Source organism: Giraffa tippelskirchi, chromosome 3 (genome assembly GCF_054371585.1).
Source record: "Giraffa tippelskirchi isolate mGirTip1 chromosome 3, T2T-mGirTip1v1.2.pri, whole genome shotgun sequence".
Classification (NCBI taxonomy): Eukaryota; Metazoa; Chordata; class Mammalia; order Artiodactyla; family Giraffidae; genus Giraffa; species Giraffa tippelskirchi.
In genome coordinates, this window is record NC_137277.1 from 179,893,670 (window position 1) to 179,965,758 (window position 72,089).

The 72,089-nt window shown below is 44.9% G+C and overlaps 1 long non-coding RNA gene across 1 annotated transcript; it reads right to left on the reverse strand.

The window, feature by feature from the left end:
• Nucleotides 1-21,388: 21,388 nt before the first annotated feature.
• Nucleotides 21,389-52,311, reverse strand: LOC145542866 (uncharacterized). The gene is made up of 7 exons (XR_014080200.1): nt 52,263-52,311; nt 51,316-51,700; nt 32,041-32,262; nt 31,103-31,502; nt 24,010-24,173; nt 22,934-23,087; nt 21,389-22,056 (listed from the first exon to the last, which is right to left on the reverse strand). It is a non-coding gene; the product is annotated as an uncharacterized LOC145542866 (long non-coding RNA).
• Nucleotides 52,312-72,089: the final 19,778 nt, after the last annotated feature.

The window sequence follows — 72,089 nt, forward strand, 5'->3', positions numbered from 1 at the left end:
ATGGACATCGCAGTGTGTGCACTTTCTCTTTTCTTTTTTTCTTTGATGATAAAGCTTTCTGCAGTCGAGCTTTATTTTATCAGAAAATAAGAGATTATCAAACTAGCTTAGCAGCCCATCAAGGGAATTTCCAAAGAGGCAAAGAGGCAGGAAGCATCTCTCCCAAGACAACCTCACCTTTATCTTTATTCTTCACTTAGTCGATAACAACTACTACTGTTTTTTTGATGCTCGAGATATCCCAGAAGCTGCATTTACTCACATTGCTCCATTTGAAGCAGTAGTTCTCAATGGGGGTTGCTTTCTGCCCCTCTGGGAACATCTGGCAATGTCTGGGGATGAATTTGGTTGTGATAGCTCAGTGGGGGTGGGATGGGGAATGTGTTCCTGACATCTAACAGGAAGAGGCCATGTCTGTTGCTAAAAACCCACAATGTGCAGGAAAGGCCCCCAGGAAAAGAATCATCTGGCCCCAAATGTCAAAAGTGCTGAGTTTGAGAAACCTATTTCAAAACCCACCCAGCAAACTTGTGAGAGTAGGTCATCTCCCACCTTAGAAACGAGAAAACGATGGTTTGGAAAGTAAGTGAAACTCATACAAGGAAGCGGCTGAGCTGAGACTTAAATATGGGGCTGTCTGACTCTGAAGACTGTAGTTCTTTTGCTCTTTAAATGCTGGTGTTATGGATTTATGGGCTGAATATTTGTGTCCAGTCAAAACTCATGCACTGAAGCCCTAACCCCCAGCATGGCTGTATTAGGAGATGGGGACTGTAAGGATGCAATTAAGAGTAAATGAAACTACAGGAATGAGGCTCTAGCCTGAAGGGTTAGCATCTTTAGAAGAGGAAGAGGTACCAGAGCTCTCTCCTCTAGAGGTGAGCACCAGGGAAAGGCCATGTGACAACACAGTGAGAAGGTGGCCGTCTGCAAACCAGGAAGAAAGCCCCCATTAGAAGACCACCCTGCTGACACCTTGATCTTGGACTTCCAACCTCCAGAACTGTGAGAAAAAGTGTCTGTGGTTTAAACCCGCCCAACCTGTGGTATTTTGTTGTGGCAGCCTGAACTGACCAAGACAGTCAGAAACCTCCAGTCCTTTTATTATCAAATAATCTTCCCTAATAGGAGTCAGTGCAGCGTGTGACCAGGATGTTTTAAATGTCCACGTTTAATTGAGTAGAAGGAAATGATATCATTTCATGGGAGTCACTGCTGCCTATTTCTCCTTTAATTTTTATAGCTTCTTCCTCTATCTCCAAGGTCAATTTGTGATGGTCAAGAACAAATTGAAGAATGAAGAAAATACAAGAGGATTCTCAGCTGCCTGTCCGACCACCCGTGGTCTCCCCAGCCAGAGGTGGCCTGTTGTTAGTATCCCGGGACAACTGCTAGGGCTGCCCCTTCGAAGCTGGACTTGCTCTAGGCAAGCGGAGGGCATGGAGGAGTCCAGCCAGGACAGCCCCACCAGGCATAGCCCATGGAGGTGACTGGCCAGAGGGTCATTTGGTCTTTATGCCAACACCATAGAGAGTTGGGAGACAGGTAGGTCCTGGAACTGATGGAAGTTCTACAGGTGACAGACACCAAGGTACCTCATAGACACATATCCCCTGGGCCCACCAGGGGTCACCTCCAGGTCTCTGACACCCTGGAACGAGGCTCTAGGCTGAAGGATTAGCATCTTTAGAAGAGGAAGAGGTCACACTTGCAGGTGAGGCCTCGTCAGGTGCCCCTTGGATGAGGGCACTGCTCAGCTTGGCTGCAGGGAACTCCCTACTGTGCTTCCCCCACCTGCTCCTCTTGCTGATGAGAAGAGTCCTCACTTCTCCCCGTGGAGTTCAGGCCCTTGCGATCAGCTAGGCCTCCCTCTTAGGCTGGTCTTCTGTCTCTGTCCCCCTGCCATGGTCAGTTCCATCAAGGCTGGTTGGGGAAGGAGTTAGTTGTCATCCAAATGTGTCTTGTCAAACACAGAGAAGGGGGTGACGGACTGTCTGTCACATTTTCAGGTGAGACCTCATCAGGTGTGGTTTCCAAGGCCTTAGAGAAAGAGAGACAGTTTGAGTGAGCTGAACTATTCAGGAAAGAAGACTTTTGGAAGTAGGAAGAAATTCCAGAGTCATAGGTGCAAATACACAGCATTCAGTCCACAGGATGGACAACAGGGGCGACATGCAGGTCATTGTCAGGGACCTGGATCCTCCATCCAGCTCCTCCAGGTGCTCACAGAGGACTGGGCAGGTCTCCCCTCCATCCCTGTGGGGGGTTAGACCACATGCTGACCTCTGGGCAATGCTGGCGCTGGGTCAGGGTCAGTGTGGGGACCTGGAGATGCATTAACTCTCATGCACTTTGATCAAAGCAGAGCCCTGGCCCCCTAACAGACTCTGTGGATATTCATTCTTTGCACAATTGCACCAGCTTATTTCCATACATTCGGGCCCACCAGGTCCTAGAGACAGTGCACAGGGAGTGGGCAAGGGGCTGAGACGGGCAGACACAGGTGGAGTCGAGGGAACAAGTGACACTGGAAGAGCGTCAGCAACGGAGCCAGGCGACAAGCTCCTTGAGGAAATGATGAGTAGCCACCTGCTCATCAAACCTCGTGGCTCTGAAAGGAACTAAAACAGCTTCCCAAACCCACACTGCCCAGCAAGACCCATGCATTCCTCCCCCAGCATTCACTGAGCACCTACTGTGTGCAGGCTCTGGGCTGGGAGCTGAGCCTGTGCTAAGGATGAGATGGATCCTGCCCTCAGTCTGGTGGGGGAAAACGGAGACCCCATTACCCTGTGATGAGGATGTGCTTGAGCTGTGGGGACACAGTTAGGGGGTGACTAACTCTAAGGCTGACCTGGGTCTAGAGTGAGAGTTCCTGGATAGCCTGGGGAGTTTGGGCATTTGGAGACCATCTTCACTTCACAGGGGGCGCTGACCAGGCCCTGATGTCCTGCACCCAGATTTTCCCGAACTTGAGCTTCGTCCCCAGCATCGCCTGGCCTCGGGGGCTCCCAGGATGATCACGGTGACGATGCCAACCCCCTTCCTCATTCCCAGTCCGCTCAGCGAACTTTCCCACACAGACAGTAATTACACCTCCCAGAGGTTAATTTATAAGGAGACAGTGAAAATGTGTTATTTAAATAGCAATTATTAAAATCATGCTGGGGGTTTGCTACATAATAGGTAATTATCTGTGACCTAATTGTGAAAACAATGTAGTCAATTCCATTTAGCTCTTCCCTCTGAACCAGAGTGAATCCTGCCCAGCAGTGCGCTCTGCAACTTCAGCTGACGTTTGCTCAATAATATTCTTATTAAATCTAAAATGAGGGCACCTAAGGGACTTCTGCCACCGATCCATCAAGGCCTTGGCCTCATGTCTGGGAGAAGATGCTGCCCTTGGACTTTGGGGTTTGGTTCTCCCGGGAACATACACGTTTCAGGACTCCACTCAGGCATGTCCACTTAGCTGTCCTTCCACTCACTCGTTCACCTCTTCGGTTTTTGTTCGTTCACTTCTGATTGCTTGCAGGCATCTCTTCACACACATTTAGGTGTTGGTTTATTCTGCCTTTCACCCCTTGTTTCATTCATTCCTACTTCTGTGGTGTGGCCTTTCATTCATTCTGTTATTCTTCCTTTGTCCATTTGTGCACCTGGCCCCTCACACAGTCCTCGGTGATTTCTTCAGTCTTTCCTCTTTTATTTTGTCAGTTTGTATGTTCATTCACGCTTAACTCAACCATTCATTCCTTCATGCACGCATTTGTTCATTATTTCCTTGTTTATTTGTTTGTGAGTTTATGCACTTATTCATTCATTCATTCAACATGGACAGACCATTTTTTGGCAGATGGTATGTACTGGCAGGTTTGGTTCAACATGATGGTTCAACACACCTCTCCAGCACAGCAAAGTCCCTAGGGCCTCTTAAGGACACATTTTATTACAGTGTAACACAGTATATGACAAGAAAAACTCACTGATCACAGTTGGATAACTGAAGAATTTTTGCAAACAACTGTACTGGCCTCCAGAAATCCTCTGTGCCCTCTCCCTGTGTCCACCCCTCTGACTTCTAAGAGTGTATTTACCTGTGCTGTTCTGATCCTCAAGCAAACATACTTACTGTCTGTGCTCTGCCCTCTCCTCTCCCTGCGTGTGACTTCCTTTGTGTGCCACTGTGTTGGTGAGGTTTATCCCCCTGGTTGCATTAATTTGTGTACTTTATTCCTTTTGATGGCTAAGGTTCACCTGTATGAATATGCAACAACCATTTATGTATCCATCAACTCTAGATAGGGTTTCAATGCTTTCCTATTTTTAGCTCTTGTGGGTAGGAATGTTACTAACGTCATCCCAAGGCCACACACCTGCCTCCCTGTGGAGTATGGGTCCAGGAGTGGAGCTGTTGGGTAAAGGGTTATGCAGAAGTTCAACTTCATGATACTGAGTTTTCCAAAGTGACTGCTTTGATATATGGGGTGCCTTTCCCCCAGACTTGCCCCTGAGGTACTGTCCCTCTCTAGGATTTTGGTCTGTTTCAGGTCACCCCCCCATCCCAGCCCACCTGCTGAATTCTTCCTCCAAGTCTGAGCTTCTCCCGGGGGCCTAAGTACAAGCCTTTCTCGCCGCAGTCCTGCTGCTGGCTCCTTGTAGCCTTGGTCCCGTCTTTCTGTTCTGGAGACATATCCTCAAGCTACTCTGGGTGACATCCCCTGAACCTGGTCTAGCCTAGCCATCTTTCTCACCCTGTGGGTGGATGGAGCTTAATTCTGCTGGGGAAACTCTGGGACCCAGGAATGATCCCATCTAAGGGCTGAAGGAATTGCAGTTCCTTGTCAAAGGCTCTTGCCAAGGGAGTTAATTCCTTGGCCCCTCTGGTCTTCCCCAAAGGAGATTAGAGTGGGCTTAGAAGCCTTGAGAAAGTCTTTAGGCAACGGAGTACAGGAGCTGGGTCTTGGGATTCAGGCCTGTGCTGAAGGGGTAAGGCCAGGGGCTGTGGGTGGGGCATCACCGGTATATGCTAGAACTATTGGAGCTTCCCAGGTGGCACTAGAACCCGCCTACCAATGCAGGAGATGTAAAAGACATGGGTTTGATCCCTGGGTTGGGAAGATTCCCTGGAGAAGGGCATGGCAACACATTCTAGTCTTCTTGCCTGGAGAATCCCATGGAAAGGGGAGCCTGACAGGCTACAGTTCATAGGGTCGCACAGAGTCAGACACAACTGAAGCGACTTAGCATGGCACATGGCCATAACAATAAGATGAGGGTAAGGAGGCATACCTTAAAGATAGTCACTTGCAAACGGAGTGGAATTTTATGATGATGCCAAACTTCTAAGCCTGGGTGACTGAGAAAGTTGTAGAGTAAATCTTGTTCATTGAGGAAACAGGTTAGGGGCAGCTGGGTGGAAGGATGATGAGCTAGGTTTCAAATATGTGTTTCAGGCATATTGAGTTTGAGATGACAACAGGATATGTGAGAAGTGTCGCAGATACAGAGAACAGACTGAGGGGGCCCTGGAGTTGAGCAGGGGGTTCTGGTGTAAGTCCCACCTCCCTGGGTCTCTCTGGGGTTGTAGTCGGCAGAATCCACCTCTAACTGCACCTCTCCCTGAGTGGGGTGTAAGCAAGAAACAGCAAAGACTGAGCCATCAACTGTCAATGATGTGTTTTGTTTTGAAATTGGTTTGGGGCTCGTGAAACAGCCAAGCTGAACTTCACTGTCTTGCTGAGCTGCTTCAGAGCATCTGGTGTTTGGATGGTACTGAGTTTGGGATGTTGGGATCAGGCTGAAATGGGACAATGAGAGTGGAAGGGTCCAGAAGAGATGAATACAGAAGTTGACCCTAAGGTGGTACATGTCCCCTGTTCCTCCCCGGCATGTGAATCAGGGTCCACCGTCTCTAGGCAAGTATAAGTTCCTCTCTTGGGGCCCCCGATCCTAGGACTGGAGGGATGTGGGCAGCGATTCTTCTGGCAGCTGACTGCTCAGGTGACACCCTGAAACCCTGTCAATGGGGAGGCTCCTGCAGAGCCCTGGAGGGGAGAGTGAGAAGCTTCCTTGCAGTCTCAGCTGTAGCTTTCTCCAACAATTTCACCAAGAACAAAGCCCAGAGGCTAATCCCATGGGACTACCTTTTCTCATTTAGTCTTCTAGGGAAGGGGTGGGGCCTCTGTGATTGACTCCCAGGAGAAAGATGCCAGCCTTCTGCAAACCCACAGTGCAGTCATGCTCACTCTCAGCATTTGGGGGACCTCATAAAGATGCAGACCACTCTCAGGGCCCTTTTCTCTTTCCAGGACTCAGAGCCCAGTCACCTGCAGAACATGTGATCCAAAGCAACACAGCTAACAACCCAGTTCCGATTGATGCCCTGGCACACTCATTTCCTGAGTATTGCAAATTCTGACCTTTCATTTACAGTTGAGTTAGTCACTGTCCTCCCTGTAGAAGACAGAAGGGCATTTTCCCTCAATTTTATTCCTTAAATTAAATAACCCCCAATTTACAAGGATTATACTTTCCTCACTTCCCCCAACTTTTATTGTCCTTCAGCAATTAAAAGTTTTAATTGGGGAGGGACTGCAGAGAAGGACTGGTCCAATTGGGGAAACTGAGGCATGGCAGGGAGAGAGTGGGCTCTGGCTGACCCAGTGGCTGTGACAGAGCCAGGTCCCCACCAGGAGGCCCAGCCAGTGGCTCTGCCTCGCTCGTCTCTGCCTCTCAGCTCTCCAGAGTCTCCTACAAGCTTGCCTTGGATTCTTCGCCAGTTTCTCTCACCAAGATCAAAACCTGACAGCCCTGAAACCCAGCTTTCTACAGCTGGAGGCTAATTTGCTTTGGGACTGCTTTTTTTGTTTGTTTGTTTTCTTCTTAGAATTACCTCCACTGCTTAAAAGGCACATTTTTAAAAACTGAAAGTGGCTGTCAGTTTCATGCCAAAGGCAAACACGTGACCTGTCCCCTGTGTGAATACAACATCACATCTAGTTAAAAGACCCATCAACTGAATATATTACAGGAAGAAAGGGTTTGATTTGGGAAATTTCAAGCTACCGCACACATATTTTTGCCTCCAACCTTTTAAATACATAATTTTTAGCCGAGAGAAAGGAAATCGTTTTCAAAGGTTACCTTCCCCTTAAATGTATCCGAATGCGTGTAATTGAAGCTTGTGTCGAACATGTGAAGTGTTAGCGTTTTATCACTTATATACCTGCCCCCTTTCTCTTGCTTCAATATGGGAGACTTCCTCCCTGCCCAGCTTTGCAGGGGGCGGGTGGGGGGCAATTTCTCTCTGTAGTCTGAGGCTCTGTCTTTTCAGTCCCCTGGGAGAGACTGAATTCAGATGAGGGCAGGCGGCTGAGAGAGTCCATTTCAGATTTCTCAGCACCTTTTGATACTAATCATCACAGCTTAATCCCCCGAGGGTCTACTGTGTGCCACGTGCTGTGTCGGTGTTTTTTAAATTCAACATCTGAAACCCTACGCTTTCATCCTGATTTGACCCACCATTGCCCGCAGCCTGGATTATTCTGCCCAACTGTCTCCCTGATTCTGCTCTTGCCTCTTGTGGTCTCTTCTCCACTGAGCAGAAACAGAGCCTTTAACAACACTGGGCAACCATCTCTCTCCTCTGCTCACACACTCCATGGCTCCCATCTTTCTAGGGTGAAGCTAGTCCTTCCCCAATCCCCAAGATCCCCCATGGTCCCTCCTCCACTCTGCCCCACCTTGCTGACCCTCTGGTGTACCAGGTACACTTACGCCTCCCACCTCTGCTTGTGTGGCCTGGAGTGCTTCCCCAGGTGACCCTCATGGCCCACACTCTTAAATCTATCCAATCTGTGCTCACGAGTCCTTCCCAGGAAGGCTTTTCCTGACCACCCATGTGAAACTGCACCCCAGTCTCCTGACACTTCTTACCTCTCCTCCTGCCTACTTTAATCTCCCGATCATTTACCACTGTCTATCATACTCTCTCGGAGAAGGCAATGGCAGCCCACTCCAGTCCTCTTGCCTGGAAAATCCCACGGATGGAGGAGCCTGGTAGGCTGCAGTCGATGGGGTCGCTAGGAGTCAGACAAGACTGAGCTACTTCACTTTCACTTTTCACTTTCATGCCTCGGAGAAGGAAATGGCAACCCACTCTAGTACTCTTGCCTGGAGAATCCCAGGGACGAGGGAGCCTGGTGGGTGGCTGTCTCTGGGGCTGCACAGAGTCGGACATGACTGAAGCGACTTAGCAGCAGCATCAGCATCATACTCTCTATATATTATTTATTTACCTATTTATTGAATGCTTTGACAAAAATGTGAGCTCCATATGGGTAATGATTTTAGTCTTCTTGTTCACCGCTAAATATCAAGCTCCTAGGGCAGATCACTGATTAAGACATAAATACTTATTTATGAAAGAATAAAAGATTCACATTTGGTATATGCAGGATTAAGAGCATACAGACAAGAACCAAGTAAACAGATAAAGAATATCACATAATATCTAATAGTGATGGGTATGGTACTATGAAACAGCTGGTGGCTCATATGGCAAAGAATCTGCCTGCAATGAAGACCCAGGTTTGATCCCTGGGTCAGGAAGATCCCCTGGAAAAGGGAATGATGGCAACCCACTCCAGTATTCTTGCCTGGAGAATCCCATGGACAGAGGAGCCTGGAAGGCTACAGTCCATGGAGTTGCAAGGAGTCAGACAAGACTGAGCGGCCAACACTTTCACTTTCATGGTGCTATGAAGAAAACAAAACAGGACTGTGTAGTTATTTCAAGTTGAGGTTCAGGAAAGCCTACTGGAGGAGGTGGTGTTTAAGTTGAGACCTGGATTAGACAGACCAGGCAACAGGCCCTGGAGGGGGATGACTTGTCCAAGGCCTTGCAGGTGGTGATCCTTGTGGAGCAGGTTTGGAAGTCAAAGGGAAGGTGTCCGCAAAATAGAGTCCTGGGTCCTGCTGTACCCTGTGTTGACCCAGGCCCTGGGGAGCTCTCCTGAACACCCAAAATGGACAGAGCTCAGGGTCCTAGGGTGCCCTGTGCTAACCTGGCCTCGAGTTTTTGCCCACTGAGATGGGTCATTACTCCATCTGGTTCCCTTTCCCCATGGAGCCAAGAGTGTCACTCAGTGGAAACAACAGAGCCTCATGTATCCGGTATCCTAGAGGCCAACTCTGGGTCCTGGTGCATAGTGGGGCCTCTGCAGGTAGGTTTTGAATGACTCTCAGGTGAGGGTATATTGCAGCGTGTAAGCTTCACAAGCTGGCAAGCTGTGAGAGTCCTGGAGAAAACTGAGTTCATTTTATCTAAACAGAGGACTTGAGACCCAGGGTAGGGTGTGTGGTTGAAGTCACTCTGTGATATAAATGATACAAATGATATAAAAAGGCAGCTCTACATTTGAAGTTACAAATTTTCTCAACCTGAAAAGATGTGCATACTCTTAAAATGGAAGAGAGTCAGATTAACTTTGAATTCATGAATGTGTTTTTGAACCCACCGAAGAGCTGAGGTCAAGGAGCAAACAAATGGACCCAATCTGGAAAAGACAAATATTGCAGTGAGAAAGGAGATGGAAGCAACACCTTACCTATGGTAGGTACAACCAGATACAGATAGGACTTGAGCTAGAATAATCAAGAAGTTGGAAAAGGATGAGTGAGGCTGACTGGACAGTGTGAAGCCTCTGAATGTGGGGAGTCTGCACCAACTTGCTAGTTCTCTCTGGCACCCAGAGGATACTCACTGAACAGTTAGAAAGAGTCCTAAGCAAATGTCCACTGTGGCTCAGACAAGGGGGAGCTGCCCCAAATTCTGCCCAGGCGTTTCTCCCCTGTCTTTCCTATGAAACAAAAATCTTAATCTAAGTGGAAAGCAGGACAAGAACAGCTGCCCTTAAGGGGAAGGGGCAGGATAACTAAGAAAGCCTCCTCCTAAGAAGCAAGGAAACAGGGCCTAAGACTAAGGCTTAATCAGAACAATAGAAAACACACCCCTAGTTCCTCTGCTGCCCAGATAACAAACTTGTGCAACTGGTAAGACCTGAAGGAATGGTGGGAGAGCAACAGGAGAGGAGAATGTCAAAGAGATGCTGTCTGAGGCCCAGGGCAAAGAGAAGGCCTAAAGCACAGTGTCAAACAGACCAGACTCTGAAAAACCATTCTCTACCCTAAAAGCTTAACCGCAGGAATTCGAAGTCTGCGGTACACTGAGGGTAACCATAAAAACAACAAATCTCAAACCCAGTCAAACTCCTCACTAGATTAACTCCAATCTCATCACTCAAGATACTAGCAGAAGCAAAACTCTGCTCATTTCCAGGCATGAAAATAATTTCCTCAGTCTCTTCTGTCTAATCCAAGAAGCTTAGTTTTTCAACCAAAAAATTATGAGGCGTGTAAGATGCAAAGTAATCAGAACCAGATTCAGACATGGCTCTGACAGGAAATTTAACATAGCTATGATTAATAAACATATTAATCATAATAAGGACAACATGCACAATCAGATAGGTAATTTATGCAGAAATTATTAGAAAAAATCAAATAGAAGTGTTTGAAATGAAAAATACAGTAATAAAGAATGCCTCCCATAGACTCTTCTGGAGACTTGGATGAGCTATGGGAAGCAACAGGGAACACGAAGACAGATCAGTAGAAATTACCTAATTGAAACACAAAGAGAAAAGAGGAGAAGGATGAAAAAAAAAAAAGAATAGAACATCTAAGAGCATGGGACAAGATCAAACAGCTTAATAGATATGAAATTGGAATTGCAGGAGAAAAAGAGAGAATGAGGAAGAAAAAGGATTTGAAAAGAAAATCACGAAGAGTTTCTCCAAACTCATGGGAGACAAAAGCCCCACATATCCAAGAAACTCAGAGACCATGAAACTGAATAAATGCCACCCACCCACATACACACACACACACACTTAGGCACATCTCACTCAAATGGCTGGAGAAAACACGACAATGATTATATCTTGAAGGCAAACAGAGGAAAGAAAAGATATGCAGAGAGAAACAGACAAAAGAATTACTGCAGACTTCTAATTAAAACTCATGCAAATCATAAGATAATGGAGTAATATTTTTGAAGTACTGTAAGGGCAATGCCCGTCCCCCACCCCAGAAAACAAACAAACAAGCAAGCACACAAAAAATCCTGTCAATCTAGAATTATATGCCAGAAGAAATATATTTCAAAACTGAAGGAGAAATTAAAAAAACTCTAAGATAAACAAAAATTGAGGAAATTCATCATCAGTAGATCTGCTCTAAAAGAAAGGGAAGTTAAGGGAAGTTCTTCAAACAGAAAAAAATCTGATATCAAACAGATAAAGGGTATTCACAATGTAATAAGTAAATGCAAAATAAACTGTACTTTTTTTCTTATTTTTAATTGCTTTTAAAAAGTTAAAGGACTGTTTAAAGCAAAAAAATTATTTATAGAATATGTAAAAATGTCTGATGATAATAAGACAAAGGGTTGGGGCATCAAAACAATAATGTTTAAGTTCCTTATACTACACATGAAGAAGTATACTATTATTTGAAGGCAGACTAATTAAGGATATATGTTGAAAATCCTAATGAAACCACAGAAAATACAATATATAAATATATGACATACAACAAATTAATGAATGAGATGAAATGGAATAATAAATGATAAGTTAGCTCAAGAGAATGCAAAAAAAGAGGAAAAATAAGCAACAGATTGAACAAATATAACACTCATCTGATGAATGAAAAAAGCAGAATGGATTAACTGTGAAAGCCTTTCCATTTGAAACATTCTCTGAATCTGGGAGCTGCTTCCTTTACTTGGACGACTTTCCAATGTTTCATGAAGCCCTTGATGTAGACACTCTTAATAAAATCTCTTTCATTAGATTGGTGTTTATCAAATAACCACACATGGATTTGTCTTTTATTAAATTGCTGTTACTAGAACAGAGGGCTTCCCAAGTGGCACAGTGGTAAAGTATCTGCCAACCGGTGCAGGAGATGCAAGAGATGTGGGTTCAATTCCTGGGTCAGGAAGATCCCCTAGAGTAGAAAATGGCAACCCACTCCAGTATTCTTGCCTGGAAAATTCCATGGCCAAAGGAGTCTGGTGGTCTATCGTCCACAGGGTCACAGTCAGACATGACTGAGCGACTGAGCACACACATTAGGACACAAGGGTAAAATGCTGAGAAGGCAATAATATATTAGGAGGTCATCAGACTCACGACCCATTTGGCTGTCCTCCCTATAGGGATCACATTTTGGGCCATGAAGTTCATAGATAGTGCCACATCTTTCCCCTCAAACTAGGCATTCCAGGATTAAATTAGACTGCTTAGAGTTGCAGCCCAGGGAAGGGAAGGGACTCAAGGTCACATAGCAGGTTCACTTCTAGTCACTTCTCACTTTAACTCTCCTGGGATTTCTTAACCTATAAAGGTGGAGTGGGATTGCTAAACAAAAGGATCTTTGAAGTTTCTCAGTCCTGTATGAGTTTACCAGTCCTTGAGTCGTGAAACCCAAGACAAACTGAGTGCAGAGCCAAGGGCTGGGTGGTTCCTGTCCAAGGTGCTGAAGACCCAGGTACAGGCCCTGCCCCAGTGTATTTTAATCCGAGAGGAAGAGGGCACAATTGGCCTTGGTAAATCCCTCCCTCCCCACTAGAATCAATCTTTCTGCCACCTCTTTCAATGCCCTATCCTGTTGTTCCTCCCAGTCTGGGAAACCACAGGTGGAAGGCACACTGGGAGACAGGACAGTAGCACAAAGATCTGCAGGACTCTCTAGGTGACAGCCGGTGGTCTGATGAACTTGATCCTTCCTGCTGCGAGTCTGAGGCCATATCCACTCTAGGTCAGAGGTAATGCAGAAATAAATATACCAAAGCTAATTGCCCCTCTGTAGCTATGATGTCTCCATTTGAAGAATGGGGGAATAAATAATCAAGCCGGTTTTCCAGAGTGGTAGAGAGAACTGGCAGAGGAACTCACTTAATAGGTGCTGGATAAATCAGGTAAAAAGAAGTACTCTGGAGCCGGGATGGGGCTATTATACAAGATCCCATACAGGTTGCATGTCAGGACACTGATATAACAGATAGAGAGAGTAGTATAAACCTCCAGGAATGTGGGGGATATTTGGGACAGGAAGGCAGGAGAATTCCAGAGTTAAGATCCAGCTTGAAATCAGATAGTCAGATAACAGATCAGAATCAATTAGAGAGGATAGGTTTGAGGAAGGTAGAAGGTAAAATTCCAGATGTTCCTAGTGATGGCACTTCTGCCATCTTTCAGTTTAATTTTATACAGTGTTTCTGAGAGCTCTCTGTGCTACTTATTTTTATATGTGATACCTTTAATTATTTGAGCAATCCTAAATACAGCAATGTTGTTGTCATTTATAACTAAGGATATGAACCTCAGGGGTAAAGAGACTTGCCCATTACCGTGGTGTAACAGGCAGAAATCTAAGATGACTCCCAATGACCCATGCTCTTGTATAATTCTTACTCCTTGTATGTGAAAGGTTGTGTAACTTCCTTTACCTATAGAATATAGTAAAGGTGAAGGGATTTTGCAGATAGAGTTAAAGTCCCTAATCAGATGTCTTTAAGCTCATTGAATGAAAGGTTTAACTGTATGGGCCAGGCCTGACCAAGTGAGCCCTTTTAAAAGAGGTATATAGGTCAGACACTGGTGAATAGAGGTCCCCTTTACTCATTGCTGGTTTCAAAGAAGCAAGTTGCCATGCATTTTACAGCAACAAGGAAATTAATTTTCCCAATAACCTAAAGGAACTTGGGAACAGATACTTCTCTAGTTGAGCCTACAAATGAGAACAAAGTCTGGAGGGCAAACTGACTTTAGTTTTGTTAGACCTTGAGCAGAAAACTTGGCTCAGCTGTGCCCAGACTTTTGACCTCAGAAACTGAGAGGTGATAAATGGGCATTGTTGAAAACCCCTAAGTTTGTGGTGATTTGTTATGCAGCAGTAGATAACTAATGCAGTTGTAAAGTGGTAGAATGAAATATGACATCACTCCTGTCTTCCTGTAAAGCGTGCAATCCATTGCAGACATCCCCACTATCAACTCCATTATTTCCTTTCAAGGTTGGACTTGCCCTCAGAGGGAATTCTGATTATGAGCAGGTAGAGTCGGAGTGAAGAGTGACAAGTGCCTCTGTTTTCTCTGACTTTCAGGCAGAGATGGGCACTAAAATGGCATGGCCTGGAAGCTCATTGCAGGGAAGAAAGAAAGTGCATGCTGTCTAGCATCTCTTAGTTGGCAGTAGCTCTAAGTGCTCATCGAGAGAGTGATGCAGGAATAGCTACTGGTTAAATCATCAAAGAAAATTGGCCCTCGGGTCATCTTTGGCCCTAGAGTCAGGGATCATGGACCTATTACACAGCCTATTCACTGGCTAGATGTGTCTGGGACGTCTGACATCTTTTCCTTTTGAGATCATGTGATTCTGTGAATAATAGTAAGAGCCACCATCTGTTGAGAATCTTCTTCACTCATTCAACAAACATCTACAAGTGCCCACAGGTACTGGAGGCTGGTTAAGAGTAAACCCTAGAAAACTGTTAAGCGACAGAGGCTGGCCAATTTGACTCCCGGCTATGTGAACTCTCCTTGTGGCCTCTGCACTACATGAATGCTTCCTTTTCTGTTCAGGGTACTCAGGCTTCTCAATTGCAATCCCTCTTCACACATTCGTCCTCGATCTCTTCATATCTTTGGTTCTTGGAGTGTTGGGGAGGTACAGCTGGGAGGGAAGCAAACAGGCAAATGGAGAACAAATCGCAGAGCCAAGTGAGGATTTTTCCTGTTTCTTTCTCTAAGAAGTGGGCAGGTTAACATGACTTAATTTAAGCACAGCCTCTATCTGATGGAGAAGAAGTTGGTTAGATTCATTTTCTTAATCAACTATTTCAAGGCCAGCATTAATCTATTCATCAGCTGAACTCATCAGGCGAAAACATGCTTCTTCAGGAGTTTTCTAACTGAAAATAAATGCCTCATTACATTAAACATATTAACCCGAGAACAGTACTGATGTCAGCTGGACTAATGAATGTCATTATAGGGAATACACAATAGTTCTCAGAGGGACCCCACCAGCCATTAGGAACTCTCTGCAAATGCACTCAATTATTGCAGGATGTGGAATCATCACAGAGAGGGTGGGAGAGGAGAAAAAAAAGACAGAGGGAAAAAGGCTGATCCTGGCACCATGGCTGTTTCTGTGATTATTGCCCTAGTTAATTTTCAGGGATCTTTGACACTTGAGAAAGGGCAAGTGGCCATTTTCATGTGATGTGATCCATCGATGATTTTAAGAGGAGAGAAGCTGGCTTTTGCCTCTAAACTGTGGCAAGAGGTCAGGCATAAGTATCTGAAAACCTGGATTCTGGTTCCTGCTCTGCCACAGTAGGACTAGGAATAATTCTCAGGTTTTCCTCCATATGTCAGTAACCTCAAACTGTAAAAGTGTTAATCGCTAGTCGTGTCCAAGTCTTATGCAACCCCACGGACTATAGCCTGCCAGTCCCCTCTGTCCATGGAATTCTCCAGGCAAGAATACTGGAGTGGATAGCCTTTCCCTTCTCCAGGGGATCTTCCCAACCCAGGAATCAAACCCAGGTCTCTTGCATTGCAAGCAGATTCTTTACAAGCTGAGCCACCAGGGAAGGGCATCAGTGGCCTGGTTTCTTCAAATCTTTATTAAGTTAAACACTATGCAAGGCACTTTCTCATATGTTATTTTATGGAATCCCCATGGAAACTCAATTAAATATATGTGTTTTTCCCCAGAATTATAGAATAGAAAAAACCAAAACTCATAGAAATAATCTGACTTGCTTTGCTAGATCTTTGGGAGAGGCAGAGGCAGGCAATGGGGCCCTGCCCAGGGGAGACCATCACTGGGGAAGTGCATCCATTTTTGAATGACAGTGTAGAAGGGAGAGTGAATACCTGAGTTTGGTTTGAGCAGCATGATGCAGAATGCTGAAGGAAGCAGGGCTGTTGCACGAGGGGAGGGAAAACCCTATACAGACAAAAGAAATATCTACAAATATACAAAAGGCTGCCACATGAAAGAGGGACTAAATGCCCTCAGTGAAGGAAGAGATTCTCAACAGTCAGAGCCATCCAGAGATGGTATGGACTACATCGAGGCAATGAGCTCCCCATCCTTACATGTGTATAAGTAGTAATTAGGTACTGCCTGTCATATTTTCAGGATGACCTGAATTTGAATGATAGCACGTGTGTGTTTTAAGGACAAACTCTTTTATGTTTCTCATCCACAGTTTCCTCATTTGCAAAATGGAAAAAAAAAAAACAATGGTACCTACCTCATCAGATTACTGTGAGGATTAAAACAGTATATGTAATACATTACACACGATGCCTGCCTGAGGTCTGATTTTTCTTTACTGTCCACATTTTATTTTTATTGAGTGGATTCTGGCATCAGATGAGGCCCTAGAACTTTGCCCACTTCCAGAACTCAGAATCTTTAGGAAAAATGCCCTGTTAAAGATCTGTTAATTCTGTGAAGGTTAGGGGATTGTGCCCATTGTCAGCTTATTGCCTCTTAGCTCAAATTTCACTTTTTGCCCTGAATTGTGGTACTGAACAGATGGTGCTAGTGGTAAAAAAAACTATCTGCTAATGAAGGAGGCATAAGAGACAGTCTCCAGTACTCTTCCCTCGGTCGGGAAGATCCCCTGAAGGAGGGAATGGCAACCACTCCAGTATTCTTGCCTAGAGAATCCCATGGACTGAGGATCCTGGCAGGCTACAGTCCATAGGGTCACAAAGAGTCGGACACGACTGAAGCAACTTAGCACATAGCACACATACGTGGTACTGAAGCTGGACCTTATAAACCTTTCTCCTTTGCCAGATGGTGCAATTTTAGACCTTGTCAGTAGGGGGTGCTGGGGAGACACTGAAGGTCATAAAAGAGGCTGGATTGAAATTCCATGCAAACAGTAATCAAAAGAGAGCAAGTGTGGCTATCTTTAGACAAAATGGACTTAAATCAAAAATGGTAACAAGAGGCAAAGATATATTAACAAAGGTTCAATACAGCAGGAATGTATAGCAATTTACAGATTTATGCGTCTAATGACAGACTATTGAAATACATGTAACAAAAACTGACAGAATTAAAGGGAGAAATAGACAGTTCTACAATACTACTTGGAGACTTTAATACTCCACTCTCAACAGTGGATAGAACCACCAGAAGATAACTGAAGAAACAGAAGACTTAACACAATAGACCAATGAGATCTAGCTAACACACACAGGGCATCCCACCCAGCAACAGCACACACATCCTTCTCAGGTGCACACGTGACATCTTCCAGGCCATACATTAGGCCACAGATTAAGTGTTAATAGAATAAAAAAGACAGACAGAAAGAATCTTCTCTGACCCTAATTGGATTAAGTTAGAAATCAGTAATATAAGTAAACTGGAGCATTCACAAATATATGGAAATTAAACCCTGTACTCTTAAACAGTCAGTGGATCAGAGAAGAAATCACAGGGGAAATTGGAGTTGAAAGAAAACAAAAAAACAGCACACTAGAACTTACAGGATGTAGTGAAAGTAGTGCTAAGGGGGAAATTTGTAGCTATGAACATCTGAATTAAAAAATAAGAAAGATCTCAAATCAAAAACCTAACTTTACAACTTAAGGAACTAGAAAAGCAAGCATGAACTAAACCCAAAGCCAGCAGAAGGAAGTAATAAAAAGATAATGAAATAGAGACTAGAAAAACAGTGGAGAACATCAATGAGAGCAAAAGTTGGCTCTTTGAAAAGATCCGTTGACCAACTTTCAGCTAGATAGACTAAGGAAAGAAGAAAGAGTACTCAAATTGCTAAAATAAAAAATGAAATGGTGACATTATACTTACCGATTCTTCAGAGGTAAAAGGACAGTATTATGAATCAAGTTATGCCAATAAATTGGATAATCTATATGAAATAAACAGATATCTAGAAGTATAAAACCTACCAAGAATAAGTAATGAAGAAATAGAAAATGTGAAGAGGCCTATAACCAGTGCATAATATTTTATTATTAAAACAGTAATAAAAATTCTTAAAAAGAAGTGACGTGCATCTTATGATGTCACTGGTGATTTCCACTGAACATCGAAAGAAAAACTATACCAATCTACTCCAACTTTTCAGAAAAATTGAAGAGGATGCAACACTTCCTAAATCATTCTGTGAGGCCAGTAGCACTTTGACACCAAAACCAGACAGACACTTCAAGAAAAGAAAACAACAGACTAACATCCCTACTGAACACTGATGCAAAAATCCTCAACAAAATACTAACAAACCAAATTCAGAATCATACTAAAAGGCTTATAAACCATGATCAAGTGGGATTTATTCATGGAATGCAATGAATATGAAAATTGATTAAAGTATACCACATCAAAAGAATGAAGGAAAAAATGATTATCTAAACTGATGTAGAAAAACCATTTGACAACATTTAACACATTCTCATGAAAAAAAAAAAAAAATTGGGGATTCCCTGGTGGCTCAGATGGTAGAGTCTGTCTGCATTGCAGGAGACCCAGGTTCGATCCCTGGATCAGGAAGATCCCCTGGAGAAGGAAATGACGACCCACTCCAATAGTTTCTCCTGGAAAATCCCATGGATGGAGCAGCCTGGCTGGCGACAGTACAGCGGGTCACAAAGAGTGGACATGACTGAGCGACTTCACATTCTCTCATGAAAAATAAAAGTCTGGCAAACTATGAACAAAAGTGAACTACCTCAACATAATAAAAGCCACTTGTGAAAAATCCACAGCAGATATCACTCAGTAGTGAAAGACTGAAAGTTTTTACTCTAAGATCAGGAAGAAGACACGCGTGCCTTACTTTTGCCACTTCTTTTAAACATGGGACTGGAAATTCTAGCCAGAGCAGTTAGAAAAGAAAAAGAAAGTAAAAAGCACCCAAATTGGAGAGAATAATCACTGTAGATCACATGATCTCATATATAGAAAATCCTAAAAGTTTCACACTCAAAAAATGTTAGAGCTAATAAATAAAGCCGAGTAGCAGGATCTTAGGGGAATGTAAAATGGTGCAGCTGCTGCAGAAAACAATATGATGATTCTTCAGAAACTTAAAAATAGAATTATCATATGATCCAGCAATTGCAGGATCATATGGTATATACTTCTCTGGATATATAATCAACAGAATTTGAAAGCAGGGCCTCAAGGAGATATTTATATACTCATGTTTAGAGCAGCATTATTGACAGTTGCCGAAAGGTGGACGCAACTCAAGTGTCCATCAACGAATGAAAAGATAAGCAAAATGTGGTATCTACACACAGTGGTATTGCCTTAAAGAGGAAGCAGACTATGACATGTGCTACAAGATGGCTGAACTTTAAGGACATTATGCTAAATGCAATGTCAGCCACAAAAATACAAATATGGTTATACTTAAATGAGATACTTGTAACAGTCAAAATCATAGAGCCAGAAACTAGAATGGGAAGAGGTGGGGAAAGAGGAGTTAATGTTTAATGGGTATCAGCTTTACAAAATGAAAAGAGTTATGGAGCTGGAAGGTGGTAATGTTTGTACAACATTACGAGTATATTTAATACCACTGAACTGCACAGTTAAAAAGGTTAACATGTTACATTTTATGTGTATTTTAGTACAAAAATAAAGAAGGATGGAGAAAAGAAGGATGAGATCTCTCCTCCAGTTTCTGGTTTTCTTTTAGTCTCACTATAGCATGAGTACCATGATGTGAGAAGGACTCTTAAACTTCCCGTGGGTAGCTTCCTATTTAGCAGCCTTGGTCCACTGATTGTGGACCATTTCTGACCAATGTACCCCAGTGAACTTTTCCTTCACCAGCAGGGCCATAGTCAGATTGTTTCCAACAATGTCTGAATCTTGGCCTTGTACAGTGTGGCACTTTTCCAAGATAGTTCCTTCTTTAAACTCTCTTCCAGAGCCCTATATAATCTAGACAGTATATTAAAAACAGTATCATTACTTTGCTGACAAGGTTCATATAGTCAAAGCTATGGTTTTTCCAGTAGTCACGTATGGACGTGAGAATTGGACCATAAACAAGGCTGAACACTGAAGAATTGATGCTTTTGAACTGTGGTGTTGGAGAAGACTCTTGAGAGTCCCTTGGACTGCAAGGAGATCCAACCAGTCCATCCTAAAGGAAATCAACCCTGAATATTCATTGGAAGGACTGATGCTGAAGCTGAAACTCCAATACTTTGGTCACCTGATGTGAAGAGCCGACTCATTGGAAAAGACCCTGATGCTGGGAAAGATTGAAGGCAGGAGAAGGGGATGACAGAGGATGAGATGGTTGGATGGCATCACCGACTCCATGGACATGAGTTTTAGCAAGCTCCAGGAATTGGTGATGGACAGGGAAACCTGGCATGCTGCAGTCCATAGAGTCGAAAAGAGTCAGACACGACAGTGACTGAACAACAAAAACAACAACCCAAGCCCTGAAGATAGTAGTAGCTACTCTCTACATTTTATATTTCTGTATTCTTTAAGGTTCTATTTTACCCCTTTTAGTATTCAATGATCTTTTACTAGTTAATAATTTCTTACATTATTTTTTCCCTGCTTAAATTACTTTTGTGATTTCTGTCTCTGATCTGACCCTAATCTGTGATATGTGCCAGTCTCTGCAATGTAAACACTCTCACCATGATCAATTTCAAACTAGGAATGCCATGTCCTTAAACACAAAATTGGAAAGAGACTCAGAGCAATACATAATTATTTAGTATTTCCCCCGTTTAGATACAAATGAGTAAATAATTTCAAAAGCATACCCAATAGTAAAATATTATAAAGCAATTAGGATTTGATGAATTTGAGTGTTTATTACCTTTAAGTTGCAGGTTGTTTAACTTTAACATTGTATCATTTAGTTGTTAATTGCAGCTGTGTTTAAAAACTGGATGACAAAATTCCTGAAACTCTTAACCATCAGCTCTGTTGAGCTGATTTGAACCGGCTCTGAAACAACACTGCCTGTACTCCTCTTGCCTCATCATCCCTGATTCTTGATCCTGCAATTATGGAAACAGAAACTCACCTAGTTTCTCAGGCTTGTAAAATCGCTCACTGGGAGGCCAGGCATTCGGCCCCCTGCCTCACTTGATCACTCCTAATGTAGTTCTTGACACTTTCAATTTCTTTTGCAACTACATTATCATCAGACATGTTGATTAAATTTCGAGTATCAATACTGCTTTACTAAATGGAATTAATGACGGAGCGGGCAGGTGGGGAGCATCCTCAGGAGTTTTATTTGACCATCGCAGTTGACTCTTGACAACAGTGAACACGTCAGTCCTCACTGACCCCGTGCCTTCTTATAGCCTCTGGGGAGGGTGCGGTGGCAGAGGGGAGACACAGGGACTCGCTCTCTCCCCTGCTTTCCTATTCTCCTTCTCAGTTTCCCTGCCTCCAGAAAGGTCTCTGACGGATCAGAAACTCCTGCCCTACTTCCTCGTCCACGGACAAGCGGAGAGCTGAGATGGCATTCTGGTTTCTTCCCTCCCTACTCCCCAAGCGTGTGGGGAATGACTGATGTTTGTTTTGAAGGGGGTCGTGGAACAAGCAGGTTATTCACAAACATGTTCACGGCCTTTGGGGAGCAGATACCCCTTCCAGGTTGAGATTTCAGAGTCTCCTCTGTCTGCTGCGTGGGGCTGACTTGCTGGCTGAAGAGTTCTCAACCTTGTCTTTGGACTCCACAATGAACTTGAACTTCAGGAGCGAAGATTCTCCAACCTGGGTGTGAATTCAGAGCACTCCTCAGAGAGCAACCAGCCAGAGTTCTCATTTTCTGCTGGTCTTAGTCTAAAGCTCTCTCCTCTAATGATTGGCTGCTTAGCACTTGTTAATGTGATGGATCTGATTTCTTGGAATTGATTTTCTCATAAAGAATATACTTGGGAGAAATAAAATAAACATCAGAGAACCTTAAATGAATTACACTCTTATCAAGAGAAGCGCGACAATCCACTCGAAGCATAAACTACATGGGGATGAAGATCTGTTGTGTGCTGAGACCGGGAGGCTATGAAGAGGGACCTGTGACTCCGAACTCGTTGCCTCTTGGGTCACTTTCTTTGCTGTATGAGACAGCATGTCCCTGCTCCACCCCCGGCCCCAGCCCTCCTCCACGGGAGAGGGAGTGTCACTCTCCTACCCTCTCTGGAGGGCGATGGCTTTGCCTTAGAAAGGAAGAGGGATCCCATTCTTTCCTCAACCTTACCCCTTGCAAATCTAATCCTCTGCCTCCTCTCTCAGGCCCCATCAGCTGAGGAATGAGCCCCAGAAAGACTGAGAAAAATAGGAGGGGAGATGGAGGCAGCTGGGGTCTGGGATAGCAGGCTGGGGTTCTGAAAGGGCTCTGGTGCTAGAATGAACAGCCAGGTTGTATAGTGAGAAGTGGATTCAGATGGCTGCAGCTGGCCACCAGGGCTCAGGGTTCTCTGCTGACAGTGGGCTACTCAGTGAATTGCAGAGCCTGCAGTGGCTGGATGCCAGCCTGCCCAGGGTGAGGCCGACACAGACCTGAGCCTGGACCAGAGAGAGAAGACAGAGCCCCATGCATGGAGCTTTCCCCAGGACTTGGTTCTTTAGATCCACGATTCTACCTAAACTTAATCTCACTTCAGGGGAAATAGGGGCAACTGGGCCAGTTTTCAGAGAAGGTGGGGGTGGGGAGATGCAGGGAGTGACCTCTGGAATGAGTATGGAGGCAGGGAGGAAGGGCTGGGGAGCAGAGGCTGAGACTCCAGGCTTCAGGTACTTGGACTCACCTGCTCTAGGGTGAAGGTATGTTTCTCCTCCAGGAGGGCTGAGGTGGCAGAGGCTGACAGAGATCTCTTGTCCACACACTTATTTGACAAACGTGTATTGGTCTTCTCTGGTGGCTCAGTTGGTAAAGAATCTGCCTGCAATGCAGGAGACTGCCTGCAGTACAGGAAACCCAGGTTCGATCCCTGGGTCAGCAAGATCCCTTGGAGAAGGAAATGGCCACCCACTCCAGTACTCTTGCCTGGAGAATTCCAAGGACAGAGGAGCCTGGCAGGCTACAGTACATGGGGTCACAAGAGTTGGACATGACTTAACAACTAAACAACCACCACTGAGGTCCTACTAAGAGCAGAACACTGGGGAAACACAGTCCCTGATCTCTCTGAGCTTAGAAGTAAATGAGCATATAAATAAATTTTCCAGTTTACAGAGGGGAAAGCCGAGTTCCAAAGAACACAAAGATTACACGTTATTTATTGGTGAGGAAACTGGGATTCAGAGAAGTTGGGTAAGTTGATTTAAGCCTCCTGTCTAGTAAGTGCAAAGTGAGATGCAAAGTGAAGTGGTCTGTCTTGGGCCACTTATTTTTTTTTTTTCAAATAAATGATTTCATCCAAATAAGATCATGAACTCTGTTACTAACATAATATATTTTGTCACCTGGGCAGCTGCTCACCCCATTGCTCACCCATGCTCTGCTCTAGGGGGAGGATTTAGGTGAAATGAGACTCTCCCTGTCCTTGTCCCCTGGCCTCTTCCCTATAGGTGGACTGGGACAGCCCAGGATGGGCCCAGTCTGGGACTGGCCTTAGGGTCGGGGGCCACAAAACCAGGGCCAGGGGAATAGTGTATCCAGAGATTCAGAGCAGGCCATGGTGCTTGGGCTGGAGGCCTGTTTCCTCATAGAGTCTAGGAGGAAACTAAGTCTTAAACCCTTGAGCCCTGGGGAGACCAATTCCTTGATCAAAGCAGAGGGGTTGAAGAACAATTCAAGGGACAACCTGGCAGCTCCAGACAACATCCCAGAAGGGCCTCCCCAGAGATGCCCCAAAGCCTGGAAATATTCCCCAGTGCTCACCTTTGTGGGCTTGGTGGTACCCAGACTGTGCTGGAGCTGGCTGCACTGCAAGGACCACCTTGCTTGTAGGTCACCACTTCCTTGTCTCCCCAGGCCCTAGAGTTGTTCTGCATTCCGATAACCTCAATGGCACCATCCTGAAGCCCTTCGACAAGCACTGTCTCCTGGTGAGCAGGATTTCAAGAAGGTATTTTGTATGAAATTTTACTGCAATGAAAGAGTGAAGCCCTCTCATACATATTGGCTGCAAGTTTCTGGGAAGGTTTCGGGGAGGAGGTGAGCCTTGAGTCCATGATTGACTTCAGGCTTGGGGAAGTCTAGGGTATGGGAAAGGTGTCCCAGATAAGTGTGTGTCAAGTGCAAGATTTGTGCAAAAGGCAGGACGGATACTGGTTTCAAAAGGCTAAGCTGTGGGATGGCCTGGGGGGTGGAAGTGAGAGTCCAGTCTAAATGAATTCTTTAAAAAAGCTACCAACTTCACTCTGTATTATGGGCTCCAGTTTCATCCATCTCAATAGAACCAATTCAAATGTATTTTTTTTTAATGGCTGAGTAATATTCCATTGTGTATATGTACCACAGCTTCCTTATCCATTCGTCTGCTGATGGACATCTAGGTTGCTTCCATGTCCTGGCTATTGTAAACAGTGCAAAACACCAATACAGTATACTAATGCATATATATGGAATTTGAAAAATGGTAACAATAACCCTATATGCGAGACAGAATAAGAGACACAGATGCATAGAACAATCTTATGGACTCTGAGGGAGAAGGTGAGGGTAGGACGTTCTGGGAGAATAGCATTGAAACATGTATATTATCATATGTGAAACAGAACACCATTCCAGGTTCGATGCATGAGACAAATGCTCAGGGCCAGGGCAATGGGATGACCCAGAGGGATGGGATGGGGAGGGAGGTGGGTGGGGGGTCCAGGAAGGGGAACACATGTAAACCCATGGCTGATTAATGTCAATGTATGGCAAAAGCTACTACAATATTGTAAAGTAATTAGCCCCCAACTAAAATAAATAAATTTATTTAAAATAAATAAATAAATAAAATAAAAGTCAAAAAAAAAAAAAAGCTACCAACTTAAACCAGCATTTACTGAGTGCCTTTACTGTTGCATATGTATGTCCTCAATTAGCCATCTCACCCTCCAAATTCTGCTGAAGGCCATCAGGGTTGGCTGGTTGTATTTCTCTTCCTTTCTGCAGTGGGGCTAACTTTGGTTCTGGGGGCACCCCCTTCTTCACTCTCAATCCATGTATGAGGCTGCCCCCACAGCTCAGGGGTGGGCCTTGGAATCCAGGCTTAATGCAATCCTTGTGGCATGTCCCTCTGGCCCCAGTAAGTGGCACAGTGATGTGACCCAATCAGAGGCAATGAGATAGAATTAGAACTTCACTGAGGGTTCTGAGAAGGAACTCTTGCAGTTCTTTTCCTCTGAACTTGAACTCAGACATTTGTAGTCTTAAGTTGTTGTCAATATGTCAGGTGTAGATTGTGAATGAGAAAAACCAGGTCTTGGTGACATCACTGGGGACCCCATTAAGCCACGACTGAAACCAGACTTAACCCTGAAATTTTCCTTATGAGCATCAAATTCCTTTTTTCCTTAATACAGTCTGCATTGAGTTTCCTGACATATGCAACAGAAAATAATCATAACTGTTATATAAATCCATAAAGCAGCTCAAGTAGAAAGAACAGTTATAATAAGGAGACACAGTATTACTTTGCCTACCTTCTTCCCTCTCTCTGCAGACTGACTTCTCCTGTGACCCACCACAGCCCACCAAAACACTGGCTTCTACCTCTGGGCTGCAAGATCTTTCAGGATGATTTTCAGTTTTTTTATCTCATCCTAAACTGAGGATTCTCAAAGAAGAGAATCCGATTTTCCTAGTCTGGGTGAGATGTCCAGTTCTGTTGTGTTAATAAGTTGTCAGGGATGTGGAGGTGGGGCTTAACAGGCTTCTAGGCTGAGCAAAGTGAGATATACAGGAAAAAAATATTTTACATTTCTAAGTGGAAGTGACTCACAGTCCTTGTTTTCCACATGGTGAAACTAATGCCCAAAGTAAAATGACTTGCCCAAGATCATATAGCTGGTAAATTACAAAATCCAGATTCATATCTTGCTCTTCTGTGGAAGAGAAAATGTTAGTCATTAGTCACTTAGTCATGTCCGACTATTTGTGACCCCATGGGCTGGATAGCCCACCAGGTTTCTCTGTCCATGGAATTCTCCAGGCAAGAATACTGGACTGGGTAGCCATTTCCTTCTCCAAGGGATCTTTCCCACCCAGAGATCGAACCCAGGTCTCCTGCATTGCAGGCAGATTCCTTACGGTCTGAGCCACCAAAGAAGCCTTATCTTGCTCTGCTGTTTTCCAAATTTCATGATATTTCCACATTCCCAGCCTCACAAATTTTTCTTTCGTTTTCTTTCATTTCCTTCCTGCCATGAGCCCACTTCTGGCTGGATGACCAGGGCAGGAAGTAAGTAGGAAAGCAGACTTCCCTGAGAAAAGAAGTAACACACCCAGGGCTGCAAATAGGGATGGAGGTCATCTTGATCCCCTTGCCACTGAGGGCATCTGTAGTTTCCCACCAGAAGTAAGCACAGCTTACCTCCCAGAGACAGACCTGGCAGTCCACAGGCTCTAATCCCGCAATTATTCAACACAAACAAGAGCTGAATTAACATTTCATGACCACATCACTTTTTACCCTAATAGCTATTTGATTGTGAATGTATTTGCCAGAGTCCTGCATTTCCACTGCTGAGATCTCCATTGGAAGCCTTTCAACTTCCACAAATCAGTTTTGATAACAAACCCTCTTGTGACTGAGGCAAAGTCCAAAGTGGGACAGGCCTCCTGTAGATGAAGTGCCTTGGCAACTGTGGTTAAACAAGGCCCTCTAGGGGGTGGGGCTGGGCATCTGCTGGCCACACCGTCCTGGCCTCAGGCTCCAGGAGACAATCTCTGATCTCTGACATTTATTCAGCAAGATCCAAGGGATGATTCCCCATAAACAATGGCTGAAAAGGATATAAGAAGGGGAACCGCAGGGCTGGTTGTACCTGGAGGTTATTGAAAACCACCTCTGCAGACAGGGAGAGAAAGGATGTATGTGTATTCCCTTCGGGGTGTCTTTTGGGGAGGCAGGTGACCTTGGGGTGGTGACTTAAGCTCTCAGATCCTCAGTATCCCCGCTCAGAAGGTAGAGCTGATGAACCCTCCTTCACAGGCAGTTGTGAGGGTCACAGGGGGAGGGGCCGAGGGAAGCTCTTAACATGGTGCCTGGCACACAGTGGGTCCTCAGATAAAAAGTGACCGTTGAGTTGGGTGCCCAGGTGACTTGCTGAGCTGGGTGGGGGTGGTGATGGGGAACCCTGGCTTCCAGCCCTCATCTGTCCCATCGCTAATCATCTGAGGGGGGCTCTGGGCACCTCTGGGCAGCAGAAGGGTGGGTTCACGTAGAGGTGGAGCGGATGCGGAGCAGTGAGGATCTAAACAAAGCTCTCCCACCAAGGCTGAGAGGGAAGCCCAGACCGAGGGGATGGGAAACAAGACTCAGCATTTAGAGACACCAGGAGCAGGTGACAGATGGTCAGAAAGACCAGCCCAGGCCTTGCAGCAACACAACAGACATACAGAGCTCCACACACCATGGGGGCAGGGAGCAGGTGGTGAGGGCTGAAGAAGGGCATCCATAAGATTTGAGAAAAGGTGCAGTGCCCGAGCCCAGAGCTCAGTGCAGAGGAGGCTCCAGACCCTGGGCTATTCTCTGTGACCCACCAGACCGCCCAGGGCGTTCATCATTGCAGGAGCTGTTGTGAAGGAAGAGTGAAGAGGACTCAGCAGTAATTGGAAGTGCTCAGTGCTGTGAGGCTCCTGTCTAGGACTAACTCCGCAGAGAATCACAAGAGAGAGAAACAGAAAGGGATGGTGGGCCTGCACAAGACAGAGCTGACCTCTGGGGAACTCCAAGGTAGGGGTGAAGTCAGGATACTGGATTCTGTGCCTGACTCTGCTCTGAATCACTGTGTGAGCCAGGACAAGTCACTTGCCTTTTCTGCACTTGTGTACACTAAGCTACAGAGTAAGTGGCATTAACTGGGGGATCTCTAAGATTCCTCTCAGTTCAAGGGGTCAGACCTTGACTGTTTTTTGTTCTGTGTGATACCCTCAACCTACCTCCACATCCCAATCCCCTGCTTCAAGTCTGACCAGTGGCTCCCCAGCTCAAATCTGCCTTTTGTCTGAGGAAGACAAGTCCACACCATCAAAGAACCTTAAATGAATGACACTGAGCAAGCTTCCTTTGTGGCTCTGCTGGTAAAGAATCCACCTACAATGTGGGAGACCTGGGTTCAATCCTTGGGTTGGGAAGATCCCCTGGAGAAGGGAAAGACTACCCACTCCAGTATTCTGGCCCGGAGAATTCCATGGACTGTACAGTCCATGGGGTCGCAAAGAGTCGGACACGACTGAACGACTTTCACTTCACACAGCAGCCCTCATGATCGCTGCATGATACGGATCTGGCAGTGACATGGCTGCTCAGTTCATTAGAGTCTGGGGATAATGTGCCCTCACCCTTGGAGATGCCATTATGGGGTGGTTTCTGTAGCTTACTCTTGGGAGAGAAGAAAATGGGAGAAGGTGCAGTAGGAGATGAACCTGACTCATAACCCTGGGGGAGAGACTGACTCAGCAAAGCTTTGTGCTAGTCTCAGCTTGGACATTTAGATGCTAGATGCAGCCATTAGGCTCTTTCATTTCCTGTGACAGGAACCTCAGTGCAACCCACTTGAGCTCAGAATGGTTGTACAAACACAAGAAGCTCAGAGATGGGGTAGCATTCAGCAGCACCTTGACTTGAGGGCTTAGATGATACCACCAGGACCTCTTTCTTCTTTCTTCATCTTTTAGCATTTCTGTCTCATGCAAGACCCCTGTCATGTCCCTCTTCACGGTGGCAGGATGCTTCCCAACCTGACTGAAGTCCAGTAGAGAGCAAATGTCTTCCTCACAGCTGATCAAAAATCCTGAGTCATTGACTTTAGAGGACAGATCCCAACCCCTGTACCATCAGACTGTATAGAAGGTCAGAAAGTGCTGATTGGTTTAGGCCAATCAGGGTTCATCCAAGCTACAGGGGCTAAAAGTGGGAAAGGGTACAGCTTTGTCAGTAAAAGAACTAGGTCATAAAGACCCATAGATATCCTCTAACGAGTTTGGGTGGAGGGAAATAAAGAGTATTAACAGAAACAAAATAAAGAGGGTAAAAAGCTGAGAAATGGAGTATTTCCTGCCATATCAGTAAACAAGGATGTCAGAGTCATCAGCGATTCTGGCCCTCCAAATATGAATTTCTGAGCCCTAAGTGCACCCAGGGTGGAGGGAAATAAAGAGTATTAACAGAAACAAAATAAAGAGGGTAAAAAGCTGAGAAATGGAGTATTTCCTGCCATATCAGTAAACAAGGATGTCAGAGTCATCAGCGATTCTGGCCCTCCAAATATGAATTTCTGAGCCCTAAGTGCACCCAGGAAGGACAAGAGTGCCTGTGATCCAGCAGCCATTGGGCTGCAGCCACTTCCTATGGTGAGCACTGAGGAACTCAGGGTGTGAAAAACACAAGATACTGAACCCAGGTAGCTGAGATGCATATGAAAGGAATGGTTTCAGTGAGCCCAGACTCTTGCATCTTCCCATGCATAGAAAAGCACTAAATTCCTTAACTTGGGATATCTGGTTTTCTTTAATTAGCAATCTTTTGATGTTCAGACTACTTGCCCTTTGTGGTAAGACTTCTATATAGTCTGGCTCCTCCCATCATATCCTTGGAGCAGTTCTCTTGGGGTCACTTGAGATGTTGTCTCCCAGGCTTAAAGTTGTAAAAATTCCCACCAAATAAAACATAAGTCTCAACTTTGAGACTGTGACTATTTTTTCAGTTGACATTGCATCATGGCTGATCTCTTCTGTTTTTCCTAAAGGTCCAATGATACTGGAACTACTATCATCCTAGATATAGAATCTTAAACTTTCAGAGTTGGATGAATCTTTGAAATTCTTGGTCTAACCCCCTTACTTTCACAGCCAATGCAACAGAGAACTAGAGGGCTTAAGTGACCATCTCAATGTCACACAATTCAGGGGAAGATGTCAGGGCAGGAAAAACCAGGGACCCATCTCCCCATGTAGACAAAAATTGTACTAGCAGAATCTGCCTAAGTTATTTTGGAAGTCTGGAGAATTTTAGAAGGCTTGTAACTTCCCCTAGGAGAAGTCTTGGCTGACAAATTGTTGTTAATTATGGTTAACCTTGGCTCTTAACTTGGTAGCGGTTCCCCTTCCTTCACTCTCTGGCCCAATATCGAGCAGCAGTGCAAATGTTCTTGAAGCAGCTTGGACACAACTTTAGGGAGCCAGTGTCAGCAACAGGACTCTGTCCTCCAAATATTGGGACCTGTGCTCTGATCGCTAACTGCTGTTTCTGTCTAAGGAGGTACAAACAGGGAGGTGAGAAGTCATTGTTGCAACTCTCAACATCAGTCATTGGCTGGTGTATTTCTCCCCTTGGTTTTTCTCTTTCTCCCTTTTAAGAGCCATACACTTAAAGACAAGGGCACTCACAAGCAATGCATAAGGGAACTTAGAAAGTGATTGTACATGTCCAGGGAAAGGCTCAGACAAAGCCTGAGAAGAGCTTAGTTTTATACCTCAGGCTGATCCCTGGCACAGAGACAGTCTACAAAAATCAATCAAACACACAAACCAACAAATGATAGAGGGGACAGAATCTCATTTTTAGAGTTATCAAATGATAAGATCCAAATGTATAGTTTTCAACAACAACAAAAATCCCTGCATTTTATAGGGGGCAACTGAGGCCTAGGAGAGGAGGGGCATTCCATGTAGGCAGAGCGAGCCAGGTAGAAGGGCCCCTGGCTCCCAATCTGATGCTCTCCCACCACCCGCTGACCTTGCTGACTGTGTGAACCCTGAGCCATCATCCTCATGGCCCCTGGTGGGGACACTCAACCACCCTGAAGTCGATACTTACACACTGACAACCTCTCCTTCTTGAACCATGTCATCTTTGCAAGGTGTATCCACATGGAATGGAGGGCCAGACAAGTGGGTAGGGTTTGTCCAAGGTTAGTTGATCGCCAGTCAGAGATCAGAAGCAGTCTGCAGGCTTTCTGTGTCTCAGGACAGAAGCCTTCAAAGAGCTTGTGTCATGTTACTCTCCTTTGGTCTTTGCAAGGCTGGCACCCCTCGCACTAGTGCCCTCCTTATAGATGAGAGGACAAGGATCAGAGAGGCCCAGCCCTCTGGGCTCGCTCCCACAGCTGGCCAGCAGCGAAGAGAGGGTGGGCCAGGTGGCCAGGAGTCCAGTCGGGTCACCCTGCACATTGCCACTCCTGCAGATGGGAATGGCCTTCCTGAGAGTAACTGGAAATCTGACCAAGGGAAGCATAGGCAAGTCAGGTTCTTTTCTCATCCAACAAGGCCTCTGAGTGGGCAGTGGGTGGGGGGTAGTGTGGCAAAGGCCTGTTAGCTCCAAGATGCCACGGGCCCAGCCTCCTCCTCTACCTCCCCAAAGAGTCCTAGGCGAGTGAGTTCTACCCTAACACCGCAGCGAGCTGGCTGCTCCACCAGCAGCTCAGGGGGGACAGGGTGAGGGCTTCTGCTTTTCCTAGATTTCTGAAAGTGCCCCATACCAATCTCTGCCCCCTCCTCATCTCATTGGTGGAAATTGTGTCACGTGACTGCCTGAAAGGGGTGGGGACTATACGTTTTCCTATCTCATTAATGGGAACTGTGTCATGTGACAGCCTGCAGAAAGGCTGAAAACGTAAGGCTTTTAAAGAACGGGAAATTGTTGATCCCCACCAAATAAGCATTGTAAGAAAGAAAGAAAGAAGAGGGAAGTGACTATCAGCGGACAGCCTGCAGCCTCTGCCCCAACATTTACAATCTCATTTTCATACTTGTTACCTGCTTGGATCCACATAAGCATGTTTCTTGTAAGAGAGGCTGAGCTGCTTGCCAAGGGCCTGATGGGGGTGGTTTGAAGAACCAGACTAGAGCCTGGCTGGCTGTCCTGGACACCCAGATCTGCACTTCTGCCCTGTCTTGTCTACTCTCTTCTCTTTCACAGTCCCAATTCTCTGTCTCGGCAGCTCTCCAGACCAGCAGGTGTCAGCACATTCCTGCAGCCTGGAGAAGAGAGGGCAGTGGTTTACCATGTTTTTGACACTGAACTGCTTTAAGCAAGGCTACTTTGGAAAGTCCAAACTTAAAGCAACCCCCGTGATGTTACACTCCCTCTCTCATATCCTGCTGGTGGGATGTCCACTGGGGTAACCTTCTCTAAGTACACCTGAGGAACGTCTATCAAAATTCAAAACACACACGCCCTTTGTCTCAGCAATTTAACGTCTAGGAGTGGATCATCCTGAAATAGTCAAGGGTGTGTATTTACATACGCAAGAATGCCCACATCATTTGTAAAAATACAATAGCAAAAAATTTGAGATAATCTAATATTCATTACTGCACGGTGCAGGAGTGGCGTCTGCGTGACACAGGACCGGCTGAGAGGAGCTACCCCACATCCAAGGTCAGGAGGGGCGGCTGTGAGGAGATACCCCACATCCAAGGTAAGGAGCAGCGGCTGCACTTTTCTGGAGCATCCGTGAAGAGATACGCCACATCCAAGGTAAGAGAAACCCAAGTAAGATGGTAGGCACTGAGAGAGGGCATCAGAGGGCAGACAGACTAAAACCACAATCACAGAAAACTAGCCAATCTAATCACATGGACCACAGCCTTGTCTAACTCAATGAAACTAAGCCATGCCTTGTGGGGCCACCCAAGATGGATGGGTCATGGTGGAGAGGTCTGACAGAATGTGGTCCATTGGAGAAGGGAAAGGCAAACCACTTCAGTATTCTTGCCTTGAGAACCCTATGAACAGTATGAAATGCAAAAAGATAGGACACTGAAAGATGAACTCCCCAGGTCGGTAGGTGCCCAATATGCTACTGGAGATCAGTGGAGAAATAACTCCAGAAAGAATGAAGGGATGGAGCCAAAGCGAAAACAGCACCCAGTTGTGGATGTGACTGGTGATAGAAGCAAGGTCCGATGCTATAAAGAGCAATATTGCATAGGAATCTAGAATGTTAGGTCGATGAATCAAGGCAAATTGAAGTGGTCAAACAGGAGGTGGCAAGAGTGAACGTCGACATTCTAGGAATCAGCGAACTAAAATGGACTGGAAAGGGTGAATTTAACTCAGATGACCATTTTATCTACTACTGTGAGCAGGAATCCCTTAGAAGAAATAGAGTAGCCTTCATAGTCAACAAAAGAGTCGGAAATGCAGTACTTGGATGCAATCTCAAAAATGACAGAAAAATCTCTGTTCATTTCCAAGGCAAAGCATTCAATATCACGGTAATCCAAGTCTATGCCTCAACCAGTAGTGCTGAAGAAGCCGAAGTTGAATGGTTCTATGAAGACCTACAAGACCTATTAGAACTAACACCCAAAAAGATGTCCTTTTCATTATAAGGGACTGGAATGCAAAAGTAGGAAGCCAAGAAACACCTGGCATAACAGGCAAATTTGGCCTTGGAGTACAGAATGAAGCAGGGCAAAAGCTAATAGAGTTTTGCCAAGAGAACGCACTGGTCATAGCAAACACCCTCTTCCAACAACACAAGAGAAGACTCTACACATGGACATCACCAGATGGTCGACACTGAAATCAGATTGATTATATACTTTGCAGCCAAAGATGGAGAAGCTCTATACCGGGAGCTGACTATGGCTCAGATCATGAACTCCTTATTGCCAAATTCAGACTTCAATTGAAGAAAGTGGGGAAAACCACTAGACCATTCAGGTATGACCTAAAGCAAATCACTTATGATTATACAGTGGAAGTGAGAAATAGATTTAAGGGACTAGATCTGATAGACAGAGTGCCTGATGAACTATGGACGTAGGTTTGTGACATTGTACAGGAGACAGGGATCAAGACCATCCCCAAGGAAAAGAAACGGAAAAATGCAAATTGGCTCTCTGAGGAGGCCTTACAAATAGCTATGAAAGAAGAGAAGTGAAAAGCAAAGGAGAAAAGGAAAGATATACCCATTTGAATGTGGAGTTCCAAAGAATAGCAAGGAGAGATAAGAAAGCCTTCCTCAGTGATCATTGCAAAGAAATAGAGGGAAATAATAGAGTGGGAAAGACTAGAGATCTCTTCAAGAAAATTAGAGATATCAAGGGAACATTTCATGCAAAGATAGGCTCAACAAAGGACAGAAATGGTATGGACCTAACAGAAGCAGAAGATATAAAGAAGAGGTGGCAAGAACACACAAAAGAACTGTACAAAGAAGATCTTCATGACCCAGACAATCATGATGGTGTGATCACTCACCTAGAGCCAGACATCCTGGAATGTGAAGTCAAGTGGGCATTAGGAAGCATCACTATGAACAAAGCTAGTGGAGGTGATGGAATTCCAGTTGAGCTATTTCAAATCCTAAAAGATGATGCTATGAAAGTGCTGCACTCAATATGACAGCAAATTTGGAAAACTCAGCAGTGGCCACAGGACTGGGAAAGGTCAGTTTTCATTCCAATCCCAAAGAAAGGCAATACCAAAGAATGTTCAAACTACCACGCAAGTGCACTCATCTCACACACTAACAAAGTAATGCTCAAAATTCTCCAAGCCAGGCTTCAGCAATACATGAACTGTGAACTTCCAGATGTTCAAGATGGATTTAGAAAAGGCAGAGGAACCAGAGATCAAATTGCCAACATCTTTTGGATCATCAAAAATGCAAGAGAGTTCCAGAAAAAACATCTATTTCTGCTTTATTGACTATGCCAAAGCCTTTGACTGTGTGGATCACAATAAACTGTGGAAAATTCTGAAAGAGATAGGAATACCAGACCACCTGACCTGCCTCTTGAGAGACCTGTATACAGGTCAGGAAACAACAGTTAGAACTGGCTGTGGAACAAGAGACTGGTCCCAAATAGGTAAAGGAGTACGTCAAGGCTGTATATTACCACCCTGCTTATTTAACGTCTATGCAGAGTACATCATGAGAAACGCTGGGCTGGAAGAAGCACAAGCTGGAATCAAGATTACTGGGAGAAATATCAGTAATCTCAGATATGCAGATGACACCATCCTTACGGCAGAAAGTGAAGAAGAACTAAAGAGCCTCTTGATGAAAGTGAAAGAGGAGAGTGAAAAAGTTGGCTTAAAGCTCAACGTTCAGAAAACTTAAGATCATGGCATCTGGTCCCATCACTTCATGGGAAATAGATGGGGAAACAGTGGAAACAGTGTCAGACTTTATTTTGGGGGGCTCCAAAATCACTGCAGATGGTGACTGCAGCCATGAAATTAAAAGACGCTTACTCCTTGGAAGGAAAGTTATAACTAACCTAGACAGCATATTAAGAAGCAGAGACATTACTTTGTCAACAAAGGTCTGTCTACTCAAGGCTATAGTTTTTCCAGTAGTCGTGTATGGATGTGAGAGCTGGACTATAAAGAAAGCTAAGAGCCAAAGAATTGATTCTTTTGAACTGTGGTGTTGGAGATGACTCTTGAGAGTCCGTTGGACTGCAAGGAGATCCAACCAGTCCATCCTAAAGGAGATCAGTCCTGGGTGTTCATTGGAAGGACTGATGTTGAAGCTGAAACCCCAATACTTTGGCCACCTGATTTGAAGAGCTGACTCATTTGAAGACCCTGACGCTGGGAAAGATTGAAGGCAAGAGGAGAGGGGGACGACAGAGGATGTGATGGCTGGATGGCATCACCAACCTAATGGACACGAGTTTGAATAAGCTCCGGGAGTTGTTGATGGACAGGGAGGCCTGGCGTGCTGTGCTTCATGGGGTCGCAAAGAGTCAGACATGACTGAGCGACTGAACTGAACTGAACCGAATATTCATTAATGGATTGATTACATAAACGATGGCAAATTTCTACTACTGAATATTAAGCAGTCATTAAAAGATGACTGTGGTCCCTGTGACCTGGCTCAGGAGGCTATCCATCATGCATGTATTTTGGAGTTAAAAACACTTTGATGAAAAATATGAACAGCATGCTGCTACTTTGGATAAAAATTGCAGGTGCACAAGTAAATATCTTGGAGGATAAATATTTGTACTGGGAGACATGTGGAAATCCTTTATGGATCTGATGATATGAACTATCTAAGGCCATTGGGCACAAGATTACGCTTTCTCTCTCCTGCTCGAGGACATCACCCAGCATCCCATCACTCTCTCCCCTGCATCCTGAGTTTTGCTTCTCCACAGAATCATTCTAACATGTGTACAACACTGCTTCATTTCTCCAGTCTCAAAACAGTATCAAAAATGAAATTAATGCTCTTCTGTTACTTTTGCTTCTCTTTACAGTCGATCACCTCGAGTCACCATACTTGCTATCTTTAATTTCTCTTCTCCTGTTTTCTTTTCTTTCTTCTCAACCCAGATTTCACTCCCTTATACTACACCACAACTGCTCTTGTTGAGGTCACCAATGACTTCCGTATTGAGTTAATGATCAAATTCCATGGACACTTGACTAACCGGTATTTAGCACAGTTGCTCACTTCTCTTTGAAAGCCTCACCTGGTTTTCCTCCTAACAGTCTGGCTGCTCCGCCTCAGGCTCCTCCACCCATAAATCTTATACTGTCTCCAGGTTCTCACCCCATCCTCATGTATTCTCTTGGGAGTCTCCTCAGACTCCCATCATCTTTATGTGCAGTTCATGTGCTCATAAATTTACTTTCAACCCAGTTTCTCCTCGAACATCCACTGCTATTCAGAAACTCCACCTGGAGGACCAAGAGGCATCTCAAAATTCACGAGTCCCCACCTGAAATCCCATTCTTCCATTTCCTCTCCCTTTCTAACCTACTACTCCGAGAGTCTCCCTCATTTCAGCTAAGGCAGCTCCATCCTTCCAGTTCTCAGGCCAGAGATGCTGGACCCCTTTTAACCCCTCACACCCCCAGTCACATCCAGCAGTGAACCTGCTGGCTCCCCTTCGAAGCATTTCCAGACCTGGACCCCTTCTCATCACCTCTACGGCCACCCCTCTGGTTTCCCATCCCAGTCACCATCCACCCTCTCCTGGATTATTGCAGCGGCCTCCTAACCACTCTCCCTGCTTCCTTCTTTCTAAGAGTCTTTGCTTCAGAGGGCAGCAGAGTGATCTCATGTGATCCTATTAAATTTGTCAGATTGTGCTTCTCCACTGTTCAGAACCTTTCAATGCTCTCATTGGTCAGAGAAAAATACAGATCCTTTTCAGTGAACCTACATTTACTGAATGTAGGCCTAGTCCTACATTTACGGAACTTCCTACCCCAGCTATCTCACTGATCTTTACCCCATTGCTCTCTCACTGCTCCCTCCACTCCAGCCACACTGGCCTTCCCGCCACTCCTCGAACATGTGCCAGGTCTGCTCTTGTTCAAGGATTCTTGTATTTGCTGCTCTTCTGCCTGGGATTCTCCTCCCGATCTGCTCAGTGCTCCCTCCTCCATCTGTAGTGACCAAGTCACGGGCAACACGAATGCTTCTTTTCTTGTACAAAGTTCTGCAGTTCCTGAGGGTCCTCAGAGGAAAGGCTACATACCTGTCCAGAGTGAAGGGAAGATGGATGGTGGCCAGGTCCTTTCTAGAATTTACTCTTTCTAGAAATCATGTTTTCCCACTTTTAATGTTTTTACTATAAAATGAAAAGTTTTTCATGGTGTCTTGAATGAAATAAGAAAGCTGGGACTGGATATCACCAATGGCCACAAGTTCTGCCCTGAAGATGTCAGGAGAAGGATTAGAACCCAGTGACCCCAGGAAGGTCTTCATCTTACAGACATAGCCTCCAGTGACGAGGAGCTCATTCTCCCCATAGGTCACCACAAGCTACTTGACTGCCCTAAGTCAGTGTGGGGTCCCAGATCAGTCAGTTCAATGACAGGCCCTACCTTTCTGAATGAAGATAGCAGCAGTGTATTTCCCATAGAACAGGGGGATAGAGAAACCCTTTGGGCAGACTCTGTCTCTGTGGTCCTGAAATCTCCTACTCACTGTGATTAAAAAAATCCATCAAAGTCATATCTGAGGCTGAGCAGGGAGATATCCCTCATCTAAACAATTCCTAAGATACCTCTGCATTATAATAGTGAGGATCTTAGATGAAAGAAAGTGGAGAGATTAAGGGAAAGGCTTAACCTTTTACATTTTTTTTTTCTGTGCTGTTTGAGTTGTTTTTCTCCAGCAAGGATATATTACCTTCATAATGTGTGTGTTATTTATACATGTACGTATTAATGTATGAGTGCGCGTGTGTGTGTGTCCCAGCTCCAGGAGTGAGTGCTATTTACAAGAGGAAGGGATTCCGTGGTTTACAAAAGGATTTTCTGAAGGCATCTTTGAAGTGCTCTGCTCTCCAGAGACCTACAGAAAAGAATTTTGATTTATAAACACTTCCCTTTCATGCTTTGATGCAATCCTTAAATACGTGTCCAATTTCTGTTTCAAGTTCTCTTCAATTTAACCAGCAATTCTCCAAGTTGCAGCTATGTGCTGGGCACTGTGCTTGGCAGAGTGGGGGAAGAAAGATGGAGACCCACATTCAAAGGGAAGCTGGCATTGTCAACTCTCATAGAGCAGGCTTTGAAAGAACTTCTCAGAAGTTGATGGCAGGGGTGATTTAGCAAGACCCTCTGCATTGTCCATGAATCCAGCCAGGAGCTCAGACATGAAGAGGCATCTCTGGCCTCCCAGGGTGATGGGGCAGCCAGACGACTCTACTGTAGTCAGAGGGGGTGAGGGTTATGGTGAAGAGTGGTGAACAGCTGCTCTGCTTCCCCATTGCCACCATCACTGTGCAGAAACCATAAAAGGAGCCCTGCAATGTGGTAAGTGTAGGTTTTTGAAACTGATAAAAAGAAGCTAGAGGCAGCTTGCGAAAACACATGCCAGTTAGACCTAAAGTAGGTGGGGAAGGGGCAACTGTGAGCTTTTGAGTTCTCCATCCACCCAGCCACCCCTGTAGTTGACTTCACTGTTAGGTCCCCTTCACACCTCCATGATGCTGCCTGTGCCCCTAATGCTGAGCAAAGGACCATCTTAAACCCTTGGGCAGGATTGCACTTATACTGAATTTTTACTTTATTGTTCCTACCTGAAATGAGTCTCTCTGGTGATAAAACCTTTTCAAACAAGACTGTATTTCTTTTGGAATCAGAATCAAGGCATGAAAAAAAGCATAAGAACAACAAAGAAAACAGCACCCACCTCTTTGGGTTGTTGTGAGGATTAATTAAGATAATACAATATCCTTGGCATGGTGCCTGGCACATGACAAGTGGTCAGGCAGTGGAGATGCTGTAGCCTGATTACTTTTGTGGCTGTGTGGTTGTGGCTGTTGGGTATCAAGGATCTCGGTACGATTTTTGTTATATGACCTCCATACTTTGGCTGAATCATTGGTAAAATCAGAATAACAAGCTTTTCCCAGCCTGAAAGCAGGATGACCTCTTAATGTCATTTCCCCTTTCCATGATCTCTGTTGTTGCGGCTCTGCTGAGTTGGCAACCTTTGATATTAACTGTACGAGGGGGCAGAAAGATGGTTTGGTGTGTCCCACTTATTTTTTCCATGACTCAGTACCTTCACTTGTTCATGAATTTGGGAAACACTCATGCAGCCTTCTTCTCATTCCCTTTCTTATGATAAGGAGACTGAGGGTTGCAACCCTTGTTAAATTTGCAGCTTTAATCCTTCTCTGTGCAGGCAGTGGGCTCTCTGCTTGCTTTGACTGTGGTATCAAGAACTCAAGGATTTGCCTGGGAGACCAGGATTCTATAGTCTTGGGAAGTTGGAAACAACTGACTTGCTTGAATGGGTCGATTTTTTTTCTCGATCATTGTCAGAAAATCAATATTTGATTGTGCCCCTCAGCCAGTGCTCACCTTCTCCCCTCAAGAAGTGGAAGAGAAGATCAATGATCTTGACAAGATCTAAATAAAAGTGTCTCAAGCAAACCAGAGGGGAGGAGATGTGCACATGGCTCCTAAGGTGGCCATAAATCTGAGGCTGATGAATTACCTGGGCAGGTGCCTCTGTCACCAGCATCCTGGCTCAGGGCAGGAGTGGTGTAATTACTTCTCTCATGGTGGTTATCTGAAGTGAGCTGGTCCATTTTTCTCATTTATTACTACTGAATTTCAGGAAAGTGTTTACTAAATCCTCCCTCCACTTCCTTACCTAAATATTTTATTTATTTGGCTAGGGCCAGAAGGTGCCCTGCAGTAAGACAACTCAGTCCCTCAGCCTGCCTGTGCAGAGGGTTCTCTTGTGGGCATGATGGGTGGATAGCAGACAGCCAGCTCTTCATAACTGTCATCCCCATCGGTGGTGCCTTAAGTTTCCCTTCCTCCCCTTTCCCCTGCTCTGTGGACACATGTGTCTAATGCAAGGCATTGTGAATAAGCTGAGGCTAGGCAGGAGGAGAAGGGGGCAACAGAGGATGAGATAGTTGGATGATATCATTGACTCAATGGACATAAGTTTTTGAGCAAACTCAGTGAGCTGGTGAAAGACAGGGAAGCCTGGCATGCTGCAGTCCATAGGGTCACAAAGAGTCAGACAGGACTGAGTGAACAACAACAACAAAGAGTGATAGAGGACTTTAGGAAGGGTTTTCCTGCCTACACAGAATGGGGAGGAAAACGGGCAGCTGGCCAGCAGGGCCAGTTTCTTATGTCCAACTTAAACCTCCTCTTCACTGTATGTTCTATTGCAGTCAGAACTCCGAGAGGCATTGACTTTAATCATCAAAGCCACAGATCCCAGGGTGTCCACAGATCCTCTGGCACTCTAGGGTCTGAGCTGCATATCAAAATAAATGAATACATTACAAAAAATTGTATAGATTTTCTTCCAGGCATAGGCTTCCCTCAGTCATTTCAGCTTCTCCGAAAAACAGACAAGTGCCTGATTCTGGGTATTATTGAGAATCACATAGTCAGACCCAACATAATAGTGGCTTATGCAAAACAGAATTATATTACTCCCTTACACAACAGTTCCCTGATAGCTCAGTTGATAAAGAATCCACCTGCAATGCAGGAGACCCCAGTTTTATTCCTAGGTCGGGAAGATCCGATGGAGAAAGGATAGACTACCTACTCCAGTTTTCTTGGGCTTCCCTTGTGACTCAGCTGGTAAAGAATCTGCCTGCAATGTAGGAGACCTGGGTTTGATTCCTGGGTTGGGAAGATCCCCTGGTCTGGTGAATTCCAAGGACTACAGTCCATGGGGTTGCAAAGAGTGGATACAACTGAGTGACTTTCATTTTCACTTACACAACATTCTAGCACTGGCTACTGAGGCCTCATGAGGTAGCTCCACAGTCTTAGGGACCCAAACTGCTTCCATCTTTGTTATCATTCCTAATTTTTTGGCCATATTAATGTTGTGAAATTGAACACAATTCCATGTCCATATTCTCTCTGGTAGGAAGGGAGAACAAGAGGATATGAAAAGCGTGACCTTTCCAGGGTGCAGCCTAGAGGAAAAGCAATGCCGCATTCAGATAAAGGCTCTCCATTTTAAAGATGCTTGGAAGAAACAAATGTGTCAACTTCTTTATCTGTAGCAAGTTTTAATATAAAAGATAGTGGAGATTCAAGAGAGAATATTTACTTCCGGGTAAATGTCCTACAAGATCATCATGCACATAAATTTTCAACTATTCGTGTATATGGGTAAGGTTAGTAATCTTGAATTTAGGTTACAATCTAAATTTTTTTCTAAAAAATAGAAGTAAATTTTGAGGAAACTCTCAACCATGTACTGTAAATGGAAATAAACTAAGCTTTAAAATCAGAGTATTTTTTTAAAAAAGAATGCAGCCTGGAAATTGCACATGTGAGTATTTATATGCTATTGGTCGAAATCAGTTACATGGCTGCACCTTGCTGCAGGGGAAGCTGAGACACGTACCTTTCAAATTTTTATGCCACTGAAATTGGAGGTTCTATAACTAAAGGAAGAAGTGGAGAATATATGGAGGTGAGAGGAGTGGAGAAGCCTGGCTGGTCATATCAGGTATATGTGTAAGAGGAAGTTTTTGGCAAGTAAGGTGGTGCTGGCAGTAGAGAAGGGAAAGAGTTGGGTCCATTCTGTATTTTCTAACTTTCCTGTCTTCTTAGAGTCTTGTTTTTCCTCTTCTGACCTTTCTCAGCCTTGACTCTGATATGTGCTTCTTTTCTTATCCTAATTTGGTTCTTCTAAAGTATCTCCGGGTCATCTAATAGCTCTACAATTCACCAAACTAAGCGATACCCGATAGGAGTAGACAATTTAGTTGTTGGAACCCAAACCCACCCTGTGCCAGACATGATGCCGGGTTTGGAGATACAGCAGAGTAAAAGCAGACCTGATTCCTTCCCTCTTGGAGTGTAGATTATGGCAGGAGAAAATGGCACAAATATTTATCAAGTTGCAGCTATGATTTCTACTTATGACCATGACGGAACAATAAGACCTGGATTTATCTTATCTTTCTGCATGAAATAATTAAAGAACTGGATAACATATATGAAATAATTCTTCAGATATTAGGCATCAAGCAAAAGAGGCGCACTAATCCCTGAAAGATGGGGAATGAAAAGCAACTCCCATAAATCTTTCAGGGTGAAAAAGTCTTTATTTCTCTGTTGTTTCTGAAAGATAATCTTCTGGGTTTAGAGTTTAGAACAGGAGGGTTTGTTCTCAACATTATAAGATGTTTCTCCACTGTTTTCTCATTTGAATTATTTCTGAGGAGAAATCTGCTGTCATCCCTATTTTTATTTATAGGGATGTCTTTATAAAGACATTCAATGTCTTTATTTTATCTCTGGCTGCTTCTGAGGCTTTCTTTTTATTACTGGCTTTGAGCACTTTGATTATGACATGACTTGGTGTAGGTATTTTTTAAATACTGTGTGTGTGTGTGCTTGGGAGTTGTAGAGCTTCTTAGACTGGTGGGTTTATGCTTTTCATCAAATTTGGAAAAATTTTGCCAATTTTTTCAATTTTTTCTGTCCTGAAAGACTTAATCCCCAGTGAACTCACATCATAAGAAATGTTACGTGAAATCTTTATGTTAGAGGAGAAATAATGGTCAATAGACGTATGGATCTCACAAAGAAATGAAGAGCACTGGACACAGTAATTATGCAGGGAAATACAAAATAGTTTCTGTTATTATTTAAATTTCTGAAAAAACCATTGACCATCTGAAGGCTAGTAGCAACAATGTAAAGTTGGGCTTATAACATATGTAGCAGTAAAGTGTATGACCACAATAGCTTAAAAGGGAGAGAAGTAAGTATACTGGTGCATGCATGCATGCTAAGTCGCTTCAGTCATATCCAACTCTGTATGACTCTGTGGACTGTAGCCTGTCAGGCTCCTCTGTCCATGAGATTCTCCAGGTAAGAATACTGGAGGGGTTGCTATGCCCTTCTCCAGGGGATCTTCCCCACCCAGGGATCAAACCTGTGTCTCTTATGTCTTCTGCATTGGTAGATGGATTCTCTACCAACAGCACTATCTGGGAATCCCATACTAGTACAGTGTTTTATATTATATGCAGTGTTATATTAATACTATCACTTGAAGGTACATGGTAGTAAGTTAAGATATATACTATAAATCTCAAAACAACACTAAAATGCCAAAACAAGATATTGGTAATAAGCCAACAAAGAAGATAAAATAGAATCAGAAAAAGTGCTCAGTTATCCAAAAAGAAAGCAGAAAAAGAAGAAAAAAGTGAACAAAAAGCAGACTTGACAAGTAGAAAAAGGAGGGCAAGGTTGTGTGTAAAAACTAACCATATTAATAACCATGTTAAGTGTAAATTCTCTAAACACCTACTTAAATGTGGAGATTGTCTGATTAGATAAAAAAGTAAGAATGAATTATATGGTGCTCAAAAAACACTTTAAATATTAAGATACAGATAGGCTAAAAGTAAAATAATGGAAAATGATGTCATGTTAAGAATAATCAATAAAAAGCTGAAGTGGCTATATTAATATCAGAGTAAATGTCAGAGCAGAGAATACTACCAGGGATAAAAAGAGTCATTTCATAATGATAAAGCTGTCAATTCATCAAGGGAAAATAGGAGTCCTGAATATTTGTGCACCTGAAAGCAAGTTTCAAAATAATGAAGCAAAAATGGATAGAACTGCAGAGAGAAATAGACAAATCCATAATTATTATGGAAGATTTCAATATCACTCTCACAGTAATTGATGGAATAAATAGACAGAAAGTAAATAGGAATATAAAAGATTTTTACAGCACTATCAAACAATTTGATCTAGCTGACATTTATAAAACTCTCTACTCAATAATAGAAGGATACATATTATTTTCAACTACATACAGAACATTTACCAAGATGGATTAATAAAGTCTCAATAATTTAAAAGGATTCTAATTATACAAAGTATATTATCTATTTATAATATTAAAAAAGTAGAACTCTATAGTAGAAAGATATCTGGAAAATCTATTTGGAAACTAAATAATACACCTCCAAACAACTCACATGTTAAAGAATGAACCAATAGGGGAATAGAAAATATTTTGAACTGAATTAAAATTAAAACATATTAAAGTGTATGACATGCCATTATAGCAGCATTTAGGGAAGAATTTATAGCGCTAAAAACCTATATTATAAATAAGAATGATCTAACACCAATGACTTTAGCTTCCATCTCAAGAAGATGGAAGAGCAAATTAAGCTCAAAATAAACTGAAGAAGGGTAGTATACTCATTTTTACTGTATTGATTCTTCCTATCCATGAACATGGTGTATTTCTCCATCTATTTGTGTCATCTTTGATTTCTTTCATCAGTGTTTGATAGTTTTCTATATATAGGTCTTTTGTTTCTTTAGGTAGATTTATTCCTAAGTATTTTATTCTTTTTGTTGCAATGATGAATGGAATTGTTTCCTTAATTTCTCTTTCTGTTTTCTCATTGTTAGTGTGTAGGAATGCAAAGGATTTCTGTGTGTTAATTTTATATCCTGCAGCTTTACTATATTCATTGATTAGCTCCAGTAATTTTCTGGTGGTATCTTCAGGGTTTTCTATGTAGAGGATCATGTCATCTGCAAACAGTGAGAGTTTTACTTCTTTTCCAATCTATAGATTCAATACAATTCCTATCATACTACCAATGGTATTTTTCACAGAACTAGAACAAATAATTTCACAATTTGTATGGAAATACAAAAAACCTCAAATAGCCAAAGCAATCTTGAGAAAGAAGAATGGAACTGGAGGAATCAACCTGCCTGACTTCAGAATATACTACAAAGCTATGGTCATCAAGACAGTACGGTACTGGCACAAAGGCAGAAATATAGATCAATGGGACAAAATATAAAGCCCAGAGATAAATCCATGCACCTATGAACACCTTATCTTTGACAAACAAGGCAAGAATATACAATGGAGAAAAGACAATCTCTTTAACAAGTGGTGCTGGGAAAACGGGTCAACCACTTGTAAAAGAATGAAACTCGAACACTTTCTAACACTACAGAAAAATAAACTCAAAATGGATTACAGATCTAAATGTAAGACCAGAAACTATAAAACTCCTAGAGGAAAACATAGGCAGAACACTCTCTGACATAAATCACAGCAGGATCCTCTATGATCCATCTCCCAGAATATTGGAAATAAAAGCAAAAATAAACAAATGGGACCTAATTAAACTTAAAAGCTTTTGCACAACGATGGAAACTTTCAACAAGGTGAAAAGACAGCCTTCAGAATGGAAGAAAATAATAGCAAATGAAGCAACTGACAAAGAACTAATCTCAAAAATATATAAGCAGCTCTTGCAGCTCAATACCAGAAAAATAAATGACCCAATCAAAAAATGGGCCAAAGAACTAAACAGACATTTCTCCAAAGAAGACATACAGATGGCTAACAAACACATGAAAAGATGCTCAACATCACTCATTATCAGAGAAATGCAAATCAAAACCACAATGAGGTACCATCTCATGCAGGTCAGAATGGCTGCTATCAAAAATTTTACAAACAATAAATGCTGGACAGGGTATGGAGAAAAGGGAACCCTCTTACACTGTTGGTGGGAATGCCAGTAGGTACATAAACTAGTACAGCCACTATGGAGAACAGTGTGGAAATTCCTTAAAAAACTGGAAATAGACCTGCCATACAACCCAGCAATCCAACTGCTGGGCATACACACTGAGGAAACCAGAACCGAAAGAGACATGTGTATCCCAATGTGCATCACAGCATTGTTTACAATAGCCAGGACATGGAAGCAACCTAGATGTCCATCAGCAGACGAATGGATAAGGAAGCTGTGGTACATATACACAATGGAATATTACTCAGCCATTGAAAAGAATGCATTTGAATCAGTTCTAATGAGGTGGATGAAACTGGAGCCTATTATACAGAGTGAAGTAAGCCAGAAAGAAAAACACCAATACAGTATATTAATGCATACATAATGGGATTTAGAAAGATAGTAATGATGACCCTATATGTGAGATAGCAAAAGAGACACAGAGATAAAGAAAGACTTTTGGACACTGTGGGAGAAGGCAAGGGTGGGATGATTTGACAGAATAGCATTGAATCATGTATATTACCATATGTGAAATAGATCTCCAGTCCAGGTTCGATGCATGAGACAGAGTGCTCAGGGCCAGTGCACTGGGACGACCCTGAGGGATGGGATGGGGAGGGAGGTGGGAGGGGGGTTCAGGATGGGGGACACATGTACACCCGTGGCTGATTCATGTCAATGTACAGCAAAAACCATTACAATGTTGTCAAGTAATTAGCCCCAAATTAAAATAAACAAATTAATTTAAAAAATAAACTGAAGAAGGGATCTGATAAAAATCACATCAGAAATTAATGAAATAAAAATGTAAATACAGTAGAGAAATGAAAATAACGTCTGAAAATTTGAGATCAATAAGATAATAAATATATACTTGGAGTAATTCCAAAACAGGGGTGAAGAGATAAATCACTAGTATCAGGAGTGAGGGAGGGGACATTACTATCAATTTTATAGATATTTAAAGAATAATATGTAAGGGAGTAGTATGAACAACTTTATGTATATGAAACAGAACACCATTCCAGGTTCGATGCATGAGACAAATGCTCAGGGCTGGGGCAATGGGATGACCCAGAGGGATGGGATGGGGAGGGAGGTGGGAGGGGGGTCCAAGAAGTGGAACGCATGTAAACCCATGGCTGATTCATGTCAATGTATGGCAAAAACTACTACAATATTGTAAAGTAATTAGCCCCCAACTAAAATAAATAAATTTATTAAAAAAAAATAAACTTAAAAGAACAAAAAAAAAAAAAGAATTAAACCTTGAAAACATAAGAAGACAAATTCATTTAAAGGAACAAACTACCAAAGTTCACTCAAGAATAAATTGATGGCTAAGATGTTTTTATGTCCATTAAAGAAACTGAATTATTGAACTTGCAGTTATAAACCTCCCATCAAGAAAATTCAAGACGTGGATGGCTTATCTGTAGAATACCATCAAACATTTAAGGTTGAATTAACACTAGCTCTACAAAAAGTCTTCCACACACTGAAGAGAAGGAATTACTTCAAGGCACTAACCCACTGTCACTGCTACTATTCAACAGTATAGTGAAGGTATTAGCCAATGCAGCTAAGAAATTAAACGCATCCACATTGTAAAGAAAGAAGTAAACTCATCATTATTCATAGATGACACAGTCTTCTATGTAAAACATTCTATGGAATCTACAAAATGCTTTGCTGAAAAGTGAATCTAGCAAGGTTATCGGATGTAAAATTAATATACAAAATTTGCATTTCTATATATTGGCAATAAAAGTAGAAATTAAAATGTAAAAATCAATACCATTTACAATAGCATAAAATATAAAATCATTAGGGATAAATCTGACAAAAGATATAAAAAAACCTGTACACTGAAAATCATAACATTTCTGGAAGAAATTTAATACAACCTGGAAGGAGAGATTATACTGTGTTCATGGGTTCAAAAACCTATTATTAAGATGTCCCTTTTCTCAAGTACAGCTCTGACCATGGCATCTCCCTGTGGAACAATAGTCAAGAATTCCTCATTTCCCACGAAGGAAGCTGTGAAACTTAGCAGGTGAGGTTGCCCACGATCTTACCTACAAAGGTTATGCAGGAGGTGGGGTGGTGCAGCAAACGCTGGAGCCACCCACATCTCGGTTCTGTCACCTACTGGGTTGGTTACCTAACCTCTCTGAACCTCAGTTTCCTCTTCTATAAAATGAGGATTATAACAGTGTCTACCTCATAGAGTTGTTGTGGAGATGAATAAGCTAGTGTGTCTTAAGCACTGGAGAACAATGCCTGGTACATGGAAAGTTGTCAGTAATGTGCACATTCTTGTGATCGCTTAGGTTAATTTTGGGGGTGGGGGGATTTGAATATCACATTTTCCTCCTGGGATCAGGCTCTCCTATGACCTGTGCCTGCCCCACTCTCAACTGACCACTCAGATGCTTTGTTCTTGCTGTTGCCTCCCTCTGTCTGGATGCTGCATCCTCTAGACTCTTGGTTTGCCCAAATGCTGTCCATCCTTCAATGCACCAGCACCCATGGGCCTTGCAGGCAGAGCCCAGAGGACAGAAATGAATTCTGGGGATAGAGAGGCGTGGTTTCATCACCACCCCACAACACTTGCCTTGTGACGTTAGACTTGCTATTTAACTGCTCTAAGCTTTGGTTCATTCGTCCTGCACGTGCAGATGGTAATGTCAACCCCACAAGCTTCTTATGTAGATTAAATGTGATAGTTCACGAGAAGGGCTTAGTGCAGAGTGAGTGCCTAATAATCGTACATTGACACAATCAGTGCTGGGCTGACATAAGCCAGCTCTGCCTCCAGAAAGGCAGGCAACATTCCTGGGGAAGTCTCATCCGCCAGCCTCAGTCCAGGAAATAGAAACGGAAAAATTTCTAATTCCAGAAAGTAAATGTCAGAGGCTTGGGAAGGATTCTGATGTTCTGAAAATAAATACCTGGCATGGGAAAAAAAATGAGGGGGTGGGGAAGGATGGGGTGGGGGTGGTGGGCCAGGGTGAGGCAGAGATGAGATGCCAAGACTGAGAGAGAGAGACAGAAAGACAGAGACAGAGAGGGAGAGACAGAGACAGAAGGAGTGGCAGGCTCTGTGAGACTGCAGGATCCCCCTTCTTCTTGGGATAAACGATTCAGGCACCCTCTGAGCATTCCTGGGGAGCAGAGGATCTTCCTACTCTGGGATATGGGCCTGCTGAGCAGAGCGTGGGCTGGGAGGTGCCTGCAAAGCTCCAGGGAACCTCGATGCTGCAAACATCTCCAAGTCCCCTATGCCTTGCAGCCGGTCCCCAGGGCTCAGCCGGACAGCTCCTAGAAATCCTTCCTCAGCACCCCTGCTTCTCACTGTTCCTCCAAAGTGACTCTGGTGACCTGGCTCCCAGGCCCTTCACCACCCTGTTCGCTTCTCTGGATCCCTGGTGATTATAGGAATCCTCAGTTCCCTGTGCAGCCGAGTGGAAGCTGTCTTTGCTCCTGCCCTGGTCCCCCAGCCCTGCAGCTGAGGTTGACATTTGTCCTTCCTTGGGATCTGGTCCCAGAGAATTCTACCCCTAGAGGCCTCGGGAGACATCTAAGTGTTGGAAGCCAGCAGAGGATGGCCTGGATGTACATCAGCCGGAGGCTTGGATCACAGCCTGGGTGGATAGCGGGTTCAGAGGGATGGGGTCACACAGAACAGGGAAAGCTGACTACCTGCATCATCCATCCATGTTTCAGTGATGCCCTGATGTCGCCCAAGGGGAGCTCACCAGCTGGAACTAGTGACATTGACCTTGGAGGGTCTTGGGAAGCAGAGGCAAAACCCATTCACAGACCCTTGGATACATGCCAAGTACCACACTTGGGCTTTTGTCTGTCTTATTCCATCTCATTCAGTTTCCATTTGTGGGGATTTTTGTTGTTTTTCAGTTGCTAAGTTGTGTCTGACTCTTTGAGACTGCCATAGACTGTAGCATGCCAGGCCTCCCTGTCTCTCACCATCTTCTGGAGTTCACCCAAGTTCATGTCCATTGAATTGGTGATGCCATCCAACCATCTCATCCTCTGCTGCCCTCTTCTCATTTTGCCTTCAATCTTTCCCAGCATCAGGGTCTTTTCCAATAAGTCGCCTATTTACACCAGGTGGCCAAAGAGGGGACTTTAATCCTTATTTAATATTGGGAACGTAAGGCTCAGAGAAGTAAAAGCAACCTGCCCAAGGCCACGCAGCGAGTGTGGCTGAGGCCGGACTCTGCCCCAGGTGGGTATCACTTGGCCGTGTTTGGCTCCACTGCACATTGCAGCATGTGGCTACTTGTGGGTACCAGGACTAGTATTTCATGGCAGGGCATTATTCTCTGCTGGGCACTGTTCTGAATCCCCAGGATACAGCACAGGACTGAACAAAACCCGACAGAGACCTGGGGTGGTGCCAGGAGACCTGAGGTGGTGCCAGGAAAGGAGAAATAGCAAGGAAGGTGAGCAAAGTCTTCTCCAGGGATGAACAAAAACATTCTCTGTGTGGATCAAGACAGCTTCTGTGAGAAGTTGCCAAAATCCAGCTAGAAAACCATGCAAGCACAGGTGCCCAGGATCAGCCAGTGCAGCCCTGTTTATAACTGAAAACCAGAAACGACTTAAATACTTACAAACAAGAGAGAATGAGGAAGTCATGGCACTTTCGTACCATGCACCATGGGTAGCCACTGAAAAGGATGGGGAAGGGTTTTGTGTGTTGACCTAGAAGAGGACCCTGATGCAGGGTCGGGTGGAAAAAGCAGGTTATAAAACAGGGTGAATATGATGAACCAAGGGAAGCCTTAGCGCTCACCTGTACTGTGGGGACAGCCTCCTGGCTGTTCCCTGCTTCCCCCGACTGCTGCAGACTGTTCTCCACTCAGCAGCTAGAAAAATCTCTTTAAAACCAAAGTCCTCTTCTCAAAGCCCCCCAAGGGCTCCTCACAGCACTCAGAGTGGAAGTCAAAGTGCTCCAAGACCCATCAGGCTCTACCCACCCACCTGCTCTCACTCATGTCCTCTTCTGCTGTGCCAGCCTCGGAGTCCTGACGGTTCTCAAACAGTCGAGCACGTTCCCTCCTTGGGGCCTTTGCACCTGCTGCATCCTCCACCTGGAATGTTCTCTTGCCCATCCACAGGTCTCACTCCTCTGAGGTTTCTGCTCAGACATTATTTTGCAGGTGAGGGAGGGGAGTTCCTGAGCATTCTGTTCCTCTTACTCTGCTTAATTGATCTTCCCAACACTTTTCACCTGATGGGGTTCATATTTAGTTGGCATATTCATCCTTCATCTGTCACCCTGCAGGCACCCCAGAATGTGTGCATCTTGGCAGCCTTGGTTTATGAGCCCCATTGTGTCCTCAGGTGCTTTGGGGCAAGACTCAACCTAGGGGCAGACAACTGGGATTAGGGGAACCAGTTCACATGTGGTCTGTTTGAGGTGCGCATCTGACCACCTTATGGCCCAGTTAGAACTCCCCTTGGTTGCTGACCGTTCCTGAGACAAGGGCTGCAGTCCTAGAGAAAGACTGCAGCTCCCACCCCACCCCCAGCCACAGCTGCATTCAGCCTCTCACTTTCTGTCTGTGCTCCAGCCCCCTTACAGTTTTCCAGCTGTCTGTCCTTGACTTGCTTCAGATTCCCCAGGACGTTTGCACATGCTCCCTTGCTGTCTGGGGTGCTCTTAATTTCACATTTATGTGTGCAACTTTGTTTAAAGCTGGTATCCCCCACTAGGGGCTTCCCTGGTGGCTCAGCAGTAAAGAATCCGTCTGCCAATGCAGGAGACATGAGTTCAATCCCTGATCAGAAAGATCTCCTGGAAAAGGAAGTGGCAACCCACTCCAGTATTCTTATCTAGAGAATTCCATGGACAGAGGAGTCTGGCGGGCTACAGTATGGGGCTTGACTTAGTGACTAAACAAAAAAACAGCACCCTGCAAAGTTACCTGAGGGCAGGGGCTGTGTGCTTCCTCACTGCCTTGTCCTGTGTCCAGCACAATGCCTGGCACATCATAGTTGTTGTTCAGTCACCAGGTTGTGTGCAACTCTTTGTGACCCTATGGACTGCAGCACGACAGGTCTCTCTGTCCCTCACCATCTCCCAAAATTTTCCCAAGTTCATGTCCAGGGCACGTGAGTCAGTTGAGCCGCTCAGTCGTGTCTGACTCTTTGTGACCCCATGGACTGCAACACACCAGTCTTCCCTGTCCATCACCAATTCCTGGAACTTGCTTGAACTCTTGTCCATTGAGTTGGTGATGCCATCCAACCATCTCATCCTCTGTCGTCCCCTTCTCCTGCCTTCAATCTTTCCCAGCATCAGGGTCTTTTCCAATGAGTCAGTTCTTTGCATCAGGTGGCCAAAGTATTGGAGTTTCAGCTTCAGCATCAGTCCTTCCAATGAATATTCAGGACTGATTTCCTTAGGATTGACTGGTTTGATCTCTTTGCAGTTGAAGGGATTCTCAAGAGTCTTCTTCAACACCACAGTTCAAAATCATCAATTCTTCAGCACTCAGCTTTCCTTGTGGTCCAACTCTCTCATCCACACATGACTACTGGAAAAACCAAAGCTTTGACTAGACGGACCTTCATCAGCAAAGTGATGTCTCTGCTTTGTAATATGCTGTCTAGGTTGGTCATAGCTTTTCTTCCAAGGAGCAAGCATCTTTTAACTTCAAGGCTGCAGTCACCATCTGCAGTGATTTTGGAAAGTGAAAGTGAAGTCACTCAGTCATGTCCGACTCTTTGTGATCCCTTGGACTGTAGACTACCAGGCTCCTCCATCCATGGGATTTTCCAGGCAAGAATACTGGAGTGGGTTGCCATTGCAGTAATTTTGGAGCCCCAATAAATAAAGTCTCTCACTGTCATTGTTTCCCCTTCTATTTGCCATGAAGTGATAGGACCAGATGCCATGATCTTAGTATTCTGAATGTTGAGTTTTAAGCCAACTTTTTCACTCTCCTCTTTCACTTTCATCAAGAGGCTCTTTTCTTCTTCACTTTCTGCCATAAGGCTGGTGCCATCTGCATATCTGAGGTTATTGATATTTCTCCTGGCAATCTTGACTCCAGCTTGTGCTTCATCCAGCCCGGCATTTCACATGATGTACTCTGCATATAAGTTAAATAAGCAGAGTGACAATATACAGCCTTGATGTACTCCTTTTCCAATTTGCAACCAGTCTGTTGTTCCATGTCTGGTTCTAACTGCTGCTTCTTGACCTGCATACAGATTTCCAGGAGGCAGGTCAGGTGGTCTGGTATTTCCATTTCTTGAAGAATTTTCCACAGCTTGTTGTGATCCACACAGTCAAAGGCTTTTGCATAGTCAATAAAGCAGAAGTATATGTTTTTCTGGAACTCGCTTGCTTTCTCTGTGATCCAATGGATGTTGGCAATTTGATCTCTGGTTCCTCTGCCTTTTCTGAATCCATCTTGAACATCTGGAAGTTCATGGTTCATGTACTATTGAAGCCTGGCTTGGAGAATTCTGAGCATTACTTTGCTAGCGTGTGAGATGAGTGCAATTGTGTGGTAGCTTGAGCGTTCTTTGGCATTGCCTTTCTTTGGGATTGGAATGAAAACTGACCTTTTCCAGTCCTGTGGCCACTGCTGAGTTTTCCAACTTTGCCGACATATTGAGTGCAGCACTTCCACAGCATCATCTTTTAGGATTTGAAATTGCTCAACTGGAATTCCATCACCTCTACTAGCTTTGTTCATAGTGATGCTTCCTAAGGCCCACTTGACTTCACATTCCAGGATGTCTTGCTCTAGGTGAGTGATCACATCATCATGGTTATCTGGGTCATGAAGATCTTTTTTGTATAGTTCTCCTGTGTATTCTTGCCACCACTTCTTAATATCCTCACTTCTGTTAGGTCCATACAATTTCTGTTCTTTATTGTGTTCATCTTTGCATGAAACGTTTGCTTGGTATCTCTAATTTTCTTGAAGAGATCTCTAGTCTTTCCCATTCTATTGTTTTCATCTATTTCTTTTCACTGATCACTGAGGAGGGCTTTCTTATCTCTCTTTGCTATTCTTTGGAACTCTGCATTCAAATGGGTATCTTTCCTTTTCTCCTTCGCCTTTCACTTCTCCTCTTTTCTCAACTGTTGGTAAGCCCTCCTCAGACAACCACTTTGCCTTTTTGCATTTCTTTTTCTTGGGGATGGTCTTGATCCCTGTCTCCTGTACAATGTCACGAACCTCCCTCCATAGTTCATCAGGCACTCTGTCTATCAGATCTAGTCCCTTAAATCTATTTCTCACCTCCACTGTATAATCTTAAGGGATTTGATTTAGGTCATACCTGAATTTTCTTGTGGTTTTCCCTACTTTCTTCAATTTATGTCTGAATTTTGCAATAAGGAGTTCATGATCTGAGCTACAGTCAGCTCCTGGTCTTGTTTTTGCTGACTGTATAGAGCTTCTCCATCTTTGGCTGCAAAGAATGTAATCAATCTGTTTTCAGTGTTGACCATCTCATGATGTCCATGTGTAGAGTCTTCTCTTGTGTTCTTGGAAGAGAACAATAATACTGGTCCACTGGTCCTTTTCCAGTGAACCACATTTTGTCAGAACTCTTCACCATGACCTGTCCATCATGGGTGGCCCTACATGGCCTGGCTTATGGTTTCACTGAGTTAGACAGGCTGTCTCAATTTGATTAGTTCTGTGATTGTGGTTTTCATTCTGTCTGACCTCTGATGGAGAAGTATAAGAGGCTTATGGAAGCTTCCTGATGGGGGAGACTGATGGTTGGGAAATTGGGTCTCGTTCTGAGGGATGGGGCCATGCTCAGGAAATCTTTAATCCAATATTCTGTTGATGGGCAGAGCTGTGTCCCCTCCCTGTTGTTTGACCTGAGACCAAATTAAGATGGAGGTAATGAAGATGGTGGTGACCTCCTTCAAAATGTCCCATGCACACATTGCCACACTCAGTGTCCCTGACCCTGCAGCAGGCCACCACCCACCCACACCTGCACCGGAGACTCCTGGACACTCACAGACATGTCTGGGTCAGTCTTTTGTAGGGTCACTGCTCCTTTCTCCTGGGTCCTGGCGCGCAAAGGTTTTGTTTGTGCCTTCCAAGAGTTTGTTTTCTCAGTCTTGTGTAAGTTCTGTAATAAAATCGCACTGGCTTCCAAAATCAAACTCCCTGGGGGTTCTCAATCCCTTTGCCAGATCCCCAGGTTGGGAAATCTGTTGTGGGCCCTAGAACTTTCTTAACAGTGCAAGAATTTCTTTGGTATAATTGTTCTGCAGTTTGTAGGTTGTCTGCTTGGCGGCTCTATGGTGGGGTTAATGGCGATCTCCCCCAAGAGGGCTTATGCCACAGGCTGTGTGACCCAAGTCTGCTGCACCCAGAGCCCCCGCCCCTGCAGCAGGCCACTGCTGACCCTTACCTCTGCAGGAGATACTCAAACTCTCAAAGGCAGATCTGGCTCAGTCTCTGTGGGGTCTCTGGGTCCTGGTGCACGTGAGGTTTTGTTTGAGCCCTCTGAGCATCTCTGGCGAGTATGGGGTTTGATTCTAAATGCGATTTTGCCCCTCCTACCTCCTTGCTGGGACTTCTCCTTTGCCCTGGGACATGGAGTATCTTTTTATAGTGGGATCCAACATTCTCCTGTCGATAGTTATTCAGCAGCGAGTTGTAATTTTGGAGTTCTCGAAGGAGAAGATGTGTGCATGTCCTTCTACTCTGTCATCATAGTTGCTCAATAAATGAATGGATGAGAGAGTGAACAAATGAATGAACAAATGCCTTTGCCTCTGGTGGGACAGGGAGAAGGCTAAGAGATTTGTCCCTCTAACATCCATTTGGCAAACAGGACCCATGGGAAAGGAGGGGATAGTGGGGTGGGAGGAGGGGGACACAGCAGAGGACAGGGACAAGGACAGCATTGTTCCTCACCTGCAGCTCAGTCCAGCGAACCTGACCCCTTCACTCAGGAAGAAACGCCACTGAGTTTATCACGTCCTCCCACCACATCTTTTTTTTTTTTTTCCCCAAACAGGTGCCTAGACAGCATTGCACAGATGCTCCATAATTTCTTTAACCATCTCCAGTCTGTGGATTTTTAAGTTGTTTTTTATTTTCAAAATTACAAACAGGGCTGCAGTGGCCCATTCTGGACCCTGCGCTCAGGTGGCTTTTGAACTGGATTTTGGTAACTCATCACAGAAAATGTTCTTATACCCCTGTCCCTGACCCCCTTAAGAGGTGGTTGGAGAAAAGCAGAAAGAGCCCTGCCTGGGCAAGGAGGGGATTTCACCTCCTTCCTATCACTGACACCTCCTTTCAGAAGCCTTTCCTGATTCCAGCTTACATGGAGTTCACTCCTTCCTCCTCTGCATTTTCTCTACACCCTCCACACACTTCCCTTCTTGCTTGTTTCATGTAAATATCAAAATAATAGAACCTCTCTCTCATAACTAGGAGCTTCCTCAGGGCAGGGGCCGGGTCCAATTCATTTCTGTGTCTCTAACCCTTGAGGGAGGCTTGGCTCCCCTTAAATGTAATGGAGAGTTCCCTGTGAGTTAGCCACTGCCCTTCTCCAGACCTCAGTTTTCCCCTCTGTGAAATGGACGTGGGCCTGGAGGCTGGTTTTCTATGGTCCCTCCCACTCTAGGATTGATTCTTCCTCAAGCTTCAGTCTCTCCTTCTGTGAGATGAGGTGGTAACATCCTCTCACCCACCTCTCTGGGTCTGTGAGGACACAGTGAGGAGATGTGGGTGAGGTGCCAGGTGCAGGGCCTGTACCCAGGAGTGGCTGCTGCCCTGATAAGCAGGGTGGGCAGGGTGTCCATCCACCCACCTCCCTCCCAGGACATTTGCTGCCATTTCCTGGGGGAACTGCTGAGTCATCACTGGTCTAACCTTTTCAGCAGCATTTTACCATTTTGTCTTCACAACTGCCAGAGAGCCTGAGATAAGCATCCTGGATGGTCAGTTTGAATTGCAAACCCTCTCTCCCCCAGATAGTTAAAGCACAGCAGAGGCCCCGCTCCTAAAGCAAAAACCTCAACCTTGAGCTTGGTTTTCAAGGTCCTGAAAGGCCAGTCCCTGCCCCACCCCCTCCAGCTCCCACCCACACAGACCTGGATGTGGAAACTGAAGCTCAGAGAGACGATGAGACTCCTCAAGTCTACCCCACCTGGAGACTGCAGTGCGGGATTCAAACCAGGTCCACAGGCCACACAGAAGTGCTGTCTCCGAGTGGTGTGTGCACTTTCCCACCCCTGTGGTCCTTGTCACAGCTGGCAAAGGCTATTTTCAGCCGTATTTGGGTTTGGAGATCAGGGGGCAGGTAAAATCCTGACCAGCCTGGGGTGTTTATGAACCAGAAGGGATCACAACCTCATTCATGCAAACGCTCCAGATGAATGCGTTTCCACGCACCAGGCTCCCTGGAGCTTCAGCTCACCCTGACTTGTTTTCCTCCCAAACGACATGAATCCATTGATTTGGAAAGATTCAGGAAGAGGCTCTGATTGGTTGTAGCGGCATCTGGGAGAACTCGGGTGCCTTTGAAGGGGATCAGCGATTCATAATCACTGTGGTTTGTGTCCCAGGCCCATGTTCCCAGGATGCTCCCCAGGCTCCTCATTAAAGAGCTAAATGTGATGTTTGACAGAAGAGCTGATATGTCAACTGTGCCCTTTGCTAGGTCTTTAGAGGCATTTAGATGCAGGCACGTGGGCACCGCTGTTCTCCACGTGGGAGAACGGAGACCTCTGGGCAGTCTTGTGGGAATAGCCAGTTGCACACAGCCCAGCTCTCCAGGAGATGGCCTCAGTGAATCCACTAGAGCCATGGGCACTGGGCACATGGGAGCTCCTCACCTGCCTCCATTTCTCCTACAGCCCTTCTTGCGACAACATCTCTGGGAACCGCTGAATCAACAGACAAGCATCGATGAGCTAAGATTCAGGGATGCCCCCTTCTCTTCTCCTTTATTCATCGTTGGACTAGGATGTTCTCAGGCCCTGAGGTGGGGGAGTATGGAAACACAAATAGGGGGTCCAACCTCAGGGGCTCCCAGTAAGATGGGTAAGGCAAGTGCCTAAGAGGACAAGCGAAGGGCAGACGGATCTGTGTAACGATGGGGTGAGATGGGTCTGTGTTACAGAGGCACTGAAGTGAGGTGGTTACAGGTCAGAGGCTTGTTGACTTGGCTCTGGTACCAACTGGGTCATGACTCTGGGTCCGTTACTTACTACCTCCCTGAGCCTCAGTTTTCTCCACTCTACAATGGAGATCATGTTGGGGATTTCTGTTGCTAGGCAACTGACCAAGGTCAAATATTTATATTTGTGTGCATGTGTATATTTACATGGAATGTGTATATAGCAATAGATGTGTATATGTGTATATGTATATGCACCTGTGTGTGTCTGACTCTTTGTGGCCCCATGGACTATAGCCTGCCAGGGTCTTCTGTCCATGGAATTTTCTAGGCAAGAATACTGGAACAGGTTGTCACTTCCTATTTCCGGAGGTCTTCTTGACCCAGGGATTGAAATTGCATCTTTTGCATCTCCTGCATTGGCAGGCAGATTCTTTACCACTCGTGCCACCTGGAAAGCACATGTATATGTTTATGTATGTGTATAAACTTTAGGAGATAGTGAAGAACAGAGGAACCTGATGGGCTACAGTCCATGGGGTCACAAAGAGTCGGACACGACTTAGTGACTGAACAAAAACATACACAGCAGTATATATATACATATATATATAAATATATGAGTATGTGTATGTATATGTATCTGTGTATGCATGTGTGTATATATATATATATGCACATATATGACAGTACATATGTGTATGTATTAAGTGTAAGTATATATGTATCCCTATGTATGTATATATTTCTGCCTATGTATGTGTATATGTATACATAGGCATATAGATTGAAGGCAAGAGGAGAAGGGGATGACAGAAGGTGAGATGGTTGGATGGCATCACCAACTCAATGGACATGAGTTTGACCAAGCTCCATGAGATGGTAAAGGATGGGGAAGCGTGGCCTACTGCAGTCCATGGGGTTGCAAAGGGTCGGACGTGACTGAGTGACTGAAAAACAGCAATGGCATATGTATAATAGTGGGACTGAGATTGGCTCACCTGTGCTGTTTTCTCTTTGGATTCTCTTATGTGGGGTTGAGTGACTATAGCTGAAAATGCTGCCCATGGTGCTCCTAATTGGCATTTTCTGGGTCGTGTCAGGAACAGAGGTGGCAGCTCTCATTGTCCCCCACCCCAATCAGGCTGCCTGTTACCAGAGGTGCTGGCAGCCTGCAGATGGATTTCATGTTCCCCTTGCAGCTCTTTGAGGTATGAAAATAGAAGCCCCCACCTCCCTATCTCTTCCCAGGTCAGAGGAAAGCAAAGGCAGGACAATTGCCTAGAAAATGCTCTTCAGAAAATATCACTGTGGAAGAATCAGCCTGAAGCATCCACATACATCTATTTCTGGGGTGTCATAGGACCAAAGCTCCCCCACTCACTCATGCTTTTGTTTAGCTGATCTTTATTAAGTGTCTGTTATGGACGGAGGAGCCTAGCAGGTTACAGTCCATGGGGTCGCAAAGAGTCAGACACGACTGAGCAACTTCACTTTCACTTTTATTATGCTCCCAGGCCCTCAGGATGCTCTTGTTCCTCATTTCACCTCATCTATGCATTTTGTTCTAATATTTGTCACCTGCCAAAGGTGTACACAAAACAACTGCAACCACAAGCATAACTGTTTCAGGCCCCTACATTGCCATGAAATGTTGTGTGTCTTTGGCTCTTCAGGGGCTCCAGTGTAGGCCTCGGGGGAGTGGGCCTGGCAGGATGTGGTGGGATGAAGAAGAGGCAGCTGTGATACCCAGTGGGAGCTTGATAAACTTGTGGTACCCAGTAGAAGCAGTGATCCCTTCAGAGGTGTGTGTGTGCATGTGTGTGCGTGCACATGTGCACAGGTGTGATTGTATAGTGAAGAGGAAGAAAATCAGAAGGAAACGGTGAATTCTACTGGATGGATTGCTGGAAAGCAGATTGGTCCTGTCAGGGAGCATGTAAGATGTTCTCCAGGGAGGCTGTGGATGCCTTGTGGGATCTGGATCCTTGAGGGAGCTGGATTCTGTTAGGCATAAGCACACTGTTAGGGACAAGACAAAAGGAAATAAAATGGATGGATGAATGGATGGGTGGATGGATGGATGGATGAATAGCTGGTTAGAGGGATGGATACAAGAAAAATTGTGAAGATGGGTGAGGTGGGCAATGGAAAGGGGTTGGATGAATGGATGAGTAGATGGGGGATGGATGGATGATGGGCTGAGTGAATAGAGACTTAGATGAATCCAATCTTAGATGGGAGAGAGGGATAATGAGGCTGCTACCTGTGTTCCTGACACTGCCCAGGTTACTAGTTCTCTCCAAATAATGCAAGTTATAGGAATAAGGGGCTTGTAGCAAATTCCAACCAGGGGCAACATCACAACAATAACCTTTGTTTTTTTTCATCATTTCTGTTCCTGCTGACACTCCATGGAAATTATTTTGATATCTGCTCTGTCCCATCTTGTTTTGCAAACTGAAGCTTTAAGGAGGAGCTTGCTGTCTGTTGGAAAGGCAGACAAACAAAGAATGTGAGCCTCATGGGATGTGCTGAGTGCTCTGAGAGTAGCGTGATCGGAGGTCTGTAGAAAGTATGGTGGATGTGGCATTGTGTGTGCATACCAGACGTCTTAGCACTCTCCCACTCTTACTTTTGCTGAAGGTTGGCATTGCTTACTGCTTATATTACGCCTCCCCTTTCATTGTAACTGACTGGCTCAGGGGTGTAACCATGTCATCTTCACAGCTATATGTCATCTTCAGTTCAGTTCAGTCGCTCAGTCATGTCCGACTCTTTGAGACCCCATGAACTGCAGCACGCCACGCCTCTCTGTCCATCACCAACTCCCGGAGTCTACCAAAACCCTTGTCCATCGAGTCAGTGATGCCATCCAACCATCTCATCCTCTGTCTTCCCCTTCTCCACTGCCCCCAATCCTACCCAGCATTAGGGTCTTTTCCAATGAGTCAACTCTTCGCATGAGGTGGCCAAAGTATTGGAGTTTCAGCTTCAACATCAGTCCTTCCAACAAACACCCAGGATTGATCTCCTTTATGATGGACCGATTGGATCTCCTTGCAGTCCAAGGGACTCTCAAGAGTCTTCTCCAACACCACAGTTCAAAAGCATCAATTCTGCAGCGCTCAGCCTTCTTCACCGTCCAACTCTCACATCCATACATGACCACTGGAAAAACCAAAGCCTTGACTAGACGGACTTTTGTTGGCAAAGTAATGTCTCTGCTTTTAAATGTGCTGTCTAGGTTGGCCATAACCTTCCTTCCAAGGAGTAAGCGTCTTTTAATTTCATGGCTGCAATCACCATCAGCAGTGATTTTGGAGCCCCCCAAAATAAAGTCTGACACTGTTTCCACTGTTTCCCCATCTATTTCCCATGAAGTGATGGGACCAGATGTCATGATCTTAGTTTTCTGAACGTTGAGCTTTAAGCCAACTTTTTCACTCTCCTCTTTCACCTTCATCAAGAGGCTCTTTAGTTCTTCTTCACTTTCTGCCATAAGGGTGGTGTCATCTGCATATCTGAGGTTATTGATATTTCTCCTGGCAATCTTGATTCCAGCTTGTGTTTCTTCCAGCCCAGCATTTCTCATGATGTACTCTGCATATAAGTTAAATAAGCAGGGTGACAATATACAGCCTTGACGTACTCCTTTTCCCATTTGAAACCAGTCTGTTGTTCCATGTCCAGTTCTAACTGTTGCTTCCTGACCTGCATACAGGTTTCTCAAGAGACAGGTCAGATGGTCTGGTATTCCCATCTCTTTCAGAATTTTCCACAGTTTATTGTGATCCACACAGTCAAAGGCTTTGGCATAGTCAATAAAGCAGAAATAGATGTTTTTCTGGAACTCTCTTTCTTGCTTTTTCGATGATCCAGCGGATATTGGCAATTTGATCTCTGGTTGCTCTGCCTTTTCTAAAACTAGCTTGAACATCTGGAAGTTCACGGTTCACATATTGCTGAAGCCTGGCTTGGAGAATTTTGAGCATTACTTTACTAGCATGTGAGATGAGTACAATTGTGCGGTAGTTTGAGCATTCTTTGGCATTGCCTTTCTTTGGGATTGGAATGAAAAGTGACCTTTTCCAGTCCTGTGGCCACTGCTGAGTTTTCCAAATTTGCTGGCATATCGAGTGCAGCACTTTCACAGCATCATCTTTCAGGATTTGAAATAGCTCAACTGGAATTCCATCACCTCCACTAGCTTTGTTTGTAGTGAAGCTTTCTAAGATCCACTTGACTTCACATTCCGGGATGTCTGGCTCTAGGTGAGTGATCACACCATCATGATTATCTGGGTCATGAAGATCTTTTTTGTACAGTTCTTCTGTGTATTCTTGCCACCTCTTCTTAATATCTTCTGCTTCTGTTAGGTCCATACCATTTCTGTCCTTTATCGAGCCTATCTTTGCATGAAATATTCCTTTGATATCTCTAATTTTCTTGAAGAGATCTCTAGTCTTTCCCAATCTGTTGTTTTCCTCTATTTCTTTGCATTGATCGCTGAGGAAGGCTTTCTCTTCTCTCCTTGCTATTCCTTGGAACTCTGCATTCAGATGGGAATATCTTTCTGTTTCTCCTTTGCTTTTCGCTTCTCTTCTTTTCCCAGCTATCTGTAAGGCCTCCTCAGACAGCCGTTTTGCTTTTTTGCATTTCTTTTCCATGGGGATTGTCTTGATCCCTGTCTCCTGTACAATGTCACGAACCTCTGTCCATAGTTCACCAGGCACCCTGTCTATTAGATCTAGTCTCTTAAGTCTATTTGTCACTTCTACTGTATACTCATAAGGGATTTGATCTAGGTTGTACCTGAATGGACTAGCGGTTTTCTCTACTTTCTTCAATTTAAGTCTAAATTTGGCAATAAGCAGTTCATGATCTGAGCCACAGTCTGCTCCCGGTCTTGTTTTTACTGACTGTATAGAGCTTCTCCATCTTTGGCTGCAACGAATATAATCAATCTGATTTTGGTGTTGACCATCTGGTGATATCCACGTGTAGAGTCTTCTCTTGTGTTGTTGGAAGAGGGTGTTTGCTATTACCAGTGCGTTCTCTTGGCAAAACTCTATAGCCTTTGCCCTGCTTCATTCTGTACTCCAAGGCCAAATTTGCCTGTTATGCCAGGTGTTTCTTGACTTCCTACTTTTGCATTCCAGTCCCCTATAATGAAAAGGACATCTTTTTTGGGTGTTAATTCTAGAAGGTCTTGTAGGTCTTCATAGAACCGTTCAACTTCAGCTTCTTCAGCGTTACTGGTCGGGGCATAGACTTGGATTACTGTGATATTGAATGGTTTGCCTTGGAAACGAACAGAGATCATTCTATCATTTTTGAGATTGCATCCAAGTACTGCATTTCAGACTCTTTTGTTGACCATGATGGCTACTCCATTTCTTCTAAGGGATTCTTGCCCACAGTAGTAGATATAATGGTCATCTGAGTTAAATTCACCCATTCCAGTCCATCTTAGTTCGTTGATTCCTAGAATGTCGACATTCACTCTTGCCATCTCCTGTTTGACCACTTCCAATTTGCCTTGATTCATGGACCTAACATTCCAGGTTCCTATGCAATGTTGCTCTTTACAGCATCGGACTTTGCGTCTATCACCAGTCACATCCACAGCTGGGTATTGTTTTTGCTTTGGCTCCATCCCTTCATTCTCCCTGGAGTTATTTCTCCACTGATCTCCAGTAGCACAGTGGGCACCTACTAACCTGGGGAGTTCATCTTTCAGTGTCCTATCTTTTTGCCTTTTCATACTGTTCATGGGGTTCTCAAGGCAAGAATACTGAAGTGGTTTGCCATGCCCTTCTGCAGTGAACCACATTCTGTCAGACCTCTCCACCATGACCCATCCATCTTGGGTGGCCCCACAAGGCATGGCTTAGTTTCATTGAGATAGACAAGGCTGTGGCCCGTGTGATCAGATTAGCTAGTTTTCTGTAATTTTAGTCTCAGTGTGTCTGCCCTCTGATGCCCTCTTGCAACACCTACCGTCTTACTTGGGTTTCTCTTACCTTGGATGTGGGGTATTTCTTCACGGCTGCTCCAGCAAAGTGCAGCCATTGCTCCTTACCTTGGACAAGGGGTATCTACTCACGACGGCCCCTCCTGACCTTGAATATGGAGTAACTCCTCTCGGCCCTCCAGTGCCCACACAGCCGCTGCTCCTTGGGCCTTGGGTAATTCCTCTCGCCGCTGCCCCCGGCCCCTGGCCAGGCCTAGCCCCTGTCGCCCGCCACCCCCGGCCCCCAGCACCCAGCCCGGCTTAGCTCCTCTCGCAGCCGCCCCCGGCCCCCGGCCCGGCCTAGCTCTTCTCAGCCGTCGCCCCCAGCCCCCGGCCCCCAGCCTGGCCTAGCTCCTCTCGGCCACGCTTCTGCACGGAGCCATCGCAGCCACCTCGCTTCTGCGCGGAGCTGTCTCAGCTCCCTTGCTTCTATGTCATCTTAGTTACCCCAAAAGGTCACATGTAATTAGGTTGGATCTTTCAAAGGCTTGCAAAATGAGAAGTCATCATAGAAAATCTGTTGGGAGAAGTAGAGGAAGGGCATATATGAACTCTTGGAGAGAAGGGGAAAAGGAGGGAGATGCTGTCTTGATTCCTCTGGCTTCCCAGGCTGGGTACCTGTGAAGTCCAAGGATGCAGCAACCATCAATATTAAATACTCCTTCACTGGAGCAGACTGTTGACACTAGAGTCTTGACGAGAGGGGTAGCCATGAGAGACACTAATTCTACCAGAGAGGGTGGGATGGATAGAGAAGTCTTCATGGGAGCTGTGACATTTGAGGGCGGGTTTTGAAGACTAAAATTTCTCCAGGTACAGGAGGAGGAGTACAACATAGAATTCAGAAAATGCATGATGACAAGCATGTTCTGTCAAATGTTAGGTTTGAAAATAGTTTGCATTGAGGATTTAGCAATGAGGAAGAGGAGTAAAATAAAACCAACATTTGTTGAGCACCTGCCAAGTGGCAAGGACTAACCAAGTTGATTTTCTCTATATCAACTCATTTTGCCCTCACACTACCCCACAAGTCAGGCAGTATTTTCCCCATTTTACAGATGAGGAGAATGAGGGTTTGGAGAGACTGTTGAAAGATGCATGGTGAATAGGATGGAGGAAGAATTCAAACCTAGATCTCCAGACTCGAAGCCTATGCCCTCTCCATGAACCTCAACATGGTCTCCTATGATGTGGGGAAGATGGGCTGGGTCAGCCATGAGAGGCACAGGATGCCCTTTCTTCAAATACCCTGTGGGTCTAGGACACATCTGCCATCTGTCCAGTGCCTGGCTCCCTTCTTCTCAGGATACAGCAGATGCTGGGATGTGGGTCCAAGGATGCACATAGCCACTGGGACACACACTGTTTGACTGATGGATGTCCTTAGGTAAGGTTGTTCTGTTCAGACGAAGTGGTTCATGCAGGCCAGTCAAAACAGCCACAGGCAGTGGCTGAATAGAAGGGAGAGTTCAGTTCAGTTCAGTTCAGTCGCTTAGTCGTGTCTGACTCTTTGCAACCCCATGGACTGCAGCACACCAGGCCTCCCTGTCCATCGCCAACTCTCAGAGTTTACTCAAACTCATATCCATTGAGTCGGTGATGCCATCCAACCATCTCGTCCTCTGTCGTCCCCTCCTCCTTCCGCCTTCAATCTTTCCCAGCATCAGGGTCTTTTCCAATGAGTCAGTTCTTCGCATCAGGTGGCCAAAGTATTGGAGTTTCAGCTTCAGCATCGGTCCTTCCAATGAATATTCAGAACTGATCTCCTCTAGGATGGACTGGTTGGATCTCCTTGAAGTCCAAGGGACTCTCAAGAGTCTTCTCCAACACCACGGTTCAAGGGAGAGAGGGAGCCTTATTTTTTACTGATGGCAAGCCAGTGGTTGTGAGTTTTTAGCAGTGAGCCTTCAGTGCAATACGAGAGTCCTGGCAGACTAGAGAGGAGACCGGCCTTCCCCATAGTGGCCACAGGGAATCCATGGAGAGGATAGAAAGGGGAAAAGGAAGATGAAGGGTAAAAGAAGAGAGGAGGCAGTGGGAGGAGGAGAGTTAACTGAGAAGGAAGTAGGAGAGGAAAAGAAGAAGTGACTGGGAGAGAAGGGGTGAGTGGGAAGGGAAGGGAGGGAGGAGAGAAGAGGGACAAGAGGAGGTGGAAACAGAAGGAAGAGGCTGGAAGTGGGCAGGGGAATGCAGAAGAGGAGGAGGATGTCCTGGATAGAATGGAAGGAGGGTGGAGGGGAGGGGAGGAAAGAGGAAGGAGGAGACAGTAGAGGGGCAAGGGGAGCAAAGAAGAAGGAAGAGGCAGGGAAGATCAAAAAAAGAGGAAAAGGGAGGAGAAATAACCAGGAGTAATAGTGAGAGCAACAAGAGAGAGGGGTGGGAGGAGAAGAAGGGAAGGGATGGACAGCGAGTGGGGGAGGAAGAGGAAGCCACCAGAGCCAGTTCCCAAGAGTACAGCCTGGCTGAACTCTCCAAATGCATGACGTTCTCAGAAGCTCTGAGATGGATTGCACCTACCCTTCATGCCTGGCCAGGCAACCCAGAGACAAGTGGGCCCCATGCCCATTTAGTGCTTGTTACAAGCTCTCAGTGGCATCTGGAACAACAGGTTCCACACCTCCCACCCCCAGCTCTGGTCACACTCAGAAAACAGTTCAGCCTGACCCAGGTCCTGGTGGGGTCAAGTCTAAGACAGCCCCTCCTTCCACCTGAGCCAGGACAGTCAGAGGGGCAGGGCATCTAAAGATGCCAAGAGGGAAGAGCTTCTGAAGATTTAGATTGCTTGACCTAGAACTCAAGTGTTCTCTCTCAAGTGACATCATAACTAAATCTTCACCAAGTCCTTTGATCTTTCTCTTACAAGCCAGTTGGTTCTTGGCGGTAGGTTAGGTGGAAATACCAGTTGATTCCAATGGGCACAAGCCCACTGTTGCACTTTCCATCCTGGGGGTTGAGTTCCTTGACCAGAAGCAAGGCTCTCCAGAACATCATGGTGGATGAGACATTCTATGAGTTCTAAGGATGGTAGTACTTACAGCTGTGTTATGGACAGCAAAGGCAAGTTCGTATCAGGAATGTGTGCCTGGTCTAGGGAGGATGAATCCTGTCTCCTGCATTATGAGTGGGCCAATGTACTTATTCTGGGAAAGACTGAAGGCAGGAGGAGAAGGGGATGACAGAGGAGGAGATGGTTGGATGGCATCACTGATGGACATTAGTTTGAGTAAGCTCCGGGAGTTGGTGATGGACAGGGAAGCCTGGCGTGCTGCAGTCCATGGGGTCGCAAAGAGTCGGACACGACTGAGCAACTGAACTGAACTGAACTGAAAACCAATGTACTTGCCACCAAGTATTAGGCTGTTTCCCTTGGTAATGTGATCATATCGGGGGCTCAGAGTTAGTCTCCACTGTTGGTAGACTGGGCCCTCAGTAGTAGAGAAGGCCAGGTCATCTTTGGTAAGAGGAAGTTCTTTGCATTAAACCTATGCATAGTCTCCTTCCGTGCCACTGCAATCACTGTTTATGAGCCCACTGAACAAGTGCTAGGCTGACTGGGAGGAACAAGCTGACTAACATCCACCCAGCATGCCATTTTGTCCAGATGACTGTTTACAGCCCTCCTTGCAGTGGATGTCCTTTAAACGACATGGGATGGAGTATCTTCGTGGTCAGTGATGATTCTGAGAACCTTGTTAACATATTTCCATGTCACAAGTCTTCCACTGTTTGATGGCAACATACAGATTTATCCATAAACCAGGCTTGAGTTTTTCTTCAGTAAATGGGTCATAAGAAACTCCCCATGAGGCCACAGGCAGGTGGACAATGTCAAAAGAGTTTGGGCTATCTGTTCATGCAACTCATCTGTACCTCTGGACCTGCCCAGTCCATTGTACACCACCTCCCTTCTATGCTAAATTGCTGTTGCACACACCTGAAGTTCTGGCTAAGTGGGCCAGGCAACATCAAGCCCATGATGAGAAGTTCGGATCACAGGGTCAACTGACATACCATGTTTAGACATTATAGACTGTCCTCAGCTTACAGTGGGGATATGCCCCAATGAATCCATCACAAGTTGAAAATATAAGTTGCAAATACAGGTAATATACCCAATCTACTGAACATAGCTTGAAAGTGAAAGTAAAAGTCACTCAGTCATGTCCGATGCTTTGCGACCCCATGTTCTGTATAGTTCATGGAATTCTCCAGGCCAGAATACTGGAGTGGGTAGCCTACCCTCTCTCCAGTGGATTTTCCTGACCCAGGAATCAAACTGGAGTCTCCTGCATTGCAGGCAGATTCTTTACCAACTGAGCTATCAGGGAAGCCAAAATAGCCTAACCTACCTTAAATGTGCTCAGAACACTTATATTAGCCTGCCTTTTTGGGCAAAATCACCAAACACAGAGCCTACATTAGAATCAAGTGTTGACTATCTCATGTAATTTATTGAATACTGAAAGTGAAATGCAGAATGGTTCAATGGTTATAGAATAGCTGTGTTGATTGTTTACCCTCGTGATTATGTGGCTGACTGGGAGCTGCAGCTCACTGCCACAGCCCAGTATCACGGGAGATGAGAGAGAGAGAATATTGCTAGCCTGGAAAGATTCAGAATTTGATATATAGTTTTCACTGAACTCCTATCACTTTTGCACCATTGTAAAGTCAAAAAGTTGTAAGTCAAACCATCGTAAGTCGGTTACTCTCTGTAGTGTCTACTGAGGTTCACTAACAAGAAAGAAGCTGTTTCTCAAAAAAGGAATAGTTATCTTCAGAAGAAGGCATAGATTTTTGTGCCAAAAGACTAACGAGTCTCTGCTGTGATGCTTTTATTGGTACTTGTCAAAGGCTCCCCTCTCTCCAGCATACTTATTTGCCGCTGACACTTCACCTGGATCTGCTGGATCTTAAAGCCCAGGTGGAGGAGGTCGGAATTGCCTGTAAGGACCTGTCTGGGGCAAGAGCTAGTGTGTGCATGCTCGGTCGTGTCTGACTCTTTGTAACCTCATGGTCTGCAGCCCTCCAGGCTCCTCTGTGCATGAATTTTCCAGTCAAGAATACTGGAGTGGGTCGCCATTTCCTCCTCCAGGGACTGCGTGTCAAGGTTAGATACTTGATATTAAGGCGGGTAGGAGGCAAGTAGGGAGAGCAAAACATCAGGCACCCGCCAGCTAGCCAGGTCTCCAGCATCTGGGGCTGGATGCATGTGTCTAATTTGTGCTAGACAGACCCAGCTTGGCTTCAGACAGTCCTGGGTTTAAATCATGGCTCTGTCTAGAAACTAACAATCTCCCCATCACCCGCGGAGCCCTTCTTTGCTCCAGAACAGTGGTGTTGGGGGCTCAACTTATATCCCTGCATTTAACCCTACAACTCTGCAGATGCTATTGTCTCCATGTACAGATGGGGAGACTGAGGCACAGAGCAATGTGCTCAATTCCCGGGCCACTCTGCAGTGATGTGCAGAGCCAGGCTGTCTGACGTGGACGTCAGAGACAGTTTGACAGCAGGCCTCCGTTGAGCCACCTAACCACTCGGAACCTCAGTTTCCTCATCTGTGAAATGGGGGTTCGCTGCAGCAGGTATTTGTGGAGCAGGCACAGAGCTGGATTTAAGAAGAGTAATTTCTGAGAAAAAAAAAAGGAATAGTAATTCCTGCTCCATATGGTTTGTAGGTGGGTTAAATGAAATGAACTTATAATTCATTTTTCCCTGCATCAGACACATAGTAGAATCTCAACAAATTGTATCTCTTTTTCCGTTTTAAAATCCATAATGTTTTCTCATCATGGGCATGTACAGAATGGGTCAGTTGCTGCCTGGCAGGCTGAAGCCTCCTTCCCCTATTCATTCTTCTGCATTGTATGTGCTGATAACGTGGTTCTGATTAAACACATTTATAAACATCGGGATATCTTCTGCAGTCATTATCTTTTAGAGGAATATATGTTGTCTTCACGATCTGACAAACTTGAGGTTGGTTGTTCTAAGGCTCTGATGTGGTGTAGCAGGAAGGGGTGAGGGGGTGTTTGAAGAGGCTTGGATTCACTTCCTTGGGCTGGGTAAGAAATTTACACAAACCACGTGGCTTAAATCAACAGGCACCTACTCGGTCATAGTTCTGAGGCTCCAGGTCTGAGACCAAGGCGTTGGCAGTGCTGGATCCTCCTGGAGCCTCTGAGAGAGAGTCTGCTCGGTGCTTCTCTCCCAGCTTCTGGGGGCTGCCGGCCATCCTGGTCATTCCTTGGCTTGTGGCTGCATCACTTTCTTCTCTGTCTCTGTCTTCCCCTGGCCTTCATCTCTGCGTGTTTCCTTTTCTGTCTCTTATAAGGATACTTGTCATTGGAGCTCGGGCCCACTCTCATCCAGGCCAATCTCGTTTGAGATCTTTGTCTTAATTACATCTACAGAGACTCTTATTCTGAGGTTCTGAGTAGACGTGTCTTTCAGGGGCCACTATTCAGGCCACCACCGGACTCCTCCTTGAGCTCCAGTTCTGCCTGGTCTTCGGCAAGTCCCTTTCCCTCCCTGGGTCTCAGGTGCTCTTACATTGTTTACATCTAGAATGTTCTAATAGAGTGAATGTCTCAGGAAGTGGCCAGACCAAACTTTCATCATTCAACAATGATGTTCCTGCTCCGAGCTGAGCTCAGTGCTGTAACCCAAGGAGAAGAGGCTAGAGAGAAAGAGGACTTGAGGGGAGGTGATTACAGCAGACTAGAGCAGGTGTTCCCTAGGGTCAGGGTCTGCTTTATTCACACTATCACCAGGCCAGATCCTGAGCAGGGGCTGGTGAATTCATTACTGATATATTTTGCAGCTGATAAGAGCTATGAGACGGTGCCCCTGATGTAAGCTTGCCGAGCACAGAGGGGCAACTGACTGTGACTTGGAAGGTCCGGAGGGCTTCCCAGCAGAGGTGGTATTCGAGGTGAGGCCTGGAGATTGAGCCACAGTGAACCAGGGGGTTGGCGAGGCCTAAGGCACTGCTTCATGTGCATGGGACAGAGGTGAGAGCTTCGTCCCTTCTAGAACAGACAAGTGGGTCATAATAGCAGTATAGAAGGTGATACAACTTGCCTAGGTCCTGTATGTCATAAAAGGTAGAGCCCGGATGACTCCTGACAGTCAGACTCCAGACCTGTTTTCAAGATAACTCCCCACCCTGCTGTTTTGACACCACTACATGCGTGCTCAGTCATGTCTGACTCTTTGCGACCCCATGGACTGTAGCCCGCCAGGCTCCTCTGTCCATGGGATTCTCCAGGCAAGAATACTGGAATGAGTTGCCATGCCCTCCTCCAGGGGGTCTTCCCATCCCAGGGATCAAAACTGTGTCTCCTGCTTGACGGGTAGATCTTGACCACTGAGCCACCTTTTGACACCATTGCACACAAATCAAAGTCACTAGAGTATATGTTCTAACTCCCATGTAATAGTTGAAAATGAAGAGGATTGGCTTCCTATTGCTGCTGTAACAAATGATCACAAATCTGGTGCTTTAAAGCAGTACTGATTTATTCTCTTATGGTTCTGGAAGATAGAAATTCAGACTCAGTCTAATTGCGCTAAAGTCAAGGTGTAAGCAGGGCGAATTCTTTCTGGAGGA